This window comes from Crassostrea angulata, chromosome 2 (assembly GCF_025612915.1).
Source record: "Crassostrea angulata isolate pt1a10 chromosome 2, ASM2561291v2, whole genome shotgun sequence".
NCBI classification, from domain to species: Eukaryota; Metazoa; Mollusca; class Bivalvia; order Ostreida; family Ostreidae; genus Magallana; species Magallana angulata.
Genome location: NC_069112.1, coordinates 34,445,307 through 34,508,192, shown reverse-complemented (window position 1 = coordinate 34,508,192; position 62,886 = coordinate 34,445,307). Strand labels below are relative to the sequence as shown.

The 62,886-nt window shown below is 33.2% G+C and overlaps 2 protein-coding genes and 2 pseudogenes across 2 annotated transcripts; all 4 read right to left on the bottom strand.

Annotated features, from left to right (window-relative positions):
• Positions 1–21,074: 21,074 nt before the first annotated feature.
• LOC128174245 (uncharacterized) lies at positions 21,075–28,603 on the bottom strand (annotated as a pseudogene).
• Positions 28,604–34,933: 6,330 nt separating this feature from the next.
• LOC128174244 (uncharacterized protein K02A2.6-like) lies at positions 34,934–35,728 on the bottom strand. Its single transcript, XM_052839841.1, has one exon. The coding sequence runs from the start codon at positions 35,726–35,728 to the stop codon at positions 34,934–34,936; it is 795 nt and encodes a 264-aa protein (XP_052695801.1).
• A 479-nt stretch (positions 35,729–36,207) lies between these two features.
• Positions 36,208–38,916, bottom strand: LOC128174243 (uncharacterized protein K02A2.6-like). The gene has a single exon (XM_052839839.1). It carries the CDS (start codon positions 38,914–38,916, stop codon positions 36,208–36,210), a length of 2,709 nt encoding a protein of 902 aa, XP_052695799.1.
• A 17,270-nt stretch (positions 38,917–56,186) lies between these two features.
• Positions 56,187–59,140, bottom strand: LOC128172281 (uncharacterized; annotated as a pseudogene).
• Positions 59,141–62,886: the final 3,746 nt, after the last annotated feature.

The window sequence follows — 62,886 nt, the reverse complement described above, 5'->3', positions numbered from 1 at the left end:
TTTCTATATCATGAAGTTAAGCATTCAATACTGAGACCAAAAAAGTTATGATCTGTGGTTAGATAACATCAATGACTCTAAGACATCATTTGACCAAAGTGTAGAGGCTCATTCTGTCTCCATATACTAATCAAAGTTGTTCAACTAGAAATAGTCGGCCTTCTCGGGATTTGATCGGATGACAAACCGGATTTATTTTTCTAATTACATCAAGAAACAATACATTCTCCTCTAACTATTGTTTTTGGATCGATAGACTTCATTATTTTTTTTTTTACGGGAAATATGTACATGTTCAAACTTGTACCAAAATGCTTAGGGTGCCTAACTATTTACATTCTCTTGAGTGGCATTAACGTTCTGTTGTCAAAAACGTCATCATTTTTCATAATTGCACTTTTTAAAAGCATGCATCGATACATTTCATTATTAAAAAGCATTTATAACCTTTTATATAATTTTTTGATAAAATTATGTTGGATACCAATAAAATCTATAAACTAAAATCAAGAATTATATACGCATTTGCACATGTATGCATCAATTTCAATTACCTGTATTTTATTTTTATCTAACAACAAATTTATCTTGTAATTCTCAGTCGTTATCATTTCATGTTGCTGCTACTTCTTACTCACACTCAGCAATGAATAAAAAAAGTGGAAATCATTTGACGTGTTTTAAAGTTTAACAATACGAGCAAACATACGTTTCGAATTCTTACAATTTGGTCTGACTATTATATCTATGTATTGGATACATGTACTAATTAAATATTGTGAAGTGAAATAATACTTGTCAGAGCCATTCATATCATATATTCCTGCACATTATATATAGACCAATTTTTTCTATAAATTAAATTATGATCATTGAAGAAAAAAAAACCAACATCAACAACAACAAAACAAAAACAAAAAAAATCTCTGATGGAGACGAGAAGGTTCTTAAAAGCTGCTGGAGATTGCCCACATGTGTCGAGGACAATGGTTTCCAAATGACATCAGAAGTTAAAGGTGGAAGGGCTTATATTTTTGATGACGAACGAACTCCCTATACATCCTGGATCTTGCATCTAAGTCATTCTCTCACCAGAGGTCGTGCTTAGCAAGTGAATGATTTATCCATCACAATTAAACTCGGACATTCAAGAAACATATTGCCATATTTTACTTATTCAACATTTATAAAATCTGCAATTATCGATGTAGACCATGTGGTTTGGTCTAAGGATTGTATCAAATTTATATCTTATGTCCCATTCTTTTCAATTTACACATTGCTCTACGTTCGTATAAAAGCAAATAGCGTTATCATCAGGAGGGAGAACTCAAATCAAATTAATTCTTTTAAGACCTTGTAAATAAATCATGAGTGAAAATTCTGTGTCTATGCAAACAAGTCATACATTTTCATTTAGTCTAGATATTTTTTATACTTTACCTAAACCACCAGAGTATACGTTTTTCTTTTCGTTTTCTTACTCCCCTTCCTTCCTCAAATTATTCTGCCTCCATCGTTTTGTCGTTTGACTATCCCTTCTGCTAAGGATCTCCTTAGTTTACTACTGACACTCATATTCTGTGAATTTCAAACGAGAAAGTTGGTATATGTTTCTAATCTTAAACCTGAAACATTGTTTTTTAATCATGCATGTGTGTTTTCCGTTACCGGCATTTGTGTACATGCATTAAATCATATATAAAATGTACCATTGCTTTATATGGTTGTATGAAGACAATTTTGTACAATAATGAATAGGAATGACGAAACTGGACAATGCACATTGTGAAAGTTAAAAGCAAATAGCATTATCATCATGAGAAAGGACAAACATTAAATAAATTCTTGTTAATAAATGATGAGTGAAAAACCTGTGTCTCTGCAAACAAGTCATACATTTTCATTTAGTTTAGATATTTTATTTTTACTTAACCATTAGATACAGAGTAAAAATCAATATTTTCGTTTCTTCCTTCCCATGCTTCCAACCGTCTTCCGCCTCCATTGCCTTGTCGTTTGACTATTCTTTCTGCTAAGGATCTCCTTAGTTTACTACTGACACTCATATTCTGTGAATTTTAAAGGAAGAAGTAGGTATAAACTACCGAAAGTTAGTATAATGGTGACGTTACAAAAAAAATCAACATATGGAACTCCAAGTGTAGATCACAATTTTTTTTGTAATCCACAAATGAATACTGTTCCGTTAATACCTTTAATGCTACTAAAGATTAATTTGTTGATAAAATAGAAATAGTTATATATAATAACGAATGGGGCTGTAAGATTTACCAAGGAATCTCATTTTTTTATAACTCTGTGTATGTAAAGTTTCATATTTGCTGCAATAATACTTACCGGAGTCATCTGTACACCTGTAATATTTACGTTGATTAGGACAACTGAGACAAGTAGCAGGAAGATGAACTTCATCTAAAATATATCATTCTTTAAAATCCAATGAACATAGAAAATATTTTTATTTTTGAAATGATATTGAAAGAAACGTCATTTTATTATCAACAGATTTGTTTGTCCTAGACATTGACAAAACATCATTTTTATATTAAGAATGCATAATATTTAAACCACAATTCAAGGAATTGACATTGCATTTGACTTTAAGACTTTACAAATGTACGACAGATGTAAAACCGATTAAGCTAATAAAAATGAAACATTTGTAAAAAAAAAAAACAAAAAAAAAAAAACAAACAAACAAAAAAAAAAAAACAAAAAAAAAAAACGAATGGACAGTGTTTTAATGACATGCAGCGCTTGCTTGTATTTAACTGATGGAATCTACCTCTTCAAAAAATATTAAGTAAGAATTTTAATAGTATGAGAAAATGCAACAAATCACAAATAACACGTTTTCAAAATTAAAAACTCTAACTTAGAAAATATTTCGTGTGTCCTGCATGCAAAAAAAATTAAGGGCACTAGTAAAACGATGATAGGGATTACGAACAGAGAGAAAAAAATATCCACTAATCCATGATGGTTTTATATAACCGAGTTTTACCGTATTAATATGTCTTTTAATTGTTTCACAAATAGTATAGTACAAAACACATGTAAAATTAATTATTTAACAAACATGTGTATTTTTTTTTCAAATATTGAAAATATTGTTATGATATTATGAAAAAGTTAATTTAACTTCAGCATCTTAAAAAAATGATACAAATTAAACAATCCAATTATTCAAGGCAGAAAAAAATGAGGTATATCGTAGTTTGATTATTTCGAAACCTACATTTGAACGTTTTTCTCTTTTCTATGCAATTTGACCTTCTGCAGTAAAGACAACACATAACACATGTTTCCTTGCCTAAAAACAATTGACTGCTACACGCAATTTTAAATCATAAAAATAATAAACCAATGACATAACAAACGGATTTTTTTTTTATTGATAGCGTGTTTTTTTTTAAATTTCATTACTTGCACCATCTGTAAAACCCCTTAAAATTCTCCTTGACGATTCAAAAATTCAAAAACTTAAAATTAGATATGAAGTAAAATGTTAATCTCCTTCTTCTTTAATCTGATCAAACTGAGAAGAAGTATTGATTTTTTTTCTCATTTTTATTAATGCAAACTGCAGACCGGGTAAATCAAAATAATGAAATATATGTCTGTGCAATTGATTTTACCAAACTTTCACCATGTTTGCAATCGTATAATTGTAAACAGAAAGAATACACTAACATGTGTTAGTTTTATTACATTAGTGTTTTTTAATGCATTTTAAGTGCTTGATCTACTTGTGCATTGGCAAAGTTTCCTTTACAAGTGATATATGCACGGTCTTGAAAACAGTGCGTAACCCGCTAACCGTGTTAAAATATCCGCAAAAGGGGTTAATGGCATATTAAGTTTTAAGGTTGACATCAAACTAATGTTGATAATATTAAACTAATTCATGCTCTTCTCTTATATTAAAATTATATGAAAAAAGGAAGATATTTAATTATGTACTTATCAAAACCGACGAGTTCCTCATCCATATAGAAAAGTTATATTTCAAAAGGAATCTTATCACTATCAAAGGATGTTATCAAACTAATTAACAATAAAAGGAATACTTACGTTCTATTTTGCCAGTTATATGACCATTAACTACACCCGCTAAGGACTAATGAAGTTGATGCTCGAACAGAATCCAATGCACGCTATCAAACGTATCCTGAAAGCATTTATATCTAAATCATACATTCTTTATGTTCAAGCTTTATGTGTTTTAGAATATGAAATAAAAATGTATGTAATAAAATATAATTGCTTTTTGTTGCTTAAGACCATCTGTCTATGTATTAGGTGTTCAGTATCTTAATTTGCGTTGAAAACATTCTAAATATAATCTAATATAAGCTTGTTCAGATATTTTTCAGTTCTGAAAAAAGCAACAAGCATCCAAATTTAGTTTGTTTTCGTGGATATATACCATCTGTGTAGTAAGTATGCCATCAATATCTAAATATGTTTTAAAATATTTTGTATATTGTGTACCAAAAATAAAAACCCGGTCCATACATGATTTCCACAATTTAGATGTCTTTTTAAGGATGACGTTTACTTAGAATGAAAAAAAAGTCCACTTATGAAAATGAAAAACCATCTATTATGTGTTATTGACCTTTGCTGGTATTGTTATTTTTCAATTTCAGAAAAGTAGGTCAATGACTTACTTTTTGAGTTAGTGGCCAGTGAAATTTATTGAAATATCAAGAAAAATCCCATAGAATTTTACACTACGATTGAGATTTTCCTAAAATAAAAAATATTACAAATAATAAAACACTTTGAAATATAGGACTTAGTGTCTGAATGGTAATGACACTAAATAAGTAAAAAGCATTACGATTTCAGCAACAATTAAAAAAATAATCCAGTTCGATTTTTCTCTATCAGTTTTCAAATCCATGCCCATTTTTTATCCAAATTTAAAGAAAATGAATGATGATAATACAAAAAAAAAGTTATTGAACTACTTTTTTGACCTTATTCTGTTTGGATAAATTGATATGAGGTCAATGATTAAAATGTTGAGATGTGATGTCTTTCATCGTTTTTAAACATTTTACAATATTTTTGTAATTCGTGCCAGATTTTCTTTAAGGAATAAGTGAGGTAAAATCAACGGAAAATATGCAAATGCCATAGACTGAAATATATAATCCCAACTAAATATTAGAGTATTGCCAAAATATTTTTAGCAGAAAACAAATCTGCAAAATTTAGTCCGATTTTCCTCTGTTTGGCTAAAATGCAATTTTTATTTTACCTTAATTCCATAATGAAGTAAAAAAAGTATTCCTTTTAAAGAAATGATCGGCAATAATGATATATAGATAGCTAGAAGCAATCACCATGATCAGTTTGATGTAAAATAAATTAAAAAGTACTGTATATTTACAAAATATAGAATATTTTGAATCTGTTCACCATAATTTCATCATTATAAACCATCAACAGATTTAATTTTGAAAGCCGTTCGTAAACTCCTTGTCGAGTTTTATATTTTTAACGCAATTATTAAATGTTAATATATCTTCTTCTTTTTCAGAATACCGAGTAGGGCTCTTCAAAGAGCATTAACACGTATCCAAAGAAAGAGTTGTATTAAAATAGTTTTATTCGACTGAAACACATTAAATGCCATCATAACTTGCTATTGAGGTCGCATTATAACGTAACCTTGTTTATAAATCAAGCCGTCTTCCTAGCTACTATTATGCAACATCAATAGATCGAGGTCAGTTCATGGAGCATCCTCTTATGATCAAGGTCAGTTGATCGAGGTCAACTGCATTGCTGAATGAATCTTTCGATCGAAATACTTACGCGTGAGACAAAAAATGCATTCTTGAATTAACAGGTCGAACTGTATGTTTGCATCTCTTAAGGTAAATAATTGAAATAAAACTGAGTAAAATGTTATATAAATACTAAACCAAAGCTTCAAGTTTTTATAAGAACTACTTATGCAAGCGCAATATGTGCGCACGTGGAAGCATTTGCCGGATGCCTCATATGGACACAACAGTGATCGGCCGAAGCCGATCACAAAAATATTGATTCTTTTGTCAATACTAATTAATTTCATTCATACTTTGAGTGTTTAGAACAAATTGTACTCGTCACATTGAACATTATAGCAATCCGAAATTGAAAACTCAAACCCTGAGTAAACAACACCCTTAAGACAGGTTTATTTTTAACATGAGACGGTTGTAAAAAGTTTATCTTGCAAAATACTCAATCTACGCTAAATGAATACATTGCAAAATTCTATGTTTATTAATTAACTCGAATTTTGCATTTCCCTAATTAGTTAAGATGTAAGAGATAGATATTTGCCTTTTTTTTAAAAATTTGATATATTTTTGTTATTAAAAAAAAATAATATCCAAACGGAGGACTGTATATAAAAGTTTGGATATGTATAATTAAAGTATAATTAACACAGTTGTTATTTTAGCAATATTGCTTAGACAACAACTGTGTTAATTATACTTTTGCTTGCAAGTTTCTTAAATAGCTAAATTCATAAATAATTAGCACTGGATGAAAAATCAAGTTTCAGCAAAACTAAAACTATATGGAAACCTTGCTGAAACTTGAAGTTGAAGTTTCATGTATAGTTTCTGCAATGCGGAAACCATTATATCGATTCAGCAAGTATCCGTTAGGTTTCAGTCAGCAGAAACTTTAATCTAAGATTCCTGATGGTTTCCGCAATGCAGAAACTAAATTTAAATCGTGTGAAAAGTTGTGTAAATTATTATCGAAATATCAATTAGTTTCAGAACATTTCCGCTAGGTTTCAGTATGCTGAAACTTTAAGTTAAGATTCCAAATGGTTTACGCATTGCTGAAACTATTACTAAAATTGATTTGAGTTTAATAGTGATATCATTTATTTTCAACAGGTTTAAGTTTAATTCTAGCCTAATGATAATGAATCCGTACATACTAAAATGTATAGTAAGGTTTCAGTGTGACTGAAACTATATGTATACATGTAACTACCTTCAAATGTGGAAAAAAAGGCGATTAAGAACCTTACAAAGTAATTAATTGAATTTGAACAGAAAAACTGATGTCTGATCTTGTTTAATGCATATGATGAAATCATTAATCTTAGGTACTCGGGCACGTGGTATACATGTGTATACATTCTTTTTTCCAGGTGACCTCCTCTGTGATTTTCCTGTATATTCTCTGTGGATTGCAGGGTTTTTTCTGTCAGGAGTGAACAAAAGACTGCTACATAACATATACACAGTACGAAGCGTGAGTTTATAACTGGAGCCCGGCGAGAATTTTTTTTCAATTTGTGTGTACCTGAGTTAGTAAAACTGTTGAGTAAATTAGAATTATGTAGTAAAAAAAATCTAGCTAGTGGTATATCGCAAACAGTGTATGAAGAAGTATTTTACTTAATGCACTCAATAAATTAATATACCTATTTTGTAAGACTCCTTCTTAAATCCTTTAGTTATCATTTGAATGAACCTTGAGGTACAGTAACTAATTAAGCAACAAATGGTGGGGGTATCCCTATACTATATACTTCCAAAAATAAACTTCCCTACCCAATTTTTTTTCTTCCAAAAATCATGAAATTCCTAATCGGGGGGGGGGGGGGGGGGGGGGGGGCTAGTATGCCTTTTACTCTCCAACTTCTCAATCTGTAAAGGTAAATTTTGGAACAATTACATTTCCAGCGAGAAAAAGTGGGGGCGGGGGGCTATGTGCCTTATGGTTAAGTCTAACTTTGCACTAAGCCCCCCATAGCCCCCCCCCCCCCCCCGGTTCCGACGCCTATGTGATTCGTGCATTTCTATACTTTGTATTTACTTTCTGTACTGTAAACACAGATATTGATACCTGTTTATGAAACATGCACATGTATTTGTTATAAGATATAATAAGCATTATTTATAATTTTTATGAAGTTATACGTTATATTACAAAATCAGTTTAAAATCCAGCACAAGCCATGTGGTGCACGTAATTTAAATCCCATTTTTAAAATTTGATTATACATTCGTATACATTTGATGTAGAAAGTATACCAAATGTTACAGGTTTTACTTATGAAAAATAACGCCTGTTGAGGGTTCGAATATTAATTTATTGTGGACACAGTGACAGTGAAATAAAATGATAGAGAGCCCTGCAAAAATAAAACAATAATCCTCATGCTATGATAATTTACTTCATTTCCATCTAGATTTGAATTATCACATAATATCATAGCGTTATCATAATTCATATTATATATTTACATAAAGCAATTAAAGGGAGGTAACTCTTACAATTTCAATGTATTATACGATATGCACTTCTCCCATAATAATCATAAAAATAGGTTGCAATTAAAAATATAATAGACACATTATTCGTTAGAAATTGTCTCACCATTCTATGGGAATAAGCTTTCTCTATTCATGTAATGATGAGTGTATAATGGTTTATATATCTGTAATTCAATTAACAGAATACTAAAAATACTATTTAATTAAAACATTTACATTGCTCATATTGAACAATTAGACCAACTATCTGATCATCATAAAAAACTCTTTAAACTGATTAGAAAATCAGTTACTCCTTTGAATAAGAATCAAATATTGACTTTATAATCAATATCTACTAAATAAATCTATAATACTCTTTCATGACACTCATTCACTCTAATTAGTTAGAGTGCTTCATAAGAAATTACTAATTTGCTAATTTATAGAAAAGTACATGTTAATAATATTTTAATACATGGGATATTAGTTAATATGTTACTTACCAGAGAGAGAAATAGTCACTTGTCAAACTTTATGATGTAGGTCTGATTCTATATAACTGCTACCCTCTGGCTGACCAAACAAAGATTGACAAAACTCGGCGGCAAAATATCATACTCAGATCAACAACCCAACCACAATAACCCTAACAAATATCTGACCAATAAAACTCATGCACACAAATGTTTACCAAATCACTGCCTCTGGGGTATATATACAGGTGTGTAAAGGTACAGGGTGGATCTAAGTGTGTGGGGTGTGTATTTAAAATGAGTGTCAGATTTGGTAGGTTTTATCTTAAAATCTATATACTTAATCTATGTACTCAAATAATATGATATTCATAATATTCATACTATTACAATCTCCCCCCGGTTATGGAATGACGTCCGCGTCATTCAACGGAGAAATACGGCATTACACGGCATAAAAAACCAGAATATATACATGTTTTTAAAATTGACTTACTATATAAATGATGTTCAACATGGCCATCTGGTATACACTAGAGTTCACATTATCAAAATGTCCATCCTTCATAATCTTTCTTAGAAATGTTGCTCGCTGTAACCAGTCTGGCTTACCTTGTGCCATCATCACATAGTATTTGGTCCAGTCGGGCGCTTTTTCTCTCTCTTCCTGACCTCCTTGGAGCGGGAACTGGTCTCTCTATATCTAGTTGTGGTTCATCATCAGCAATGGAATGATCCTCATCTGCGATGAAAGTCTCTTCATCTGCTATGGGAATCTCATCATCTGCTGTAGAAATCTCATCATCTGCTATGGAAGTCTCATCATCTTCTTCTTCCTCAGGCTGATCCTCAGGCAAATCCTGGTGAAGAGCGTCCTCTTCTGAATCAGCATCTGAAGTTTCTCTAGTCAAAGCATGATCGTCATCATGCTGACTAGTGGAATTATGTGGGGAATTTCTTCGCATTACAAGGTAACCTGCAAAAGAAAATTCGCTTTCTTCATCTGAAATATCATCTTTGTCCTTTCTTTGCTCCTTCCCTTTTCTCGGCTTCGGCTTTGGAGGTGTCGATCTAACTATTTGAAACTTAGCTCCAATAGGTAATAATATATTCCTATGTAGAACCTTGCTACTACCTTCTCCATCCTCTCGCCTTACTTTGAATACAGGGATGTCCTCGTTTGGTTGGTAAATAATGATATATGGGTTGTCTTCCCACTTGTCCGCTATCTTGTGTTTCCCGTCATATGACACTATTCTAACAAGGACCTTGTCACCAATTCCTAATGTAGCTGCTCTGGCTCTTAGGTCATAATTCGATTTCTGTCTGTTCTGGGAAGCTTTGGTAGCTGTCCTTGCTTGCCTATATGCTTCCTGCAAGAGCAGCTTCATCTTCTCGATGTACTTGGTTGTACACTTGTAATCATCATACGTTCTAGACAATCCAAAGATGACATCTACAGGTAACTTTGGCTCTCTCCCGAACATGAGATAAAATGGTGAGAATCCTGTAGTGTCATTGACCGTAGAGTTGTATGCATGAACTAAAGTGTTAATATGAATTTTCCAGTTTGCTTTCTGAGAATTTTCTAAAGTACCTAACATAGAAAGTAAAGTTCTATTAAATCTTTCTGTGATGCCATTACCCATTGGGTGGTATGGAGTGGTTCTGGATTTGTAGATGCCTAAAATAGAACATAATTCTTTAATGATATTGCTGCAAAAATTGGTGCCCTGGTCTGAATGAAGTTTTTCTGGAATGCCATAAAATAATATGAAATTATTAAATATAGCTTAAGCTGTTATTCTGGCTGTCTGTTTTCTTGTAGCGACTGCAACAGAAAAGTTAGTAAAATGATCAGTTATAACAAGAATATTTTGAATTCCTCCTTTGGACGGTTCTAAAGTTAAATAGTCCATACAAACTAACTCTAAAGGTTGTGATGTCTGAATGTTGACCAGCGGTTTTCTTGCTCTTCACACATCGTTCACAGTTGCTGACCCAGTTGGCTACATCTCGCTGCATTCTCGGCCAATAAATTCGCTGCCTTACAAGAGATAAGGTTTTGTCTCGGCCTAAGTGTCCCATCTTGTTGTGGAGGTTACTCAACACGGTTGGAATTGCTGATGCAGGAATGACATGTTGTAGGATTGTCTTGTCCTCTGAATTAATCTCTCTGAGTAATGTGTTATCTCTAACTTTCAACTTAGAGAAATTCCTGTGAAAGTTAAAGTCATTCTCTGTCTGTAATGTACTTCTCTCTGGCTTCTTTCCAAAGATCACCTGTTGTTTATAAAAGAAAATGGAGGGATCATCATTCTGCAGAGTTGCTATGTCATACTGCTCTCCTATGTTCTCAAAAGGTTGCATACTCTGGCAAATGAAATGATCAAAAGCTAATGTCTCAGCATAAGGTTGACCAATCTGGCATATAGCTTTGATGGAATCAGATGATAACTCCTCATGGTTAAGCCGGGATAATCCATCTGCGTCACTGTTGCATTTCCCTGGGCGGTACAGGATTTTAAAATTGTAGCTGGCTAATGCGGAAACCCAACGACGACCTGTGGAATCCAGTTTAGCATTGCTTAAAACATAAGTCAGTGGGTTATTGTCTGTGTAAACAGTGAATTCCTTACCTTGTAGATAATCGGAATATTTCTCTGTTATTGCCCATTTAAGAGCTAAAAATTCCAGCTTGTGCGTGGGATAGTTCTCAGCACGGCTTAAACCTCTACTGGCATAAGCTATCACTTTGTCTACTCCATCTTAACACTGGTATAGTACAGCGCCTATTCCAGTTTGGCATGCATCTGTATGCAGCTTGAATGGCTTACTGAAGTCTGGATAGGCTAAGATGGGTGGTGATGTAAGCTTTTCCTTGAGGGTATCAAATGACTGTTGTTGTTCTCTTTGCCACTTCCACTTTGGATCCTCTCTATGCTTGCTGTTAGTTCGTTGTTTCTTCCCTATGGCCATGATATCAATGAGTGGTCTGGCAATTTTTGCAAAATCCTTAATAAACTTCCTGTAATATCCGGCGAAACCTAGAAACTTTCGTACCTCTTCCGCATTGGAAGGTACTGGCCAATTTCTTCTTGTAGCCGTTGATACGTAGCAGGGGCATTTGCCAACCAAAAACTCATCTTATTAAATTCATAGAAGCCTAAGGGCCCAACGGTGAAAGCTGTCTTTTCTTTGTGTGATTCCTCAATCTTGGTGATATCCTGACTTCATATCAAGGACGCTGGAGTAGGTATTTCCAGAAAGGTAGTCTATAATCTCCTCTATTCTTGGTAAGGCATAGTTGTCCTTCACAGTTCTAGAATTGAGTTGCCTGTAATCAATACATAGGCGCAAAGTCCCATCACTCTTCCTTACCAATACTACGTTTGATGAAAAATGCGAATAGGAGGGGCGGATAATTCCAGCTGCTAACAAGTCCTTGATGTGTGACCTAACTTCATCAATCATTGCAAGGGATATTCGTCGATACTTCTGCTTGAACGGATGCTCATCAGACAACTCGATCCTATGCTTCACCTTGTCTGTGGTTCCAATATCTGTATCACTTGTGGAAAATATATCCTGATAAGATTCAACAAGGTATACGCATGCTTGTCGCTCTTCATCTGTAATGTCATCAGGAATATGGATTTTAGACAAAATCCCTTCCAACTTGGGTGATACAGTAGATGAACTGTTAGAAAATTGACCATAATTTTCTATAACTACAGGCTGAATCTCGCACAAAACAGCTTTTTTTGGAATAGAAATAGTCCTTGTAGTCACATTGTTAATAGTCAAAGGAAATATCTGGTAATCCTCATATACATAAGGATGCAGTGTTGCCTCTATGTCAACATCATCTGGTATGCAGGTCTTAGAAGACGGATGCATCATCACTGTGACTTTGCTGTATGGGATCTTTTTATCCACATATCCCTCAATAGTAACATTGCTGTTAGGAGGAATAATAATTCTGGTCGCTTCTGCACTCTTAACTAGTCCTAGTGCATATCCATTCCTTTGAAGCTCCTTCTCTCTAATTAAAATACACCGGAATGCTAAGTACCAAGGTGTATGCAAAGCTACATCCTGTAAGAATCTAGAACCAAACTCCTCTCTCGTTGTGTCAATAAGGTTCTGTATTATGTTGGTTCCTATAAGTACTGGTACATGAGAGTTGTAGTTACTTATGGGAACAACTAAAAAATCACAGTCATGCAGTTTATCTAATGTAGGAATGCCTAATGGAGTCAAATTAGCACAAACATATCCTATGTTAGGCATATTTTGGCCATCTGCACATTCAATATGAATGGCATCTTCTATGCTATGAAGTTCAACATCATACAGTTGCTTCCTGTAAAATTATTCACTAATGGTAGACACAGTAGCTCCTGTATCTAGCAATGCACGACACTGGATGTCATTGATAGCAACTGTAATTTCATTTGGCTTTCCTATTAATGTCTGTTTCCTGGGACTCTTTGTCCTCGAGCCAACCCCTCGTCCCCAGGTGTTGACCTGTTGAAGTTTAAACCTTGGCGACGATGATTAACGAGAACTCTGCATCCAATAGCAACATGACCAACTTGTCCACACTTGTAGCATGTGGATCTCTAGCTCTAGAATCCCGAAGTTCTGTTACTGCAGCTTCACTATCTTTATTAGGATGTTGTGAGCTGGGGTACTGTCTATATCCTCCTCTATAACCTTGATTCTGTCTCCCTCTCTGATAAGGCTGTCTAGCCTGTGACATTGGTCTGTAGTTATAACTGTATTGCCTGTATTTCATGCCTCTAATCTCTGTAGTTAGTTGACTGATCTTAGCTTCTAATGACTGAAATCTATCATCTGGCTCCTCCTTGGGTGTTGCTGATTTCGTAATGGCTGATTTTTTCATTGGTGGCTGATGTTCCATTTCCACCTTCCTCACTGCAGCTCTCAAAGAGTCGAATGTACTAGACTTGTCGTATAAGTGTCCACATATATCTTTCAGAGATGGTCTGAGTCCTTTAAAGAACATAGTTCTCAACATTTCATCGCACTCTCTAGTCTGTACTAATCCTTTTTGTTGTGCTTTGCTGATAATATCTTCTAAACGACAACTCCATCTTGCACATTCTTCATCTTCTCCTGCCGAGCACTATAGAATTCAGCTAGGATGTCCTCTCTCTCTGCCACAGTTCCATATATACTATCAAGCTTATCCAAGATTGACCTCGTGGAAGCACCAGCTCCCAGGTGCATAACTACACGACTAGCCTCTCCCTTAGGCGACCGTCTTATGGCATGAGATATGGTCTCTGGTTTATATGATTCATTCAGTAGGCACTCAACTTCATATCTCCAGACATCATAAGAGGCATCGGACTTTGAGTCTCCAGAGAAAAAGGATATCCTGATAAACTGCGGACTTGGAGATGCTGCAGAGGATATCTCTACCAGTCTGCCATTAACATCAGCTGATGTTTTCTCACTCAGTTTGGCTGCTGATTTCATCCAAGTGATGAAGTCTTCAGGACTATCAGCTTTTGGTTTCATCTTCAGTGATTCTAAAGCAGACACTATGTTTTCCACTTCATCAGGAGTCAATGTAGCTTCCTCTGTTTCCGACATGGTGATATATTGCACAGCATTATACAACACACATACACAAACAATACAAATTGTAAATATAATTTAAACCCACAATTGAATTGCTAATATCCGAGAATATGATTGCTAACTAAATGAAATAAATGAAATGATAAATGATTTATTTTTTTTTAAATTCAGGAGGGTTTGTTCAATCAATGTATGAGAACAAATGAAACAAGGGATAAGTTGTTGTTTTTTTTAAAATAAACACAAATGACTTATGAATATATAGTTCACGTGTGGAACTAAGGTTATGAAGTTAATAATGTTGGAAAATAAAGTAAATTTACATTTCCAGTATGTACGATACACTTCCTGTTGACTATATGGAACTATATACGCAATCAAACTCTATGATGAAATATCAGCTGATCTGACCAAACAGAATTCAATGCAAATAAATACAGATTTCGCGATAAGAAAAGTAATTAATCACCTAAAATAGAAGATACAAGTTAATCAAGTCTACCTATACCTGTATGTACAATGCTGGGCTGAAATAAACAAATTTAAATCTTATACTGAACACAAATAAACCGAAAATACTCGATTTGTTTTCACTAGAAACACTGCGTACGAATATCGCAAAGCTCGAGCTCGATCGAAATTTCGCAAAAATATAGTCGCCGATCCCGATTAAATTTCTATATGAGAATACACTGAAATGGAAATAAATGGGAAAACTTATATACACTGTAGTATATATATTAGAATTTTTTTTATTTTTTTTTGGGGGGGGGGGGGGGCTAATGTGTATTAAACTGTAGTGTATGTGAGATATGTGGTGACTAAAATGTTGTATCTGAGAACACAATACAATCACCAAAAACAAACACTATCTAAACACACCGACAACTGCAAGGAAGCACACCAAAAACTAAATAGTGCGCAAAACCTCTGACAACTCAAGACAAAACCTGATTTATAAAAACTATGTCCTGTCAATGATAGTCGAACGTCAATAGGTATAGCGATTAATATTTAACTGATTAGTACCATGTAAGGGTATAAAGAAGTAGGAGTAAAGTGCACTATTAATTACACCACTTAACCATTCTAGCACTCTTCTATCTTGCCATAATAAAAATTACCAAAAATTCAAATGCGAAAAAGATAAACTATGTCAAAAATAAGTAAAGTGCACTTTGTGTAAATAACAAAAATCAGAAATTGCGCATGTGGTATACCTCAGACGACAGATATTCAGATCTTCACAACTTATCTAAACTACAAATTACATACATAATATCAATATGCAATCAGGACTGTACTTATTGTCAATTATAATCTGATGATTAATGTTAGTGGTGCACCGACTCACCAAACTGTCAGTACTGTACGTGCAAGTCAACTGATTAAATTCACCCGGGAGTCTTTTGTTGATTTCACAAGGTTCTGAATTCACACTTGAATCACAGGTATTGTCGTATCGATACACGAATTGAAGCGGGCCACAGTCTATGACTCAATTCACAGAAAATAAAATCACTCGTGTGGCGATGACTGGTGCGGATCTTCCATCTACCAGGCCGTCTCTGAGTAGCGTGATTCAATAGGAGGTGCGTTGCATCTAGGAGGTGCCTCGATACTCTCTCCACGGAACTTTACCAGTCTGCTCCGGTTGGTTTCGTTTCTCTCCCTCCTTGTCACTGTGTCCCAAGGTTTTACTTATAATAAATAACGCCTGTTGAGGGTTCGAATATTAATTTATTGTGGACACAGTGACAGTGAAATTAAATGATAGAGAGTCCTGCAAAAATAAAACAATAATCCTCATGCTATGATAATTTACCTCATTTCCATCTAGATTTGATTTATCACATAATATCATAGCGTTATCATAATTCATATTATATATTTACATAAAGCAATTAAAGGGAGGTAACTCTTACAATTTCAATGTATTATACGATATGCACTTCTCCCATAATAATCATAAAAATAGGTTGCAATTAAAAATATAATAGACACATTATTCATTAGAAATTGTCTCACCATTCTATGGGAACAAGCTTCCTCTATTCATGTAATGATGAGTGTATAATGGTTTATATATCTGTAATTCAATTAACAGAATACTAAAAATACTATTTAATTAAAAACATTTACATTGCTCATTTTGAACAATTAGACCAAATATCTGATCATCATAAAAACACTCTTTAAACTGATTAGAAAATCAGTTACTCCTTTGAATAAGAAACAAATATTGACTTTATAATCAATATCTACTAAATAAATCCATAATACTCTTTCATGACACTCATTCATTCTAATTAGTTAGAGTGCTTCATGAGATTTTGCTAATTTGCTAAATTATAGAAAAGTACATGTTAATTATATTTTAATACATGGAATATTAGTTAATATGTTACTTACCAGAAAGAGAAATAGTCTGTTGTCAAACTTTATGATGTACAGTAGGTCTTATTCTATATAACTGCTTCCCTCTGGCTGACCAAACAAAGATTGACAAAACTTGGCGGCAAAATATCATACTCAGATCAACAAACCAACCACAACAACCTGAACAAATATCTGACCAATAAAACTCCTGCACACAAATGTTTACCAAATCACTGCCCCTGGGGTATATATACAGGTGTGTAAAGGTACAGGGTGGATCTAAGTGTGTGTGTTGTGTATTTAAAATGTGTGTCAGATTTTCGTTGGTTTTATTTTAAAATCTATATACTTAATCTATGTACTTAAATAATATGATATTCATAATATTCATACTACTATTACAATTTCAAACGAACATTTTTACCACTTCAACGCGCTTCATTGTATTTGTAGGTTTATCGACTGTTAACTATAGTTTACGGATCGTAAACTATAGTTACCGACGTTAATCTATATTTCACATCTGTAAACTATAGTTAACACTGAAACACAATCATTTGCGGTTGTTAAACATGGTTTATCTGATAAATAGGGTTTTATGATTAGTAAAATACGGTTTACAAATCTAAAGCACGCCAAATTCACATAAATTAGCAAAACAAAGTTTCACAGTCGATAAACTAGGTTTATCGGCTGTTAACTGTAGTTTACGGATCCTTAACTTTAGTTACCGACGTTAATCTATATTTCACATCTGAAAACTATAGTTTACGAATGCAAATCTATGTTTTTTGTCTGGAAATACACGTTAACAATAGATTTTGCTGATAAAAATAGATTCACATCTGTAAACTATAGTTTACATTCGTAAACTATAGTTTAGAGTTGATAAATATAGTTTCACGATTGTGAAACTATATTTATCAGATTAAATTTGCATTCGTGAACTATAGTTTAGAGTTGTTAATCATAGTTTCACAATGATGAAATTATATTTATCAGATATCATTGTGAAACTATATTTATCAGATAAAATATGTTTAACAATCGCAAATGATTGTTTTGAGTGTTAACTATAGTTAACTGATGTGAAACATAGATTATCGCGTAACTATAGTTTACAGACGTGAAATATAGATTAACGTCGTTAACTATAGTTTTCGATCCGTAAACTATAGTTCACAGCCGATAAACCTAGTGTCCACACTTTACCTCACTAATATAAATAAAACAACCAAAACAATATGACATGCATTTTAGCGCACTGTGGTGGGACGCTAGGATTTTTATTTCACCGTAAACAGAGCAATATTAATGTAACCATGCACATGTAATTAATAATACAAAATACTAGTACATTATATAAAAACAACACAACTATATATGTTTCCCTCGCCGCCCAGGAAAAACCATAGATAAAAATTTCACAATATTTTGTGTAGAAAAACTATGAAAACCTGTATCCGCAGAATTAATTGCGAGGTAAACAAAAATGAATGGCGGATTCATTCTCACAAACCTAATTTATTATTAAACATTAAACTTTAAAATAAACTTGACTTGCTCGATTAGAGCGTGCGCTAGAAACTGACCACAAGAACTTTTAGAAAACTACTCAAACACGTCATTTTCGACTTTCTTATTTCATTGGCTATCAATAAGTATACAATGCTAATACATGTAACTATGCAAAACGTAATATCCGTTTTTATACAAACAAATACGTTTTTATATCTTTATAACAACTATTTCTCGCTATACCATCGTAACGCGAGAAATTTCTTTTATCAACTGTGAAACTATGTTTAGCTCATTTTTGTGCATTTGGCTGATAAATGTAGTTTCACGATTTGTGAAACTATAATTAGCAAGCCTTAACTATAGTTAACGATTGTAAATTATAATTAACAAATGTGAATCTATATTTATTAGCAAAATCTATTGTTAACTTTTTTTTCAGATAGATAAACTATGATTATCATTCGTAAACTATAGTTTACATTCGTGAAATATAGTTTCACAGGTGTAAACTATAGTTAACGAATCGTTAACTATAGTTTAGGATCCGTAAACTATAGTTAACAGCTGATAAACCTAATTTATCGACTGTGAAACTATGTATAGCTCATTTTTGTGATTTTGGCGTGCCATATATTTACACTATTACAAAATAAACAGTAAAAATGCTTCTTAGGGCTATGATAGTAGCAAGCATATCAGGATATATACATACGTAAACTGATAACTCGGATTATGTACTTTTCTTGAATGTTAGCTCCATCATATACCGGTATGCATAACCCGTAAAAGAACTTTATTGTTTGAATAGACACAGTTGAAGACTGTACTATTTATCGTACAATAAGAGTACATATATGGATAATTTTATATTTCATCAGTCAAATATTAAGTTTATGATTTAACTATGCTTCAATCAGCCCAAAAACAAAAGCAGGCATCCTGTTCACATACAGTCCACAGGAATACAACTACGTTGTAACCCCCCCTCTCCCGCACCAATTTAAATACATACATGATATACAGATGCCAAAAACAAATACAGCATTTTAAATCATATCCTCTGTATTACTAGTGTGTTTATATGTATGAAAACAACGAATTAAAAAAAAACAAACAAACAACACACACACAGGATAATTACTAAACACAACAGATAAATGTAGTTGTGAACCCCATGTGTCTTTGATATGATTTGAGATTCACAAATCACAAGAAAAGAGAAAAAGTCAAGTTTTTAAGATATATCGTTTTATTTGAACACATTTTTTTCCATTTTTAGCTACTGGGTATAAAACTATTTGTAAACAGTGTTTAATATACTTTATATATTGACAACTGATATCAAATAAGGTTTGCGAGATGATACAAGTTCAATGTAAAATTAAATATACACTATTTTCTACTCCCTCGTGCGTTCTGTTTTCCAAAAATCGACTTCCCCCTACGTCACCGTTACATCTAAACAGAAAATGTCTTGTTTATTCATTTTTTTCCCAATTTTTGTTAAGATTTGATTATTGCACTTGTAAGGTTGATCATTTGTTTGGCTGTGTCAACTGTCTGTAACCCAAAGCAAGTCGTATATTTTACAAATCGGGCATATTTTGACCACCCGATAACCGTGAATTTGAAATTTGTTAAATAGTTTTGAAGTGTTTGAGACTACTAGACGCATAGAGAACTCGGAACAATGACCGACACAAAGTTTGACTATCGCTGTCTTCCGTGCGGTATATCTTTTTTGGAAATACTTCTTATAAATACCTACAAAAGGCGTGACCTAAATTCCTTCCGTCTCCGAAGCGAAGAAAATCGACTCCCCCATGCGTTGGGATCGACTCCCCCCCCTACCCCCTACTTTTTGTCGACTCCCCCGCGTTAGGGGTTGTTTACGGTGGCATCTCTCTGCATATTTTGATGCACCCTTTGAAAGTGTGGATAACTGTCGCGATGTTTGTTGTAAGGAAGGAGCAAATGTTTTTGGTTTTAAGGTTCCTTCGCTGGAACAAAGGCATTATGTTAGACTCTCTCTTCAGACATACATAAATGCCGACCCTTCAGGAGATTAAAATTTATTTTGTCTGAAGAAAAAGTCCAGATTATTGTTGATTGTTTTGAATTCATAAAAGATGAATCATATATTTCTAAATTGCTAAATTCAAGAGTCAGTTTCTAGTTCACTTTTTGCTATCTTATCATCATTTCAAAATGACTGAACACTGTACGGTACATGTACATGCTGTAAACGGATTGATATATTGTGTCTGTTTATATTGCTTTATGTCAGTTATACTTATTTTCTTTCTTCATTTTGCAATTCCAATTTCTAATAACACATTGATTTGCCACAAATGTTATTTATATGTATCCTTTAAACTGTGATTCTTGCTTAATGTGCATGAATGATCATGACACCAGGATAGAATAATAAGTGTGATTAGTATATGAGCATTTTATGATGACTGTCACATTGAAATTCATATTTAAGGACTTATTAATGAAGAAATCTATCCTTAGCATTTTTTTTTCAATTGGCAAGTTATATTCATAATAATAAAATTAAATGTAAATTCACAGATTGTTGTATTTTGACAGAAGCTTCAGAATCTATATATATTTAACTTCAAAACCCATTTGCCTGCACTTAAACAGCAAATGAAAGGAGGTATAATATGATGACTGCTATATTTAACCCATTTACAAGTATGTGCATGTATATATAGGGTGAAAATCTGTCTATATAAAGAACATGTACTTACATGATTCTTGCAGCCTACTTTCCAAAGTCATAGTCCAGTATACTTTTATGATGTTCCACCCAGGCCTTGTATTTATTGTCATTGATAGAGAACAGAAGAGGACTAGTTAGTCCTTTGAAAAATTCAAAACACCTTCCTGGTGTATAGACAAACGGATTGACTTCCATTATATCTTGTATCATTTTTATTTCATCGTCATTTGCATTTTTCAATTTGTGGTGATGCGATCTCAAATTTACATTAGTGTCTGTGTCATAATGATGAGAGATGGCATCCATATCAGCTAAGGCTTTTGATCTTTTAACAATAATTTCAGGTGTTTTGTTTGATCCTAGGCTTTTAAGCATACTTTTAGTCTTTTTGACCATGTGCTCCATATGCAGATCTGCAGAGATAGATGAGTCTAGTAAGGGCCCCGCAAGGATTTGCGGGTGCCCTATAGTAATCACTCTGTCCGTCCGTCATTCTGTCTGTCCGTCTGTCACTCTTTCGTCCACAAATTTTTGTTTTTCTCTAATAACTTTTTTTATGGTTGCCCAATCAAGTTCAAATTTGGTATGGTAGTTCAGTAGGCAGAAATACATATTTTGATGCTAAGTTTGGTTCTCTATGTCTTCTGGTTTGGAGCTTGGGTGGTGGGGTAGATTCCTTAACTATGCATAAGAATGAATGGGCAAAGAGAGATAACTGCTGAGAATGTTACCATTGTATACTAGGAAGGCTGTGCAATATTTGTCCTTTGGGAATAATTAACCTTTCACAGGAAGAAAATCCTAAGCTTTATCTTTATCTGTCACACTGAGATTAATTACTGCACTGCCTGTGTCTGCATATGAACTTTGTTTTGAAGTTAAGGTCAATTTTGAATGATGTGTAGTATTGTGTACATTCTTTGAAATATGGATTTTAAATATAATATTCATACATTATTTTGGTTAAAATACCGTACACAATGATTTATGATAATTTTATTGAATTCTAAAATCAAGATATATATTAAGATATCCTTTTTCACTATTTTATTTTTTAATTGTTTATTTTATTTTTTTCTGCCTTAATGCTGTTAATTTTAACTGGTAATCAGATAAAAACCCCATTCAATCATTTCTGAAAACAAAATCTTATTGTAAATTTAGAAGAAAAGGATGAGAGAGCAGAACAATTAACCCCCTGGGATTAATTATCTTGCCTGCTGCAGAAAATATAGAGGATTATCTCTATCTGTCATATGAAGATTAATGAACAGCTTTGTCTGCAACTGATGTTTGTTTTGAAGTTGAGGTCAACCCTGGGTGATACAATGTATTTGCATTCACTGAAGGCTTGCATTTTATAAAACACCTGTTTAATTTTTTTTTAAATACACATTTAATTTAGTTTTTTTATAAGACTTATTTTTATATGCAGATACATGTACAAGGTTACTTTTTAGAGTTATTGGACATTCAGGAATTATCTTGAAATTTTAAAAATACAGTTGTTACTTATAATTTTCAAATATTTTTTTTTAATGTAATCAAATTAAACTTTCATTCCATGAGCTGCACCCTTATATTTTTACCCCTCAGTTTAACACTTGAATTGTTGGATGAAAATCATATCCAACTACAAATCATGAGATCCTATATATTGCAGTTCCTTACATCTTATGCCGGGCACTAATTTTTCATCATTGTTAATTTAAAGAGGATGGAATTTAAAGTTTTTTTTCAATTCTGTATATTAAATGTCATAGCGGGGCCCTTCCTGACTGGTCAGTTTTCTAGTTTCCCATGTGTATTCATAAACTGACAATGAATTGACTGATACGAAGTCTGAAGGCTATATGATGCCTGGTAAAAGCAAAGGAAACGCAAAATTTCGAAAGCATATTTTGAGTTATTGTTCATCGTTTTAAACATCATCATCATACATTTCATAACAGTCATCAGTCTAGCTCTATCTTGGGATTTGCAAACATCCTGAAAATCTAGGAACATTAATCCCAATTCCATCACTAACACTCCATACTTATATACATCATTTTTTGTATTTTGATTTGTAGTACTTGGATTATGGGGATTTGATAATGGGATGTGAATCTTAATCCGTGTCCCATCTGGTAACATCAAATTTAAAGTGTTGTGTGTGCAGGTAATTTGGTGATCTCATTTCAATATATATTCATCAAGGAAAGTTTCAAGGACTTCTTCCTGCCATTTTTTCAGTTCTGACGGGTCGGATGGAGGTTTATTTTTGGTCAAAGTTGAAGCCCTGTCTTTAATGCCAAAAAAAAATCCATTAGAGCGGCAGCTATGTAGGATTTTACAAAGCTCACAACAAAGTCATTGTCATCATCATAATGATTTTTTACATCTTCATGTACAGAGGATCTGTTTAACTTGACTTCTTCTCCATTTAATGTCCCTTTATCAAATGTTTTCTTCTTAAAAAGTACTTTAAACATCAATTCAAGAATGTTCATTGATGTATGTAATAGTTTAAAAGTGATGGGATATAGATTCTCAAATCTTTCCTTGGCTGTATATGAACCACCTCTAAGAGTTTTTGCACCTGAAAATCTTTCCCGTGTTAACTGATCACCACCAATTTGGATAGAGTCGAAACTGGTTTCTGATTTTTCATTTATTTCTGTAACAAATTCCTGATAAGAGTCCAAAATTTTGAATACATCGCTGTAGCATTGCTCATTTAAAGGTTGGACAGGAAGGAGAATGGATTTAGTTTTCTTTTGAATAATGTCTGGGTATTCAGGTTAATATCAGTTGTAGCAAGAAAGGACAATGCTGGAATAAATTCTTTAGCTACTTTGGCAATGCGACAGGTATAATTAGTCTTCAGAGCAGCAATATCAGTTTCAGATGGTAATATATGTGTCAGATCAAGACCTCTAACTGGTCCTTGAGGGACATCAGCGTATTGAGAAAATTAACAATTTTGAATAATAGCACACGATGCAAACCAGTGGTAGTGTTGACTTTGCTTTTCATTGCTACGTTGAAACTTTTTATCAACACGAAAATTCACATTGTCACCTATGAGACGGTACTTTTTTCCATTCTTTAGTTCGTTAAGAATGTTTTCATAACAGCTATCACCAACTTCCTCTATGACCCTCAGTAATGTGGAGTAGGAGCTTGTTATGCCGATGGGTTCCAATCGATCAAATACCTAAAATAATTTTTGAAAAAATTATTATCATTTACTAAAAAGCATATGTATAATGTTAAGTTGTTTTCTTGAATGAATAAATATATAGATGTATAGTCATATAAGGCAATATTTGAAGAATAAGTTTAAAGAGAGAAAAAAATTACAATTAAGAAAAGGAATAAGAAAGCGATTAAATAAAGAATGAAAATTTTGCCAAGTAATATACATGAACACTACTTTTAACCATTCAAATAAGCAGTGGTGGAATTGAACCCACAAGTTTCCATAAGATGCTCACAGTAAAGCAGACATACATCTACATCAAGTAGTACATGCAATTTATTACATACAAGAGCTATTGCAACACAGACAACAAGGGAAGGGTAGATACTGAGTATTTAAAGTGCAGAGTAAGTTAAGATGGAAGTTCTAATATCTAGGTCAGATCACAGATTCTGATTTACCAACAGGAACATGCATAATGATGAAAATACAAAAAAAGTCAGGGTATATTTAATGATATTATTTTCAAGTAATATTGTAATAATAGTTAAAAATGTACCAGCACATTTAAGAAATTATCAGAGCTAACAATATAGCACCATGACATTCATAACTAGCAATTATGACTAGGCTTTTTACCTTTTCATGAGTCTGTTCATCTTTCAGCACAATAGCCAGATCTCTCTGAACCAAACTCAGCTTATGGTACCGTCCCTGCATTAATATGCTGTAGATCAGTCCAAGTTTTGGCACCAAGTTTTCTGAGAGACTATCTGTCGTCGCCTTATTTCTTGAGATAACAGTAAGCAATATATTTGCTAAAGTAGGCTGGCAAACAACCATTTCACCAACAACATCAGCCCACTAAAACGACTGCAAATCTTCAAAAGACTTGTTATACAAAACAGACTTATTATTTGTAATTAAGGCAGCGTCTGAATTGATACCATTTTTAAAGATTTTTTCTATTTCCTTTCGCGTTTGTTTGATTGCCATCACTATCGCTGCAATGTCATTGGCATTACCATGAGTAACTGTGCTTAAAATCTGCTCTGTCTTGAAGGCTAATGCTGTGGTCTGCTTGTTGTATGGTATATGTTGAACTCCTATGAAAGTGTTAAATTTATCACAAATTATATTTTTCAAAATGTACTTTCACCTTTTTTTTAATAATAGATATGGGGTTGGTCATATAATTAGTTTCATCAATCAAAGGCATACATCCTACTCAGTATGATCATTTATGTGATAATATGATGCAAATGTATTATGATATGCATAAGTATATACCGGTATAATAGAAAATCAGATATTGAATTAAATACATCAAAACTGGAACTTCAGGTTCTGTAAAAGTTGATTTGATGCGGTACAAATAGGTGGTGTCTGTGTGAAAACAGATGTTATAGAAGGTGGATCTGATAGCTCCAAAAACAAGGACTTGTTCCCCTTGTATTGTTGTCTACATGGGTCTCCTTTGAATTAATCAGAACATAAAATTTATGAATATTGAAAACATCAGTTTTCATAACTTGACGCAATAAGATCAAATACAAATTTGATAAACAGTGTATCATGTTCAGAAAGATGTCAAAAGATATTTATCCTTTTTCAATAGCATTTTTGCATTAAATTACAGTTATATTCAATAAGTACACCAGTGCCTGTGGAAAAAAAGGAGTTGACACATACTCTGTAATCTTATATGTCAATAATTCTGAACAATACCGGTTCTTAAACCATGCACTTCTGAAAGGTGTATGGCACAGTTCTGCCAAAACTCCTCAGAGTTAGAAAGAGGCTCTCCACAGTTCTCAGCTACATAAGTCCACAGAGTGCCTCTTTCTTCCAGAGTCCATTGTTGATTCCGTGCATTTTCCTTGGCAAACTGTCATAAATTAATAGAATTCATATAATACAGATAATGCAAAAATTGATAAGTTCATATAATTGCAGCTCAAATCAACATTATATTTGTATTATTTCAAATGAATTGGATTGAAAGATAAAGATTTTATTTCTGAAAAACCTTATGGGGCTGCAGTGGAGTTGCTCCTGTAGGGGTACCTCTGGGTCTTCTTGTCTGGCGTGTTCTGACAGGGGACTTGCACAATGAATAATTGTGAAAGGATATAAAGAAAGGATATTCCTGCAACAATATGTAGCATTTAAGTTCAAGAGCTCTTCCAGTAAAATGAAACAATTCACTATCAAATACAAAACAAAATGAAAAATATATTAGAAGTTGTGACTCTTGACATCTTTATAGATATATATTTGAATTTAATCTACACAATTTGTACGAGAATGTGGTGCTAAATACATTGTTAATAGCAGAATGCTATATATCTTCAATATCTATAAAGGGAGAAAAATGAAAAAGACAAATGAAAAACCAATTATAAATCAAAAAGACACATGAAAACCCAGTGAGGACACATGATAACTCAGTCATAAATAAAAAAAGACGCATGAAAATCAAAATCAAAATAAAGAGGACACATGAAATTAAAAGACGGCTTATTAAATAACCAACATAGCATTTAGTATGAAGGAACAAGATGGGAGATTTAATTTTTGACCAAACCAGGATTCGAACGTGAACCCCCTGAATTACTATTTAGGTGCTCTACTGGTCCTGGTTATCAAAACATCCCTGTACTCTCCAAGACCTAGAATCTTTCTCCTGGCAGGTGTTAAGTAGTCATTTTCAGGGATTAGTCATGGCACATAATGTAACAGCGTGGAATAAATCACTTAAAAGAACCAGACTAGGATTCGAACCTTGATCCATTATACATATATCTGTAGTCAGGAACATGGCAGTACTGAGCCTATTAAACACTCTATAACAAATTATCATTTAATACTGCTAAGTGAACAAAAATAGTGTCTGATGTGAGAGCAGGGGAAAGAAAAGGAGACTAAACCATTATAACTGCTTTAAATTATATTCGAACCCACAAGTCTCCCGAGTAAAACAGATTCAAAGAATTGAGTGACACTACGTTTTTACATTTACATTCATATTTTTAATGGATGAAAATGTATTTTAATAAAGAAAAAAGCGATGCATACAGTAAAGGAATGATTACCTTCAATCAGAGCAAATTAATGGATTAAAAACAACGCGACAATAAATGACCCTTGCGTCAACGAAAATGTTGATCCTCTTGTAACTGATACTGTACCACCATTTAGATGACGGTCTCTGGGTTATAGAATAATAACTGCCAAAGTTTACCACCGTTAGTACACTCCATTTGTTTACATTATGAATTCTAGGTGTTTTGGCGATTCTAGATGCGCGACACGGCAAAATAATAAAAGGAAACATAATAAAATCAACATAGGAATACAATAAGGCAAATAAATAATAGTAAAACCATTTCACTAGAGATAAGAGACACGTTTTTTATGCGAGTCGCACACTTACTTTGTCCTCCATTTTGAATTGCAGAATTACATGTGTTCAAATTAACCGGTGCCTGACCTCAATGTAGAGAGTGCGCGTTCCGAATGGAGAAGGATGTCAACATTTACATACAACATATCGGTCTAGACATACCTGATCTTGACTGATCTCCCTTAGGTTCTTTATGAGTTGCCTAAATTACAGTTCTTTGTTGTTTCAGAACATGACGTTTTAGCTTGATTGAAGGGAGCTGAATTTTTTTCCTGCGTCTGCTTGCATCTCATTATCTTTCTCTTGGCATGTTGTTTTGTAAACTAACAGAAATTCCGTTGGCCTGATACCTTTTATTTTTTTGGGGGGAGGGGTGATTTTAATTAACTCTCTTATGCAGTTACTCTGGCAACCGGAAGTGAAAGTGACATACCAAAGACCTGAAGTATTAAGACTTGAACGACCCGAAACTTTATATAAATGATAAACCTTATGTAATAAAAACTTCATATATTGATTGAAATTTAAAATTTAAAATTATAAAGACGTTTTAACAATTTTTCCTATTAATTTCTGTATATAGAAATAAGTTAAAGGCTTCAATGCAAAACTCAAAAACAATTATTCTGCATACGATACAATTCTCAAAAGCAACATTACAAAGCTTATATTTACAGCATTTACACCATTAGATATATCTGCGTACTTCACTGATAAATGTTGCAGTTGCATGCATTTTGAAGTCGATGAACTCAGAGTTTCCATAATGAAGGGACTTTGGAGGTCTCATTGTTACTTTACGGTTGGCTTACTCGCACTGCTGACTTGATCCAAGATCAATGTACTGCTCTGTATTTGCTATGAGAGGTTCAAAATCTTTACCTAACTGATGACGTAAATCTGTGTCTTGTACGGCAAACGTCTATGTTGATATACCTCTTCTTCGTTAAAGCTGAACGCCACTCGTACAGTGTCCGCCATAATTCCAGAGATTTTTTAGGGTCTCTCCGGGGCCGAAAATCGGCCCAATTCACAATGCTGAAAAGTGCATGGGTTTTTTTTTCTTGAAAATTATACTAAAAAAATTCCCAATACTAAAAGTAGTTTATAATTTATCAAAAGTTAAAAAAAAAAGGAAGAAAGCCCTTCAAAAATGACAAAAATGTTTTGATGTATTTTTTGCTTGGTGTACGAGCAATCCGAGAAGTTCCGTGAAATTATTCGGAATAATACGGATGTTTGCGTTGCGTACTTTGTAGAGCGGGATCTATGTTTTAATTTTTTTAAAAGTTGGAATGGTTGTCTAATAAAAATACACCACAATCATGTCATTCAATTCGAAATATCAAAAGAAAACAAGTTAAGCTTTTTAAAAAAGCTTACCGTCTTTAAGGCAAACCCTAAACCGCATTTAATTTTCATTGTTTTTATGTGAATGTCACCTTCCTTTACATAGCATGGCAAGTGGAACATTTTTATGTCATTATGTGTCTTCTAAGCCTGCGTGTCTAAAATTGAGAAATGCGTACCCAGCTTGAAAGTTGTGATCGACTAGAGTAAGGTAAAAGAGATCGTATGAAAGGTCGTAGACTCGAATTATTTTAATAAAATCATAGTTATTCCGCTGATATTAGTTTTACCTATCTAAGGTGCAAATACCTTTACCAATATCAGCTATACCGCATCAATATACATTTTTGTATTAATATTTGATTAACAATACTAAAAGATAAACAAATAATTTCATTAGATATATTTGAATTTTACTTTCAACTAGTTGGACCTTAAAATCGAAGGCTGAATTTCATTCATAGCAACAATTTGTATTGCTTTTTTGTTTTCTCACTTTTTAAGATTTGAAATCTACGAAATTTGTTAGGTCGTAGGTGAAAAAGATCATCAGATATTTATCTCCCTTGTGCCGAACAGTATTTCAACCAATGAAATAAATGTAGATTTTCACATCATGTATTATCTACCAATCACAAAGGAGAGGAAGTGCACAACCCGGAGACCGTAAATTATTTCAACTCTTTATTCCGTCTTCCTTGGAAGACGGTAACAAAATTAGAATGAAAAAAGACAATAACTGACCGTCATCCATCTCAAAAATCCAGAAAACGATATACAAATTCAAAGCAGAACGACACGGACAAGCAATAAAAAACAATAAACTCTTATTTCAAACCGGTCTTATAGCACAGTGACAAAGGAAAATGAGGTAGAAATTGATGAGAACCCGGATAGAAACGCCACAAGTTCAAGCTCCAGTGAAATTCTTTTCAATGAGAAAACAGAGGTAAGACCAAGAGACAATGAGGACATATATAGTCAAAGTTGTTTATCATCATTATAATTGTTCAATTTCCCAACTTCCGACGACACCTGCGTTACCACATAATTGGGAATTTACGGACTTTTTCCTTGGTGAAATATGAATCTGTCTATATGAGTCTTGGCTGTATTGGAACATTTCAAAGAATAGCTACTGCTGTAAAATATGTTGATTTCAGCATCAGCCCCACCACGGAAATTTATAGACAAAGGAGTAAAGTCAGGGACCCATCCAACACGTTAACTTGAAAAAACACAAGAAATCCCAACGACATATCCATCATGTCGTTTATAAATACACACACTTTACAAGAATAGAGTGAAAGAAAGGGACTTAGTCACCATTTTCAACTGCTGCTTTTGAAGGCAACAAAAAAGAATCAACAAGAAAGTACTTTCAAAACTTGTAAAATGTGCATATTTTATGATCTAGAAGAGATGGGTCCAGTGTATCACTTTTGAGGACTTTGTGAGATTTATTGCAGATCTGGGTTTGAGGGTAGCTTCAAACCCACATATTACGTACTTGTCACCTACATTAGTGTCTGACATTATTGATTCAATTAGTAAGCCTATTGAGCAAGAACTGTAGGAGTCATTGCAAAATGCTAACTATTTCTCACTGTTAGCAGATGAAAGTACAGACCAGGCAAATAGAGAACAGTTCTCCATTCTATGCAAATGGATTCATAATGTTGAGGTGAAGGAACATTGTCTTGGACACATACATGTAAAGAAAACTGATGCACTTAGTTTATCGTCGGCAATCGAACAGTTCTTTACAGCGAAACACATAGACCTGATCAAAGTAAGGTTCCTTGGGTTTGATGGTACCAACACCATGAGTGGTGAAGTCTCAGGTAGAGAAGTTTGGAATCAAATATCAAATATTGTTTAAAAATTAATTTTCTTATTTGATATCATGAATGATTGATGAAGCAGTATCAATTGCTAGTGGAAGTGGACAGTGTACTTTTGGCATTGTGGAAACTTTTTGAATATTCTCCACAGATGTTTGCTATGTTTTATGATGTACAACAAGCATATGTTTTGAAAAGCTTTGACACCGATAAGAGCAGCAACTACAGGGTGGCTAACTGATCTATCATCATGCAAACGAGTGACGGAAAGATCTGTCAAGGTGCTGGATGTACTTGATGATATATATATACAATGAGAAAAGAGATGCTGAAATATATGGTATAAGAGCTGCTCTTATTAAAATGCCAGTTGTGGTATGATTTTACTATAGTGTTATTTTCTTCATCCTTTTCATATTTTAAGCCAGTACCTGCAAAGTTCAGAAGTTATTTTTTCACATATACTACATGTGTATCACGAGTCAAGCAAACTACTGACACTCTACATTCACTGATTGAAGCATTGTAAAATAATGATGGGTCAACCATGTTCTCTGGTGTTAGAAATTTCTTAAATGAAATTTATGATAGGAAAAATCTTGCATGAGAAGAAGGGGTGGTGTATTGGTAGACATAACTCCACAGCAGTTTATTGAACAAACTCGTGTTCCATTCATTTACAGTCTCATTGCTGAGGTGAGGGATGCTTTCATAAATTATCTAATACTACAGGCATTTGAATCACTGGACCCAAGGAACTTACCTGATAATATGCAGAAAGCCATGGCCACAAACTATGGACACGTCAGAAAATATGGTTACTTAATAAATATATTTTAAATAAATTCTTAAGTTCAAAATATTAACCCGGACACAATAAATTGTTTAAGTATATTTTGAACTGATCATTTTTTACAGAATTACATTCACAGACTGGCCGAGTTTTATGGAAATGGAAAGAGAGATTCCTTTTTGTGTCATATCCAGTTTAAATAAAACATGTGTACTAGCCACCTTGTTTAAGTTTATATGCAAAGACATATACACATAAAACCTATCTTGAAAGTTATGAATTATGGGAAAGTTAATTTTTTGACTATATTCTTTTACCCCAATATCATGGCATGTACTCTTTTATGATCTTAATACGTTTTTCGCTAAAGTTATAGAATTCATGATCCCGCTGAAAGATTTCAACCAGGAAGGGATCAGAAGTAAGTTTCGTCTCGGGAATAGAGTAAGATTTTATATACTAATAATTATTTTGAAATGTTACAGATACTTGCGCATGCTCAATATGGTTTGAACTTAACAAACCAACCCCTTTGTCATTTTTGTACGATTGCAAACGATGACTGTTCCACTTACAGAAAGTCATGAAGAAAACCACAAAATATCCCAAGTGTGAATATCTGGAAAAGAAGTGATACACTTGTACCAGGTAAAGTCGTCAGTGGGGGATGGAAGGATGACGTTCCCCGTTTTCTTCTACAGTTCTCCTTTTAATGCCCATTACTTTGTAGTTACCTTCTTCGTCAGTAGGAATGACCTGTTCCACTGCAAGCTCAACTTTACCGAACCAAATTTCCGACTGAAAGAACACGATACGCCTCTCTCTAAAAGAAAACACTTAAGGTCTGCCACTTTCCATGAAAACAATTTATCGACTTTGTCATTTTTAAAATTACTGCTATGAGTACCTTTTACACAGGAAGTACACAGGGCTAACCAAATAATAGGGCGCCTTTAAAAATCGAGGAAAATCGGTGTTCCGGCAACTACCCGAAATTGTGCTAATCCCGCGTTTTTTAATTGCTTGTCAAGATTTTTTGGATGAAGATAATACGTGCTTAAATATCCTTTCCTATTCCCTTAATATTTATCAATATAACAAAAATAATTTAAAATTTGATTGTTTTATCTTCAGCTTTCAAGCTTACATGCAAAAACTTGATTCATACACGCATGTGCATTCCTAAAATAAAATGAAATCATTAAATTTCAAGTGATGAGCATGCACTAGATCAAAGAAAAGACTGAAATTTCTTCATAAATTAACGTTCCGTTTAAGATCATCAGCGAAAATTATTTTTTTTTTTAAAAGATAGCCTCATCGATCTAATCATTCTTCCATTTAATAATTTTGTTTAGTCAGGCAAGCTTTTTGGAAACATTTTTTTAATTCGGATTTAATTCTCATGGACTTCGAAGACAATATCCCCTTTGTTCTTATCCTTGTCAGTCTGTCTTTTTTCTCTTTCATTGCCAAATCTTTCAAACCTAGCGATATGCCTATCTTTCTTGTCGTCACCATTACTGTTCATTGACCGAGATGGATGTCAAGTGACCTATTTACATGTAAGGCGGGGTTATTCAAATCTTTTGTATTTTTTACCGTGTCGGTAACACTACTGAATTCAAAATCCACTGATATTCCCAAATATTGACTGACATTGTCTGACATCTACTGTATAACCACTGTACCCTACTGTAATTCCACTGTACACCCACTGTACAGAGCTACTGTACCACACTGTATCCCACTGTACCCCACTGTACAGACCCACTGTACTCCACTGGACAGCACAGTACCTACCCACTGACCAGCACTGTACCTCACTGTACACCACTGTACGGGGCACCGACCAGCACTGTACCCCACTGTACCCCAATGTACAGGGTACTGACAAATACTGTACAACACTATAACCCTCTGTACCTAGTATGTTTTATAAGTTCTTATGTTTAAACAATGAATTGAATATTTACTTTATTTGAGACCAAAATCTGGATTTTTTTTTATTCTTTCCTATTGCTTACAAGAGAGAAAATGGGCTTCTATTTCTTTAAGTTCATTTATAATTACATGCGCGGTCAGAATTCTTTCCAGGGAAAGGGCAGGGATACTTGTTTTCTGGGGGAGCTTAGACATATTTTGGATATTTGTAGTATGTAAGTTTAAAAAAAATTAAATTATCCTCTGACCCCCCCCCCCCCCCCCAATCCTCCGATCCACTCATGTATTTATCTAAAAACTCGGAATCCAATTATCATACAAAATATAGCAACTTATTCAATAAAAAGGGGAAATTTTTATATATTTCAAAATCAATGCTTTAGTAACTAAATATCTAGTTGATTTTTTTTTTTACAATGAATTTCATTTAATCAATATTGTCAAATAAATATACGTATATATGTAACATTAAAGTTTTGAAATTAAGAGAATTTAAAACTATGAATTAACAACTTTTTTAACGATAAAAAAAATTACCATATTGCTCAACATACTGACTTTTTTTTTTCAAAAGAGAGAAGATAACTGGTCTGGACTTTAAAGGCCGAACATTTTTACCGGGTAGGTGAGGGCGGGGCTTAATTATTAGAGGTGTGAAAGCCTCCGGGGTTTGCAGTCTACCTGTGGTCGTGAACGTTGCTAATCGGTATACACAGGAAGCAAATTAATACATAGGAAATAAAGAATTAGTCAGAATTGGTCTTAGTTTAAAATCTTATTGTTCTAAAGACCATAACAAGCGATTTTATACGGAAATGGTACGTGTCGTCCGAATTTTCTCTAAGCACACGTGTGTAAAGCACACTTGAAAAAATGCAGTAAATTAATTTTGCTATAAAAGTATAACTCAGTACACTGTGTTTAGCACTTGACATTGTTTAAAAGTTAATTTTAACAATTATAATAGTATAAGAAAACCATATGTAATATTCATGTTTCTTAAGAACATGTCGAAGAACAACCAACTCCGTGCTGCACGTTTTACTACATTGTAACTAGTTTATTCCCGGAAGTCCCATAGTACAGGTTACAAAAATGTAAATAAATGAAAACCTGATAAAAACGGAATTTACAAATAACATTATATCTTTCCCTTTAATAAATTTTGCATTATGATTTAAAAAGTCTTTTTTTTTTCATATAGAGAATTTCACTTATAGTTTCATTATAGACACAATTGAAAGAAATAGATATATAACATATTTACATATATATGTACAAATATTTATGATCATTTACCGGTATACATATCTCATCATGTGCACATCAAGGTAGACTGCCTTGATTGCAAATATATAAGTAAGGGATTATTCTGCCCCATCACACATATTCACTAAGATATTTCGGACGACGCACTTCTCGGCCTGCACGCGTTTTGTACGGTTGCACTTGCTGAACAATGTCTGGACTTCTCGCGTCTTCAACTTCTGTAGTGTCCGGGTTTCCAGCTTCTGTATTACTTGTTTCTTTTTCTCTCACTGTCTCTTCGTCTTCGTCATCAAGTTCAACAATAGGTTCTTTAAAACTGGTTTCTTTTGACTGTATGATGTCTCTTCGATTTCTTCTAAATTGATCTCCATTCTGATCTTGTACGTTGTATGATCTGGTATGGACTTGATCCCTGACATATCCGGGTTGCCACTGTCCTCTGTGTCTGAATCTAACTCTTTGTCCTGGCGACAAACTTGACAGTTTTCGGCTTCCAACATCGAAATAAGTTTTCTGACGATTCTGGGTAATTTTCCTCTTCTGCCTGGTAATGTCATCTGGCACTACTTTTGGTTTCAGTTGATTTTTGGTTACTGGTAATATTGATCTAAGTTGTCGGCTCATGAGTAGTTTTGCCGGAGATTCAACGTCTGTTGGCGTGTTCCGGTATTCTAGTAAACTGATATATGGATCCTTTCCATCTATCCTTGCTTTTTCTAACATTCTTTTCACGGTTTGAACGGTTTTCTCTGCACGACCATTTCCTTGTGGGTTATATGGACTCGACGTTTTATATTCGAAACACCAATTTCTGGAGAAATCTTTGAATTCCTTGGAAGTATATTGAGGACCATTATCGCTTCGCACTTCATAAGGAATGCCATGACGGGCAAACATGGACTTCATATGTGTGATCACAGTTTTGCTCCTAGTGTTCTCAAGATTGACTACTTCAAAAAACTTGGAATAATAATCCACAACGATCAAATAATCCTCATTGTTCAACGTGAACAAATCTGAACCAAGCACTTGTCATTGACCTTCTGGTACTGGCGTAGGATTTAACGGCTCTTTAGGATTCTTGTTTCTCATATCTGTACATGTATGACATTTGGCAATCATGTCGGTTATGTCTCGATTCATACCAATCCAGTAAACCACAGTTCTTGCACGAGCTTTAGTCTTCTCTATTCCAAGATGACTAACATGTAGATATCTCAAAATTTCGGGTTGTAATACTTCTGGAATAACAATTCTTTCATTCATCAATAACAAACTGTCTACACATGTAAGTTCTGATCTTAACTTCCAGTACTCTTGTAATGGTTTCCGTAGCTGATTTTTGTTTTCAGGCCAACCACTTTTAACAAGACGAATAGCTTCACTTAGAATAGCATCATTTGCTGTTTCTTTTTTGATGTCTTGAAGTATGTTTCTAGAAATGGGAATGCTTGGTATAAACACGGAATGAACATAAGTTTCAATTTCCTCGCAAATTTCTTCTTTTGTTGCTTTGTCGGAGATAAATGAGCCCGAGATAGAGTATCAGCAATGATCAACTGTTTTCCTGGAACATACTTGAAGTTGAAATCGTATTTCTGTAAACGAAGTAAGAGTCTTTGTAGCCTTGGAGGAGTTTGGACTAATGATTTTCTTAGAATATTTTCCAATGGTTTGTGATCATTCTCAACAATGACATTGACACCATAGGTATACTGGTGGAATCTCTCTAAACCGAATGTAACAGCTAACAGTTCTTTTCCGATTTGTGCATATCGCTTCTCAGTCTCTGTCAATGATCTAGATGCATATGCAATTGGTCTTTCATCTTGAGTGATCACAGCACCTAAACCACACTTTGAAGCATCAACACTAACACATACTGGTTTTTTAACATCGAAGAAAGTCAGAATTGGTTCACGAGATAAAATGTCTTTGATAGCTTCGAATGCATCCTGTTGAGGTTTTTCCCATGTAAACAACACATCACTCCTGAGTAAAGATCTGATAGGCTCGTTAATCGCTAACATATTAGGAACAAATTTGGCAAGATAGTTCACAGTTCCTAAAAGACGTTCGACTCCTTTCTTGTCAGTTGGAGGTGGCATTTTAAGAATGGCTTCTATTTTCGTAGGATCAGGTCTCACTCCATTTTTCGAAATCACATGTCCTATGTATTGAATTTCGGATTGATTGAAAAGACATTTGTCCTTATTTAGAGTAAGGTTGATCTCTTGGCATCGCTGTAACACTGCTCTGAGTCTTCTATTGTGCTCCTCTTCATTTCTCCCCCATATTAGTATATCATCAATGTCAACTTCTACACCATCAATATTGTCAAAGTGTTGCGCAATTCTCTTTTGGAATACTTCCTGTGCACTTTTGATACCAAAAGGCATACGACAGAAACAATATCTTCCAAATGGTGAATGAAACGTAGTGAGGAGTTGACTAGCTTCATCGAGGGGTATTTGCCAGTATCCACTATTGGCATCGAGTTTACTGAACACAGTAGCTCCAGACAGTCTTGATGTAATTTCTTCAATAGTTGGTAACTGAAAATGTTCCTGCTTGATCGCTTTGTTTAAATCTCTGGGATCTAAACACACACGAAGTTTCCCCGTTTTGACTTTTTCTGCAATGACGAGAGAATTCACCCAATCAGTAGGTTGATCGACTTTTTTAATAACTCCTTTTGATTCCATGTTGTCCAGGGTTTTCTTCAGTTCATCACGGAAAGCTGCTGGTATTTGCCTTGGACTGTGTATGACAGGTTTAATTTTGTCATCAATACATATCGTATAAGGTTCTTTCAAACATCCAAGTCCAGAAAACACACTTGTGTATTCATCAACAGGAGAGAAACACTGTGATATTCCTGTTGATAAGGTGACTTTTATAAATCCTAGTTCACAACAGGATTTGTATCCTAGTATGGTTGGTTGATTTCCAGTAGTTACATAGAACTCTAACTGTTGATCTTTGTATGGAAGTACACATTTTCCTGCTACTGGTATGGAATCCCCCGAATAACTGGTAAGTCTTACACTAGTATCAACGAGTGGTTCTCCTGTCTGAATTTTTTCGTAGATTTTATCTGTGAGGATATTTACTTGTGATCCAGTGTCCAACTTGAACTTCACTATTTTATTATTGATCTTTAGGTTCACATATATTTCATCTTTGTTATTTTTGCTTGAGATCGATCCGATGAAAAAATCTTCTCTTTGTTCGTCTTGCGAATCTTCATCTCCGTTTAGATCGTTTGCATGAATAGCTTTAGTCTTGCACATTGCTGCGAAGTGATTTTTCCAATGACACTTGCTACATCTTTTCCCAAATGCCGGACAATGTCCTCGACTGTGACTTTTCCCACATTTACCACATGTAAATGTTGATCTCGAATTGTAATTTGGACCACTGTATTTCTGTTTTCCAGATGTGTGTTGATTACCGGTTCCAGTAGTTTTTTGGAATGTATGTCTATTTCCTGTAGACGGTTTTACCGACTGTCTGTTTCTGTCACACTTGACAACACTGATCTGTTCTTCTTGTTGTAAGTCTTTCATCCTGCTCTGTGATTCTTCATTTGCACGACATATGCTTAATGCTTTGATGAGTGTAAGTTCATTGTCTCTAAGAAGTCTCTCTTTCACTTTCTCGGAGTGTACACCACACACAATTCTATCTCGTAACATTTCATCTTCTAATGTGTCAAATCTACAGTTCTTAGATATGATTCTTAAATCAGTAACATACTGGTCTATAGTTTCTGTTTTCCCTTGGACCCTAGTATGAAATCTATGTCTCCACACTGTTATGTTTTCTCTCGGAGCGAAGTACTCCTTAAACTTTTGGAAAAGTACATCTACTTTGTCTCTGTCTTCTTCAACTATTGTCATAGTATTGAAAATTTCTCTACCTTCTTGACCGATAATGTACAGGAAAGCACTGCATTTCTCTGCGTCGGTTCTGCCATTCATGGCGATGGTTAAGTATAATTTCATGGTTTGCTCCCATTTTCTCCATCTTTCAGGTAAATTTCCATCTGTCGTGGAAAAATCCAATTCTGGTGGTGGACGAATATGTTCCATTATGGTATAATTACTATAGTTTCTTCTTCCCACTTCTGACACCATGTAATATTCATGTTTCTTAAGAACATGTCGAAGAACAACCAACTCCGTGCTGCACGTTTTACTAACTAGTTTATTCCCGGAAGTCCCATAGTACAGGTTACAAAAATGTAAATAAATGAAAACCTGATTAAAACGGAATTTACAAATAACATTATACAATGTACCATACGATCAGTAAGAATGTGGAATGTAAAGACAGCCATTATACGGTGACAATTAATGGAGTTCGTTTTCCTTGGAGTGACGTTTACATGCACCAACTTCTTACGAGTAAATATAGCTTTAGAAGCATATTGTACGTTTGTTGTAAAAAGAAAATTTTATGTTTTGGAGCTGTCCATGCATTTTCGTGGAATTTATTAGGTCACACACATCCAACATAATTCAAATATAAATTGTGCGTATTTTCAATCACTGAATAATTATTTTTCATAATCAATTTTAATACAGGTAATGTTTAAAAATCAATTTTCAATTCCCCCCTTTAATACATGACGGAAGATATCAAAGATAACGTTGTTAATTGCTTGTAAACAGAAATCCGCGGACCTGGCAAGATCACGCTCGGACGATCACGTCAATCAAACTGGGTGCTATTGTTTCAAACTTGATTGACAAGCGGCATCATTTTGAAGTTTGTACAGGTAAAAAAGGGGGCGTTTGTAAAATGTTCGGCCTTTAAAATCTCTTAGAAGTTTTACTTCACAGGAAGATCAGCGAGTCAGTATCTGTGTATAGTATACATACTTTCGTTAGATCAAAAGGTGTGAATGTCCCAATATTCAACCTTGTAAATTGTCAGTCTGACACCTTGTTCAAAATATTATGTAATTCCCTTATAAGGGTATTTGTGGTCTTTATATTATTAAGTCGCTGAAATCAAAATAAGTATTGTGTTAAATTAAATATGAAATATGGTGATAACGAACAGTGTTCAAATAATATTTCACCCTATTACGGTACTTTTAATTATATACTTTTGAATTTATACACTGCTCATTATCAACACATGAAATACATCTACATGTATCTTCTCTTGCACAGTTCAGAATGTTGCCATGATATACATGTAGTAACAGTTTTAATAAGAAAAAATATACCCCCTCCTTCCCTCCCTCCTCTCTCTCATGTTGTTACTATTCTCCTCCAAAGTCAGGAAGGCATACATAAGCGCCCCCCCCCCCCCCGCGCTATATTTTTGCTGCATCACAATTTAATTTTAGCATCTCTTCAATTATAAGCGACACCTTAATTAATAGGCAAACATGTTTATTTTCTCTTTCCGTAATAAGTGAATTGTGTTAGGGTCGGATAAATGAGAAAAATAGTTTTATTATTCAGTTATTGAAACTACGCAATTTATTTTTGAATCATGTTGAATGTATATGACCTAATAAATTTCACGACGATGAATGAGCATGCAGCCCAAAACATGCATACACAATTTTCTTTTTTAAAACAAACTTATGAGCTATTAAAGCTGTATTTACTGATTATACACTCAATTGGAACTTGTTGCACTCCATTAGTTGTCATCGTATAATGGCTGCCTTTACTTTCAAGTGAATATTTTTACCGATCGTATGGTTTTCTTATACAATTATATTAATTTTGTTAAAATTAACGACTTAAACAATGTCAAGTGCTAAACACAATGAACTGAGTTAAATCTTTAAAGCAGAATTAGTTTACTGATTTTTTTAATTGTGCTTTACACACGTGCTCGGACGACATTTTCGTATAAAATCGGTTCTGTTGGTCATTAAAACAAAAAGATATTCAAACTACGACGAATTCTGACTAATTATTTATATCTTGTGTTATACTTACTTCCTGTGTATAGTGATTAGCAGCGTTCACGATCGCAGGTAGATTTCCAGTCCCGGAGGCTTTAACACCTCTAGAAATTAAGCCCCGCCCTCACCTGAGATTTACCACCCGGGAAGAAAGTTCGGCCTTTAAAACGATCTTTCGTTTTTTCTTCTGTTTTTTTTCTTCATTTACTGAAACCAGTATATTGTATCATAGCAAACATTTCAAATCTTCTATAAAATTTCTCTCTCTCTCTCTCTCTCTCTCTCTCTCTCTCTCTCAATGCTAACGTACGAATATTTTAGTATTTAAATAAAGTACTACCGGTAACATGTTGTAATGTTGACAGTGGCTAAATCTACATATTGGCATTAAAAAAAATTAAAGTATGTATTTATCTTTAGTTTCGGGATAATGTCCATTGATTCAAATGATTTGAAGTTCGTTATTCAATGATTGTCTTAAAAATTCTTAATGATTGAAAGTCAACGCTAAAAAGTAATATTTTATATCGACAGTGTACTGTCTCCTTCTTTGTGTATGTCTACAGAAAAAAAATCTTTTGTCTGTCTGGAAACAACGAAAAACCCGGAACTAACAGAAAGGCTCAGACTATACACACGACCGGGTGACTGTGTCAAGGTGTGAAAACTGACCACCTGTGTATATGTGTTGGGGCCTAGGAATAAATAAATGTAAACGTCGGGGAAATACACTGTTAAAACCAAAAATGTGAATTTTCCCTTTTGATTAAAAAAAAAATCATTATGGTTGCCTGGTGCATTGGGATCATAATGCTTTAAAATCTGTCTTAAAAGATTATTAAATTTTAATTACATGTAGGACTAGTTTCATGTAATGTTTGCACAAAAGTGGGATTTAATATATCTATTTAACAGTGATTACACATCGAGGTCAAAATTAAAAAAAAAAATGCATTAATTTTTATAACCGATTGCTTAACATGAATCATTTCGACATAACACAGTACTGCAAGGGGTATCAAGTGGATTCGGGAAGAAAGGGGGGGGGGGGTGATATTATCCATATAATTACATTTCATTTTTCGACTTGAAGTTTGCAGATATTTTTCTAAAACCACGGAGTTGGTTGGCAAAAATAAACGTAAGACATAAAGAAAAATAATCGAAATGTAAAAGAAGCAGATTAATAGACAATCAATTTCTTATTATTCCAATCGATTTCTGATAAATGGATCTCTCTCTCTCTCTCTCTCTCTCTCTCTCTCTCTCTCATGACTTTTCTAGTGCTAAAACTTGAGGCCCCGAGTCAGAAAGGTATAAGCACGTTAAAATCCCCTTGGCATCACAACTGCCACTTCCAACGTAGATTTTATTGTGAACTTTTCTACGCTTGCAAATGACACCAATACAATATTGTCAGAAAGTGATATACCTGTAACCTCTCTCTCTCTCTCTCTCTCTCTCTCTCTCTCTCTCTCTCTCTCATTATACAAAAAAGTGTGTAGCGTAGGGCATTTTAAATATCTTATTTCTTAAACATTTAAAAGTAAATAATATATTAAGAAAACTGTACATCTAGGCATATTACAACATGTTACAACCTTCCTTGATTTAAATCATTCCTTTTATTTCTTGCTGAAATTAATGATACAGTTAATTACCGCTTAATATGTCACTGATTATGTTTAAAATTTATAATGTATTCTGCAGTGGGTGTTATTTTGTTAAATTAAAACTCGATATTTGCAATGTATATTTAAATATTTAAATCAAAAGAAATCAATTAACAAATGAGCTAGAAACTCGCACGCTATCTTCAAAATGTACCTGTGTAGTCAAGCGGGCAGTCATGATATTTGCACATGTGTACAAAAAAACAAGCATGGATATATTTTGTGGATTCTGTGTTTAATTGACTTTTTTAAGTGGCTAAAACACAGCTTATGAGACACAGAGAATTAACAACCCGATCATTTAAACGAGGGCTTGTCATATAACATCAATAAGAAATGATTATGTAACCTTGCCGGGGGGGGGGGGGTGAGGGGTATTTTCAAATGACTGACAGAATGAACATAATGACATGTACTTTTTTAATAATCAGATTCAACATGTAAAATTCAATACTTTCACCTTTCACCTTATAGCTAGGGAAATTATCATAGTTTTATGATCGTAACATTCAATAACAATAGACATTTTTTAATAAAGAAAACGTATTAAATAAATTTAACGACCTGTTGCATTCTTCTGTCAAGTTATCTGTATACATAATGATAATGCTATATACAGCATAATACATGTAAAAATAATTTCGAAGAAAAAAAATATACTGAAGATTTAAAAATCTGATTTTTTTCTCAAATTAATAGTACAGTGCCGTACAGTGGGGTACAGTGATGGTCAGTGCCCGGTACAGTGGCGTACAGTGCTGGTCAGTGCCCTGTACAGTGGCGTACAGTGGGGTACAGTGGAAGTCAGTTGGACTGTACAGTGGTGTACAGTGGGATACATGCAGCGATGTTCAGTAGAAATGTACAGTGGGATACAGTGGGGTACAGTGGAAGTCAGTGAAATGTACAGTGAGGTACAGTCAATGTACAGTGGATGTCAGTCAATATTTGGGAATATCAGTGGATTTTGAATTCAGTAGTGTAAGAAAATACCAAAAAATATTTTTTTTTTTATTTACTGTATCTTTGTTATGCGATTGACTTAAAAAGCGTAATTTGAGTGAAAGCCATATATTTAAGTAGAGAAATGAAGCAAATATTCAGATCTTCTTATTGTTATTTACTAAAAATACGCCACATATAACTGTAAGAAAATTTAACACAATAAACAAAATACATATAAAAAAAATTGGAGGAAAATTTTATATTTTAAACGATTTTTCGTTGCACGATAGATGAGCGTTGCCAATGTGCTTTAATGATGTTATTGTAAGGTGAAGCTTCGCAATAATGCTTCATAAGACGTCACATAAAAAATAAATAAAAATTGTTGAAAACATATACACAGACTAGTGCTATCATCGTGAGTATTTTTCTTAATTTTTGAATTAATCGAAATTTGTAACACGCCAAAAATAGCGCAAAATTTGGTGCATTTTAATAATTTAAGATGACCCCCACTAAACATCAGACGGTAGAATTTAGTATTTTTTTTTTACATATCAGGTAGAAAATGATATTACTAATCACTTATTACAAGTTGAGAATACAAGCTATTGTTGTATTCTTTTTAATCTGCAAACTGCTTTTCCTTTCTTTCTTCTTTTCTCTCTTTGAAATTCTGTTCTTGTGTACACCTGTGTGTATGCCTTGTGACAACAGCAATGCATCATAATTGTGAAGCAAATTTCATATTGAGTATAACAGCTTCTATAAAACTTATGCTCAGGTATTTATTTTTTAATCTGATAATGATTCACTTTTTCAATGGTCTGATGTACAATAATCATGTGGGCAACAACACCTGTCACAAAAAAAGATGCGTTTTCCTATCAATCATAGAACACATTTTCGGATTTTTTACATGCCATAAGTCTGTCGAAGTTTTCACTTGCTTGTGTAATTCCAAGATTGGAGAGTTTGCTTGCATTCTTTGCCAGTTCACTGAAAACGTTTTGTAAATCAAGGCGAAAATCCTCAACCGAGAGATTTATTTTTTTCATATGGCAAGTAAAAACATGTAATAGTATGTACTTTTTTAGGTCTTTCAAATACTTACACCAGTAATTGTCACACCTCTTATGATCTCCAATGACATGATACATGTTCTCAATGTTCTCCAAATGTTTCTTTAAGACACTTGTGTGATCATTTGATTTCACAGCGTGTAAAAATAATTTCATCAAATATTGAATTGAACTTCTTCTCTTTCTTCATATCGTACAGTTTACTTGCTAGATGGATTTTTTGGTATAGTAAAAATCAAAATCTTGTTTATTAACAGCGCATTCTTGTCAAATCATTATCCATAAATTTGTTTTTAACAGGGACATCTCATGTCTTTGTGTCGTGACGCATTTCTATGCCAATGTAAGACTCAATTGCTTTGGACGATTTGGTCTATTTCTTTCAGAAGAATCGCGATCTTTTTCCTCATATGTAAATGGCTGATCACAGATTTTGTAGATCATATATTACAAAAAAATAATATAAAAATTGGAAATTGTATAAATTGAATGATAAATATTAATAAAACGTTATTTATAATTATATAGTTTAGTGCATACCTGCATTTCTTACAACGGATGCATATGAAATATTCCATTTATTCTTCAAACGCCATTTCGAGTTATGAGTGTATCTGTTATATTGATGCATCTAAAACAGTGTCGAAACAAAGAAAACCGTACATTACCCTGCGACAAGAATTGAAATTTGTTCTGTTATATGGTGTGTTAATGCACCCTTATGGTACGTATAATATGATTTTTAAAAACACAATTTGCATTTTTATTTCCTTGGACTGTCCAGGAGGAAAAGGTTTTAATAGAGTATCTGTAGATTCCCCAGCTTTCCTTTTGTAATATCTAAGAGTCCTTAGCTTTGCTTTATATATACTTGTGTGCTTAAATCGTGGTTAAAATTCTGCAAACTTTGTGCTTCATCTGATACCATTTAGAGTTATGTGTTTATCTGATATTTTATTTTATTATTCAAGAATTATGAAGCAAAGCACTTTACTGTCCTTGCAAAAAATTACAATTTTGATGTTGAAAGAAAATGAGAGGCAAAGAGATATAATTTTTATTACATAAAATCATCATCATCGGACCACACGAAAGCTGATTTTGCATATGTGTTTGATTTTATTTTTTGTCTCTTTAATTTAAGAAGTATTTTATTCAAGTATTGAAATGGATTGAACAGCAGGCATAATGCCTATTTATGTTCTCTCCTGTAGTCAAGGTATAATATGAGTAATTATATAATTTTATATAAGATATATATACACATATATTGCAACTTAATTTTGTATTATAGATTAATATTATAAAAAGCATTGGAAGGAGGTACAGTGCAAAAAATATAAACAAAACAAATAGCTTATGATAGGAAAATGAAACTAAAAAAAAAAAGAAAAATAATGGTTAACTGCTCAGGTTTGAAATAAAAAAAGTATATGTAGTGTAGAGAAAAAATGAGAAGAAAATAAAAAACATGTAATAAAAACAAAACAAAAATCGATAACAGAGTAGAAAGAATGGAAAGTTTCGGGGGAGGGGGAGAACAAATAAGCAATAAAAAAATGAAAAGAAGGGAGTGTAAGGAAAGTCAGTGGTACCCATTTTGATAAATTTCTTATACAATGTGTACATTTTTACCTATCAATTTACTTAAATCTGTTTGTACTTTTTATGTAAAATGAATTTTAACAAATAATAGTACGTTATTTTTAAATGTTAGTTTATCACTTCCAAAAAAAACATATTCTTAATTGTGGTTGGTATGGAATTGTCGTTCATATAATCAAATAGAAATTTTTGTCTCTTTGAAGGGGCAGTGTCAACAGGTTTAAATCCCTTTCGAGCACATATCTTTTCTATTTTGGACGGTCTTGTTAAACTGTTGTTTTTTTCCTACGAGGGGCGATTTTAAACTTTGGTTAAGAAGGTTTTGCTGATGTTGAAGGTCCAGGTTTTGTCGGTATCATTAGCTGAAGAGGACGAAATGATAATGGCGCTCTTGGATGATTTAGTTGCTGCTGATAAAACTCTAGCCGAGGCTGCACTTGATAGAGGTGAAGTGTTGGAACCAATAATTTCGTGAAAAATTTCACAAGTTGAGATGCTTTTGGTTGAGGACGGGGTGTTTCCCTGAATCGATTAGGTGGAATGATGGAATCCTCACTCTCTGTTTCACTGGTTGAGTTTTCTTCCGCATCAGTGTAACAGGGGTCCTATGAAATGAATATAAACGGACACCTGCGGGTTCGTTGATGTATGATTTTTTATAACAATAAATCACCCTGTAAATATACATAAATATAATTCAGTTTAATATGTTTATTGCACATAAAATTTATAATTGATTTCACAAGTCATAAACATACATGTTTTATAAATGCTATAAATAAGACAGATTCCTCCTGTCACAGCATTTTATAAAATTCAGATATATAATCAGGATCATTATTGAACATTCATATTTCAATTATGTATATTTTTGTAAAAAGTATAAGATACGTTAACCATATTTTTATGACAAAGAATATGTTTATGGAACAGAGCTTTCAAAGCATTCTGTCTTAATTACTGAATTTACTGTATGAGTGAGTATGAAGTAGGACTGTAATTTAAAAAAAAACACATTCACTCTAATATCTTTCACACTTTATACATTATATTTAGTTTGATAACTTAGAATAAATGATGAAATAATTAATTTACAATTTGTTAATTAAAAGAGAGAAGTTAGTACTTACATAATTATGGTCTCTGCTCAGTCTGTTATAATATAAGCCAGATCATGCACATCTTTGAAGTCAATCTAGAATGGCAGTAGCTGACTAAATGTCTTTGTCTTAGGTCAAAGTTTTAGAGTTAAAAGTTTTAACCAATGAAATTTAAGGAATACATAAAGCTTAAATACTACTCAGGTACCCTCTTACAGGTGTACTGAGAGTATCAGTGGTGGATCAAAAGATTTAGTTATTTATGAATTATTTATTGAATTTTTTTTCATCATTTGATTAATAATTATCTTTATTTAATGTCTACACAATGTTAATAAAATGATACATACATTATTGCTGGTCAATATTAATTGACACATAGCTTTGTACATTATTTATTAATTAAAATAGAGTTACATATTCATAAATGTACAATCATGTAATAGCACATTTGAATTATTTAAAATATACTAACTACGCGCGGGATTACAGTATGTCATACGAGTTCGTATAGGTACATTTTTTACTTACGTAAGCATGTGTTGTTAACTTTATTGCTTTGAAAGTATTTGTATTGTTAAATGAAATATATGTAAGAATTGTCCGTAGAAAAAACGCTTCCTACTTCACCATGTTGAAATGGACTGTAAAGGAATATTAGGATATGTATAACTTTTTCACACGGTTTCACAAAAATTTATTTGAACAATGTGCAGATCATCGTCTCAAGCTACGAGTTTTGTGTCCATTTTATTTCTATAAACCCGTGGCGGCGTGCTGTGAAATGCCCGCGTTTTACATGAATAAAATCATGAATATTTATTATGTGATGTACGCACCGATATCCAATGAAAACGGTTCCTAGTGATGTAGGAATTTTTTAATGGCGACGTCCAGTGGAAAAATGTGTGAATTATATGTTTGAAACCAATAACTGATTTAATTTACTATCAATCCTTAGCAACAGAGGCCAGTAAGTTATTCAGTGCGTTATTAACTGAATTAAGAACTGCACAAAAGGGATACGCTTGTAAATATTTTGTAAACAAACTTAACAGATTTGTTTGATAAGAGGAGGAAATTCAAGGTAAGATAGACGTGCTGTGAAATATTTGAAGATCAGAGAAGGTACCAAGTGTGAGACGAAATTTTTCAAAATATACATATATTCGATATATTTTCCCGCTAATAATTTAGGAAATATATCAAAATAATAATTAGGCAACGTCCCCATGTTAAATATTATAGGAAGTTATTTTTAAAGCACCATTTATGTTTCAAATGTTTCAAAGCAATGTCAGTAATGACGTGAAGTCCTCTAGTAGTACACAGTACACCAACAACATGTGTGCTGCACTTTTTGTATTGTTATATGGTAGAGACCACCAATTATCGCAGATTCAACGTGTCATCGGCTTTGTTCTTGATCCGTGTGGAACAACCAAAGAGGTACAAGACAAACAAACGTTTGACTTTGTAGTTTTTTATGTCTTCTCTTTAAATCTGATAAATTTTATAAAACCAGACGATTCATTGCTAAGATGAAAACTATGTTCAAATTTAACATGGGGACGTTGCCTAATTATTATTTTGATATATTTCCTAAATAATTAGCGGGAAAATATATCGCGATACACACATGAAAAAGGATCAGTTTAATGTTCCTAAGTTTGATTAGATTTACTAAAAAAATCATTTGTACCCAATGCTGTCAATCAATGGAATTCACTTAATATTGATGCCAGAACAGCCACCTTAATCAATTTGTTTTGCAAACATATGCCTTCGGTTACGAAACCCCCTATTTATTTTTCTTTTGGTAAACGCTGTAACAACATTATATTTATAAGACTGAGACATAATTTTGTATTAAACTACAACTAGGCGAAATAAAGGATGAACTAAAAAAAACTATTAAAGGCGATGATGTGAAAAAACTAATAAAAGGCATTGTTGAGGAGCTATTCCAAAAACATCAAGAAAAAATAGAACAGAAATACGATGAAAAAATTTTAGAATTAGAGAGAGAAAATAGAGATCTTAGAAAAGAATTAGAAGAACAAAGCGACGCTCTGAACAGAATTCATGTACAGGTAGAAGAAAATGAGAACATGGTACAAAACGCTCTCTCAAAAGCAAACTACAACGAGCAATATTCAAGGAAATTTAATATAAAATTTCACGGAATCACTGAAAATAAAGGAGAAAACTGCTTGGATTTGATAAACGACACTCTGTCAAAGAGCGTGAGCATTGCCATAGACCCACAGGATGTCGTAGCTGTACACAGAATTCCAGGAGGAGAAGAAGGACCAAGACCAATTCTTATCAAAATGCGGACCATGGATGCTAAGACAACCATAATGCGAAAGAGGTCCGATATTAAGACAGCAACTAGAGGAGTCAAAATCACCAATGACGTCACCAGAGATAATGCGACCCTCATTTCCAGACTGAGTAGCGACCAACGGATATCATCAGCGTGGTACTTCAACGGACATGTGTACGGACAGTATGGAAAACGTCGCATTAGATTCGACATATTTGACGATGTTACCGAGAAACTGCGCGAAAAACAATCCCGGAAATAAATAACCCGTTCCGAGTGGGTTTCTCCAAGTGGTATTATGATACCAGTGTCAACTTCCGGTGGCGACTCGGTAGTTTCTGAACTGGCCAACGCAAAAAAATAACACTGTGCGATTTCTATAATGGAATTAACTGTAATCGTTTCTCTTTCTGTTTGTGTTTTCTTGCTTCTACATGTTTGTCTCGGAGTGAATGGTGTGTGTGCGTCGCAGGTTGGTATAGATTTTTCCTTAGTCGTGGAGTATTTGAATGTTTTAAACCCAACTCGTCCCCTGAATAACATGTACACTACTCTTACAACTATTTATATATATGTGTGTACACTATTATTTTTTTATCCACTATGTCTTAACCTATAATGAGTGTTAAGATTATGTCATTGAACTGCAGGGGACTTGCAGGAATGGAAAAAAGAAGAGACGTTTTAAACTATATTAAACAAAAAAATTGCTCTGAGTTAGTAGATAATTTTGATGGTGACTTTGTTATAATGGCAGGTGATTTTAATCTTGTCCAAGATACAACTTTAGATTATTACAATTATGTCAATACTAACAACAAAAAAGCACGCGATGTAGTTTTAAATATGAAAGAAGTACATGATCTGGTTGATCCATGGAGGTTAAAATACCAACAACGAAAGAGGTTTACATGGTTTAAGGCAAAACCAGTTAAAAAAGCTAGACTAGATTATTTTTTAATTTCTAGTGAGCTGATGTCTTTAGTTGACAAAGCTGATATTAATCCTTGATATAGGTCAGACCACTCAATGATTGAACTTGACATATCTCTTTCTAAATTCGAAAAGGGAAAGGGTTTTTGGAAATTTAATAACTCACTTCTTCATGACAAAACTTATGTTGACTTAATTAAAGACACATTATCAAAAATAAAAGCGCAATATATTGCCCCTCCCTTCAATCCTTCAATGGTCACCTCTATTCAGGACGAACAACTCTTATTCACTATTAATGACCAATCCTTTTTTTGAACAACTATTGCTATGCATAAGAGGAATCACAATAAGTTATTGTTCTAATAAAAAAAGAATTCGAAATGAGAATACTAAACTCCTTGAAGAAGAAATTAAACGGTTGGAAGAATTAAGAAACTTTGATCAATCCGAAGAAATTTTAGAAAAATTATCCATTGCTCAAACCAAACTGGAAGAGTTTCGAAAAGATTATATCAAAGGATTATTTGTAAGAACAAAACTCAAATGGATTGAGCATGGAGAAAAACCTACAAAATATTTCTTAAGTTTAGAAAAACGAAATTATGTAAATAAAACAGTAAACAAACTTGTGCAGAGCAATGGTGATACTATTACAAATCAATCTGACATACTGTCGGAAATTGAAAATTTTTATAAAAATCTGTACTCCAGTTGTGATAACAAATTACATGATGTTGATATTAGTACAATAGTTGATAAGACAAAGGTTAACTTATTAGATAATGATATGTCATGTAAATTAGAGGGTATTATCACTAGAGAGGAATCCCTTGCTGCTTTGAAGGGAATGAAAAATGATAAAAGCCCTGGTACTGATGGCTTCTCTGCAGAATTTTTTAAATATTTTTGGAAGGATATTGGCCACTTTTTGATTAGATCACTAAATTTTGGATTTAATAAAGGGGAATTATCTATAACTCAAAAACAAGGTATAATATCAATACTACCAAAAGGAAATAAGCCAAGAGAATACCTGAGTAACTGGCGTCCTATATCTTTACTTAATGTTACATATAAGATAGCATCAGCATGCATTGCAAACAGAATAAAAACAGTCTTAAACTTTTTAATTCATGATAATCAGAAGGGCTTCCTCAAAGATAGGTTTATTGGAGAAAATACTAGGCTTATATATGATGCTCTTCACATCACTAAAGAAGAACAAATTCCAGGAATGATTTTACTTATTGACTTCGAAAAAGCTTTTGACTCCATATCTTGGAGATTTATGTATGATACGTTAAGATTTTTTAATTTTGGTCATGAACTCATCAAATCGATATCAGTATTATAAAATAAGGCAAAATTATGCGTTATCCAGAATGGGATCTTCTCAGAATTTTTTGAAATTGGAAGGGGTTGTCGACAGGGTGACCCTGTCTCTCTATATCTTTTTAACCTGTGTGTCGAAATCATGGGACACATGATACGACAAAATATAAATATTAAAGGTATTAAAATAGGAAAAGAAAAAATTTGTTTACAACAGTATGCTGATGACACAGTTCTGTTTTTAGATGGATCAGAAAAATCTCTCAAGTCTGCTCTCGACCTACTCTTCCAGTTTTCAAAATATTCAGGGCTTAAGCCTTATATTAACAAAACTAAAGCAATCTGGATAGGATCCATGATTAACAGTCAAGTTTTGCTTTGTCAAGATACTAGGCTCCAGTGGACATATGAACCTTTTACAGTTTTAGGTGTAACTTATACAGCTAATCTGGAAAACATGGAACATCTGAACTTTAATGAGAAATTTAATCTGGTACAAAAAGAAATAACACAGTGGTCAAAGAGAAACATCTCTCCTATTGGCAGAATAACAGTTGTGAAAAGCTTATTCTTATCCAAGTTTACCCATTTATTTACAGTGTTACCTAAACCAAACTCTCAGTGGATTAAAACATTAGAGCAAGTTTTCTATAAATATATCTGGGGTAATAAAATTGATAAAGTATCTAGGAAAACTTTACAGTTGGACTATGATAAAGGGGGATGTAGAATGGTTCATATTGATACATACATAAAATCTCTTAAACTTACTTGGATAAGAAGGCTTCTTCACTCTAATTCGGAATGGTCCATGTTTTTCAATGAAGTAATTAATTGTAACACTGCTCATCTCATACAATTTGGATCAAAGTATTCTAAACAAAAAGCTAATTCAACAACAAATCTATTTTGGAAAGAAACTCTATCTTACTTTGCTGATTTTCTGGATTCTATAGAGCCAAAATGTGAACATGATATATTATTAGAACCTTTGTGGTTTAATGAGAAGATCAGTGTGCAAAATAACTATATTTTTTATAAGTCTTTATTTGAAAAGGGTTTTTATATTTTATATGATCTGCTGGATAAGCAGGGGAATTTTATTAGTCATGAACAAATAACCAATGATTACCTAGTTAAGCTACCATTTACTAAATATGAAGGCTTAAAAAAGGCTATATTAAGCTCCTGGTCCAGTATCAGGCAATTTTCACATGAATTAGTAGTAAAACCGTACCAGTTAGAATCTATAAAAATTCTGTGTAAAGATAATAAAGGCTCAAGAACATTATATGACTTTTTTATCTTAAAACTACAGCATAGGCAAATATGTGAATCTAAGTGGGAAATTGACTTAAATCTCGAACCAGACTTTAATTGGAACCACATATATCTCAACTGTAAGTTAATCACAAAAGATACAGAACTGGTATGGTTTAATTACAGAATAATTCATAGAATTTTAGGTATAAATAGATTTTTGTATCTTTCTTAGATAAAAAACAATAACTTATGTGCAATATGTATGTTGGAACCTGAAACTTTTAAGCACTTATTCTACCAATGCCCACTAATTTTGAATCTCTGGACAAAATTGTCGGACTATATTTTTAATAGATCTGGCAAGAGAATAACATTTGATATCCAGAGTGTACTATTAGGTGATCCAGATATGGATCATGTAGTTAATTTGATTATTATATTGGTAAAAAAAATTATTTTTCAAAGGTCGAGAAAAGATATAAAGATATGTTTTGAAATGTTAATGTCCTATTTACCAACCTATTACAATACTGAAAGGAAACTATTTACTACTGTAGACTTTATTAAGAGATGGTCACCATGGAGTTGTCTCTTTCCAGTATAAATATTTAATTAACACATCAATGATGATGTAGATATTAATCTTCTTCTTTTTCTTTAGATAATTTGTACTGTATGTATCTTTAAATATATATATATGTATATAGGTGTATACAAATTCACTGTACCAACTTGCTGTGTGTGAGAGTCTGTGAGAAAGGGGTGTTCTGTCTGTCTGTCTATATACCATAAAAATTTGAAAAAAAAATTTAAAAAAAAAAAATGTTTACTTACGTAAGCATGTGTTGTTAACTTTATTGCTTTTAAAGTATTTGTATTGTTAAATGAAATATATGTAAGCGAATTACATGTAAGAATTGTCCGTAGAAAAAACGCTTCCTACTCCACCATGTTGAAATGGACTGTAAAGGAATATTAGGATATGTATAACTTTTTCACACGGTTTCACAAAAATTTATTTGAACAATGTGCAGATCATCGTCTCAAGCTACGAGTTTTGTGTCCATTTTATTTCTATAAACCCGTGGCGGCGTGCTGTGAAATGCCCGCGTTTTACATGAATAAAATCATGAATATTTATTATGTGATGTACGCACCGATATCCAATGAAAACGGTTCCTAGTGATGTAGGAATTTTTTAATGGCGACGTCCAGTGGAAAAATGTGTGAATTATATGTTTGAAACCAATAACTGATTTAATATACTATCAATCCTTAGCAACAGAGGCCAGTAAGTTATTCAGTGCGTTATTAACTGAATTAAGAACTGCACAAAAGGGATACGCTTGTAAATATTTTGTAAACAAACTTAACAGATTTGTTTGATTAGAGGAGGAAATTCAAGGTAAGATAGACGTTTTAAAACAGAAGTGCTGTGAAATATTTGAAGATCAGAGAAGGTACCAAGTGTGAGACGAAATTTTTCAAAATATATATATATATATTCGATATATTTTCCTGCTAATTATTTAGGAAATATATCAAAATAATAATTAGGCAACGTCCCCATGTTAAATATTATAGGAAGTTATTTTTAAAGCACCATTTATAGTCAAATGTTTCAAAGCAATGTCAGTAAAGACGTGAAGTCCTCTAGTAGTACACAGTACACCAACAACCTGTGTGCTGCACTTTTTGTATTGTTATATGGTAGAGACCACCAATTATCGCAGATTCAACATGTCATCGGCTTTGTTCTTGATCAGTGTGGAACAACCAAAGAGGTACAAGACAAACAAACGTTTGACTTTGTAGTTTTTTATGTCTTCTCTTTAAATCTGATAAATTTTATAAAACCAGACGCTTCATTGCTAAGATGAAAACTATGTTCAAATTTAACATGGGGACGTTGCCTAATTATTATTTTGATATATTTCCTAAATAATTAGCGGGAAAATATATCGCGATACACACATGAAAAAAGATCAGTTTAATGTTCCTAAGTTTGATTAGATTTACTAAAAAAAAAATTTGTACCCAATGCTGTCAATCAATGGAATTCACTTTATATTGATGCCAGAACAGCCACATTAATCAATTTGTTTTGCAAACATATGCCTTCGGTTACGAAACCCCCTATTTATTTTTCTTTTGGTAAACGCTGTAACAACATTATATATATAAGACTGAGACATAACTTTGTATTAAACTATGATCTTTGTAAACGTAATATTGTAAATAGTTCGTTGTGATTATGTGGTCAAACAGAAGATGTGTATCATTTTCCCTTTTAAAAACTACTCTAGAGCGAGAAACAACATTTTTGATCAATTATTTATGTCAGATTTAGTCAATATTGATACTAATGTACTTTAATATGGCAACAACAACCTACCTTTACATATCAATATTTTGTACAAAAGTTCATAGACGAATTCTTGAGAATTAAATAATTTATTTTTGTGTATGATTGTTATATTTTCTTATATTCTAAATGTATATGCATGACAAATATTGTTATATTTTAGAAGTGGAACTTGTTAGTTGTTAGAACTTGTTTCTAATCCTTTTGTTTAACCAATAAAATATGTTTAAAGCAAAACAAACAAAGGTTTATGGCAATTTAAAGTTTCCAGGTTGACATCAGAGTAATATTGATAAAATAAAAATAATTAATGTTGTTCTTTTTTATCTTGTATTAGAAATATCTGTTTGAAGACGATTTCATTATATATATATATATATATATATATATATATATATATGAGTTGCGTCAAGCGAAAAGGGACCTTCGTGACAAAATTTTGGAAAATGGATTTTTGCTGGTTTATTAATAAGAACGTCTTTCTGAGTATTTTGATGCCAAATGTTTAATCAAATACTCAGTTTAAGACTAGATAAAATGCATTTGAAATGCACTAAGATAACGTCATAAAAACGTTGCATAAAGTCATAGAATATCAATGTCATTAGAACGTCATCAAAAAAAAAAAAACAACGGCATTTCTTGTCCTGAAGAAATATATTTCACTTAACTAATTGACATTTTCAAATGTTTAAAATGTTAGTTTTCAAGAAAAAAAATTCAAACTTGTTGGAAAACGAAAATAAATTCACTTTCAATGTCATTAAATGAATCCTAACATTACATTATGTTTGCATTTAAAACCGTTCATTTTATTAACATCTTCATCGCTCTTCAGCCTCTGGACAGGTAGTGTCCTTAAAAGGATCTCGTACAATAGGGCGAACAACACGGAACAGGTAACGTTGCCTCTCTGAGGTAATCCCGCCGGGAGGTAGAATGTCGGGCATCACTGACCCTGTTGTTATGTCGTCCGGACTGATACTGGATTTCAGAAGCGTGATTTCTCGTTCACTGTCATCGGCGTGACTTTTGACGAACAGTTTTCCTGTATAAAAAAGAATAATTTTTTTTTTCAGTACATGTACCTCTCACAGTGAATATACAGACATTATACATGTATTTTTTTTTACAATTTAATTGACTGTATTGATATTGATTAAACAGAAATATATATAAACTCCAAGATACCTAAATTGTCTGTCAATCCGATGGAATTATATGTTTTACATACATGTAACTAAATACATACCCGGTGATAATGATGAAAATCTAAAATGTCGCATTTTCCGGATGCCTTTCACATTTGTGAAGAACGTGCTGGTAAACGATTTCCAATCATACCACTTTCAGGTGTGTTCTCCAGCGTCGTTGATGTAGGTAACGGGAGAGTTTGATCTGGCGCTTTTCCTAACCACCTCAACAAGACCGGAAAGGCTATCTACATCCGTCCTGTGGTACAGCCGCTTTATGTTAGCAAATCCGGCATCAACAAGACATCGGCCATGGTATGGAACCTGCATTGACAGCTGAATATCGTGATGCAAGCCCATGAGAGTTCGTCACATCAGATATCCCAGAACATATCTGTTTTTGTTTTCACCTAAAAAAAAGAAAATATTAATGTTTGATACCAAACGACAAATAATACCGTATATCAGGTTTTCTTCCGCGTGTATCCAATTTCCGCTTTGTTTGCGACGATTTCTGAATCGCGGAAATTATATCAGCGTAAATGTGAAACAAAGTTTTGTTTTTATAATATAGTTTTTTCTTTCCTTATGAGGTAAACAGGTATGTAAGAGTACAATGAACTATTTTCACTGAGTTTATAGTAGAAATTGAGGGATCGGAGGACAAGCGGCAGATAACAGGTTTGTAAGCCTCGTAGTTTATTTAATAATTTGACAAGATAATTAAAACGGTCTCTTTTCTTGCGTAAACTGATGTCTAATTATGCTTGAGCTACTCGTATATGTAACGGTACATGATCTATTTCTCTATGACTGCGTACGTCTCTGAAAATATTTATCGATATTTATTTAACATTAAGAAAATCGTGTAAATGGTTTAATTGTCCGAAGTTTTCATTATAAAGAGCGGCAATTTAGATACTTTTACCCTCTTATTTCACAGGTTTAAACAATCTTGAATTATATTTTCTCTATGACTTTGAAATAGTGAAAATTTGATTCGCGTAAATTTTATATACCCTTTTAGGTTCTATATCGCGGAAAAAACTTGACGCGGAAAAAAACCTGATATACGGTAGTTCATGTCATCCTGTTTATTTGTCGGTGCGTGCTTTACCTGCACAACTGTCACAGTGTATCACACATGATTTTTCTCCTGAACCGTAGGTTGTGAGGCAGTGGTGAAGCATGGAGACAACACCATTGGCACCTTTGATCCCTGCACCATTTTCCCCGATGCCTTGGTCCTCATCAATCAGATAATTGATTTGATGGTGTTGTCCTTCAATTGCAACACCAAACAACTGAACTATTCGGGGAGTCAGGGAATACAGTGGTCCTTCTTGGCGTGCGTGATGAGGGATGGAGAGAGCCTGGGAAAAGTCAAAAGTGTAGTGAACTTCCCTAAGGTCGGTCGAACAAGGGGGAATTACTCCAGCAGGCCTGTGATTTAGCTCCATTTCTTTTCTCGCATTCTTCACTGCATTGTTATACACCTGCAATGGATAAATAATGTCAAACAATAACATAGACAAATTTACAGAGAAATACAAAAACAGTGTTGATATATTAATAAAATGTTTAACTACCTGACGCTCTTTCTCCACCATTAACAAATGTTCAGTGAAAGCCTGCAGATGCTCCTGTTTTTCCTGATGTCCAGCAGCTGTAGATATGTTAGCCCGATGATTCTCACATTTTGGACAGATGTCGGAATGTGGAGTCATATACTTGATATGGGGACAGCAGTCTCTCCACAGAAGCTTAAATGTTGTAAGACCAACGTAGCGTTTGTTTGCTTTAGTAAATGATGTGACGTAGGTTGAATGTAGAGATGACTTGTTACCAGATGACGGCAGAAAGATGTGAGGATGTCCTTGGTTTTTCACATTGGGCTGAGGGAGTCCAAACTCTTCAGCGTAATTCTGGATAAAGTCTATTGCATTTTTCAGGTCATCAAAGCAGAAAGCATTGCTAGGGCGTCTATTCTTGTTTTTGTGCGTTCTTGGTATGCACCCATTTTCGTTCATGTGGGACACAATATTCTTCACATATTTTGAACCAACACCATATGCAAAAAGAAAAGACCCCCTGCAAATTTCCTTATTCCTGAAGAAGTATGTGTATCTCTTCCTTTTTCTTTCCTTTCCTCTCTGTGTACAGCTATTCGAATTGCACGAAAGTTTCCCCATGATAAACATGTCTCTTTCCTCTCTTGAAAGTTCTCTTAATGCCAAGATCGAGTTCTGGATATCATCTAATGGGACACTGTATAAGCAATTTTTTCCACATGAACAAGATGTCAAAACCTTTTCTTTCAAACTCTGTATATCACTGTTTCCATTACATGATACGTTGTCGTCGTCTTCACTTTCAATCTCTTCGCTATAGTTATCGCCATTACTTCGAGTAAACAGGTCTATTCGTTCTCTTAAAACATCATCATGAACGCGGTTACTGTGTATTAACTCGCCCCTATCCGAATCGCTATCACTTTCTTCATCAGACGGTGCACTTGTCACTTGTCTATGACGAGGGAGGAACTCATCAATCAAGTTGTCTAAAGCCTGTTGATTTTAAAAAGTTTGTTTAGTTCGTGTATTGAAAAATTAAATTAGGATAGTACCCTTTACATAATTCATCGGATTGCCATTAATCAACAGAAGTCTTAAACTTAAACTTAAACATACCATCGGCAAAGTACGAAACGATTATGATTCATGAATTGCATTTCCTGAACAAATTTGTTTTTTATCAATTTATTTACATATAACTAAATATATTATAGTAAAATTTCCATATATATATATATCGATAATGTAATTAGTTTTAGAATACATAGACCTTTTCTATTAATGATCCTAATTTTATTTATAAGTCGTCACTGATTCATCAAGTCAAAGCTCACTATGCTCCACGAAGTCGTGTACATACATTATTTCCCATGGCCTTAAATTTTCCGCTATTAATCCGTTCTGAAAAAGTATTCCAATGTCCACTAGAATTGCATTACATTGTACCATTTAATTATTAACTCTTTGTATTGATAGAGATTTCCGATCCAAAGTATTTATCATCAATGGGTGAAAAACTTCTTCTACACTTTTCGCCATAGCGTTAATTAGTCAGGCAGCATTCTTAATAACCCCATTTTGAAAAAATAAACTATTCCATTCTCTTTATAGTTATATACTATTATCTCAAACAAGTAATACATTTTCATTTAGTCTAGTTATATTTTTATACTTAACCTCCAGCATCCTCTTCGTGTTCTTGCTCTCCAACTTCCTCCTCCTCCTGCTCCTCCCCATCCTCCTGCTCCTCCCCACCCTCCTCCTGCTCCTCCTCCCCATCCTCCTCCTGGTGAGAAGTATCTCCTCGGTTTACCATTGCCACTCATATTCTGTAAAATTTAAACGAGGAAGTAGGTATGAACTACCTACAATTAGTAAAATGGTGACGTTACAAATACAAATATCAACATATGGAACTCCAAGCGTAGATAACAATTGCTTATGTAATCCACAACTGAATACCATCCCTGTTATACCTTTTGATAAACATATCTTAAGATGAATTTGTTGATGATATAGAGCTCTTTATTATATAATATCCAGCAAGGGGTAAAATACCAAAGCATGCCATTTTTCACCATCTGTATATGAACACTTTGATATCTGCTGCAATAATACTTACAGGAATCATCTGTACACTTATAACATTTACGTTCATTAGGACAACAGAGACAAGTAGCAGGAAGATGAACTTCATCTAAAATATATCATTCATTTACAAATAATGCAATACGATTGACATATAAAAGAGTTTATTATCATCAGGTATGTTTGTCCTAGGCGATGCCAAAGAAATATAATTATGTCAGGAATGCATTATATTTTAAACACAAATGAATTACAACATTAAGCCTTTTGATTGTAAGACAGATGCCAAGCGAGTAAACTAATTAAGAGCAACAAACATTTTGGTAAATTAAGTTGACATTGATTTAAAAGACAAGTAGCGTCTGCATGTGCTTAACTACAGGAGTCTACGATAATAGGATTTCGTTTGAAAACGTAACAAATCACAAATAACACCTTTTAAATGTTTAAAGGTTTAAACTTAAAAAGATTTTAATGAAGTGTGCTCTTAGTGTACTTGTACAAGGATGATACAAATTATGAATACCGCGACAAAAAATATCCAATGGCCCATATGATATATATATATATATATATATATATATATATATATATATATATATATATATATATATATATAAACCAAATATAGCTGTGCACGGGTAACTAACGTGATGTTACAACAAGCAATCTACACTAAATTCAAGCATTTTCTCTGTTCTGAAATTAGCAACATGCAGCCAAATTTAGTTCGTTTTTCTTGGTCATAGATCATCTGTGAAGTTAGTATCCTATCAATATCTAAATTTGTGTTTAATATTTATTGTAACAGCTGAGATACCATTAAGACATTTTTGAAGTTTTTTTTTTTTAAATGTATGTTTTATTTTAAACCAGATAAGGTTGTACAAGGTTTATCTTGCACAAGAATCAATCTTCGTTGAATGAACACATGGCAAGGACACTCTACTTATTAATGACCTCGAAACTTGCGTGTCCCTAATAAGTTAAGATAATAGAGAACCAAATTCGCATTTTTTTAAAACTTAGATTCAATTTTGGTATACAAAAATTTTAAACGTAAGACTATTTATACAATGTTGGACATGGAAACAAATATTTTTGATTAACAGTTGTTTCCATTATACTTCTGCTGGCAACCTGCTTAAACAACTAAGTTCATAGCTAAGTGGGCTCCAATATTCGTACTTTATTCAGACAGAATACTTCAACTGATAATCACAATTGATGTAATGCTATCAATTCAAGTATCCTCACTTTTCAATTCTTAATTTTAAGTTATTTCGGTAAAAGTTGATAGCATAACAAATAACTCGTTATCACATTATGATAAATGACGTAGTAGAATTTAGCAAGAAGTGTCAATTTTCAAACATGTTTATATTTGCCTCTCATGTACGCTTGGTTTATGCTGTAATTCGTACCAAACACCTCTGAATCTTCCTGGAAACATAAAAAAGGACAATCTAAACAAGTAGCAAGAAGACTAATTTCATCTAAAAAAAATTGATGGAGTGCATTTTTAATATTTAGATCATAGGTTTCGTAAATATGAGAAGAGAGTAAGGGATTTTGACGTTTTTATTTTTGCAAGCGAATGGTTTACGATCAACCCTGCTCTTCTAAAATTGTAGTCGAAACTATCAAAACTCGGTCAGACATTTGACAGTTCTGCATAAGTATTCCTTCAAAAAGGTATACAAGAATATCAGTACTGGGGAAGAGAAGGTTCCTGCACCTATCAAATAGAGGGAGCATGGGAACATGCAAATGACCAATTTGGACGGATGTCTGGAACTAAAGTGACTCATAAATGTTTATTTTAAATAAAAATATACTTATCAAAACCGACGGGTTCCTCATAGATATGAAAAAAAGTTTTATATCATAAGGAATTTTATCATTATCAAAGCATGTTATGACAGTGAAGAAAAAATTAAAGGGATACTTATGTTCTCTTTTGCCAGTTATATGACATTAACTGCATCTGATAAGGACTGTGGAAGTTGATGCTCTAACAGAATCCAATGAATGCTATATTACGTATGCTGAAAGCATTTAAATTTAAACCATACATGATATAAAGCTTTTGTGTTTTAAAATAAGAAACATTTGATCAAATATAATTGCTTTTTGTTGCTGAAGACCATCTGCCTATGTATTATGTGTCCAGTATCTAAATGTGAGTTTAAAACAGTCTTCAAATATTGTAATATTAGCAAAATCACATATGCATTATTCATTTGAGAAGGCCTGTTGTTTATGCAATCTTACAGATAACCAAAGTATGGCTGTGCAACGCTACTGTTACAACATTTAATCTGCTCTAAATAAAGGACACAGAGCATTTTAGATATGACCTAATTCAGATATTTTTTTCTGTTCTGAAATTAGCAACATGCATCCAGAGTTAGTTTGTATTCGTAGCTATCACTAGTAAGTCCAAACAGTACTGAATTTCCCATTTTGTACTGATAAACATACACATTTACGGACGATGTATTGACATTACTGATAAACTGACGTTTTACTGAGGGTTTATGCATTGGTTTTGAATTTAATTTACTAACAGTTTACCAGGGAATTTATTTTCTGACAAGTTAAATTGCAAATCTAATTTCATTACCAATTCTTTATCCTTCAG

Bases quoted from the DNA above. Each gene is read 5' to 3' on its own strand.
- LOC128174244 (XM_052839841.1), bottom strand. From the start codon at position 35,728: ATGAAGTCCATGTTTGCCCGTCATGGCATTCCTTATGAAGTGCGAAGC.
- LOC128174243 (XM_052839839.1), bottom strand. From the start codon at position 38,916: ATGGAACATATTCGTCCACCACCAGAATTGGATTTTTCCACGACAGAT.